This window comes from Medicago sativa, chromosome 1, assembly GCF_051527215.1.
Source record: "Medicago sativa cultivar Bolivia chromosome 1, Bolivia_mono, whole genome shotgun sequence".
Taxonomy (NCBI): domain Eukaryota; kingdom Viridiplantae; phylum Streptophyta; class Magnoliopsida; order Fabales; family Fabaceae; genus Medicago; species Medicago sativa.
The window spans coordinates 32515094-32587182 of NC_140749.1; the positions used below are offsets into that span (position 1 = coordinate 32515094).

General features: G+C 33.7%; 7 protein-coding genes and 4 long non-coding RNA genes across 11 annotated transcripts; 9 read left to right on the top strand and 2 right to left on the bottom strand.

The window, feature by feature from the left end:
* The first annotated feature begins 9795 nt into the window (after nt 1-9795).
* LOC146954389 (B3 domain-containing protein At4g02870-like) lies at nt 9796-10505 on the top strand. The gene has a single exon (XM_085744546.1). The coding sequence runs from the start codon at nt 9796-9798 to the stop codon at nt 10450-10452; it is 657 nt and encodes a 218-aa protein (XP_085600672.1). The 3' UTR covers nt 10453-10505.
* A 7210-nt stretch (nt 10506-17715) lies between these two features.
* Nucleotides 17716-20612, top strand: LOC146954390 (uncharacterized). The gene is made up of 2 exons (XM_085716170.1): nt 17716-19268; nt 20170-20612. The coding sequence occupies exons 1-2, from the start codon at nt 17877-17879 to the stop codon at nt 20479-20481; spliced, it is 1704 nt and encodes a 567-aa protein (XP_085572296.1). The 5' UTR covers nt 17716-17876; the 3' UTR covers nt 20482-20612.
* Nucleotides 20613-24072: 3460 nt separating this feature from the next.
* Nucleotides 24073-24894, top strand: LOC146954391 (uncharacterized). The gene is made up of 3 exons (XR_015032565.1): nt 24073-24265; nt 24365-24485; nt 24575-24894. It is a non-coding gene; the product is annotated as an uncharacterized LOC146954391 (long non-coding RNA).
* Nucleotides 24895-25531: 637 nt separating this feature from the next.
* Nucleotides 25532-26309, bottom strand: LOC146954392 (uncharacterized). The gene is made up of 3 exons (XR_015013168.1): nt 26156-26309; nt 25979-26050; nt 25532-25892 (listed from the first exon to the last, which is right to left on the bottom strand). It is a non-coding gene; the product is annotated as an uncharacterized LOC146954392 (long non-coding RNA).
* A 93-nt stretch (nt 26310-26402) lies between these two features.
* Nucleotides 26403-38692, bottom strand: LOC146954393 (uncharacterized). Its single transcript, XM_085744556.1, has 8 exons — nt 38433-38692; nt 38255-38322; nt 27756-27793; nt 27532-27659; nt 27356-27440; nt 26883-27012; nt 26629-26783; nt 26403-26550 (listed from the first exon to the last, which is right to left on the bottom strand). Exons 1-8 carry the CDS (start codon nt 38545-38547, stop codon nt 26403-26405), a joined length of 867 nt encoding a protein of 288 aa, XP_085600682.1. The 5' UTR covers nt 38548-38692.
* Nucleotides 28026-29915, top strand: LOC146954394 (uncharacterized). The gene is made up of 2 exons (XR_015013172.1): nt 28026-28777; nt 29660-29915. It is a non-coding gene; the product is annotated as an uncharacterized LOC146954394 (long non-coding RNA).
* Nucleotides 34239-36789, top strand: LOC146954395 (uncharacterized). The gene is made up of 3 exons (XR_015013171.1): nt 34239-35604; nt 36083-36178; nt 36542-36789. It is a non-coding gene; the product is annotated as an uncharacterized LOC146954395 (long non-coding RNA).
* Nucleotides 38693-44038: 5346 nt separating the features above from the next.
* LOC146954396 (F-box/FBD/LRR-repeat protein At5g22660-like) lies at nt 44039-44926 on the top strand. Its single transcript, XM_085744567.1, has one exon. The coding sequence runs from the start codon at nt 44039-44041 to the stop codon at nt 44924-44926; it is 888 nt and encodes a 295-aa protein (XP_085600693.1).
* An 8123-nt stretch (nt 44927-53049) lies between these two features.
* LOC146954397 (putative FBD-associated F-box protein At3g50710) lies at nt 53050-58458 on the top strand. The gene is made up of 3 exons (XM_085744578.1): nt 53050-53808; nt 57929-58090; nt 58165-58458. Exons 1-3 carry the CDS (start codon nt 53050-53052, stop codon nt 58438-58440), a joined length of 1197 nt encoding a protein of 398 aa, XP_085600704.1. The 3' UTR covers nt 58441-58458.
* A 678-nt stretch (nt 58459-59136) lies between these two features.
* On the top strand, nt 59137-59586 carry LOC146954398 (uncharacterized). The gene has a single exon (XM_085744587.1). It carries the CDS (start codon nt 59137-59139, stop codon nt 59584-59586), a length of 450 nt encoding a protein of 149 aa, XP_085600713.1.
* A 4432-nt stretch (nt 59587-64018) lies between these two features.
* On the top strand, nt 64019-64692 carry LOC146954399 (putative calcium-binding protein CML27). Its single transcript, XM_085756080.1, has one exon. It carries the CDS (start codon nt 64140-64142, stop codon nt 64566-64568), a length of 429 nt encoding a protein of 142 aa, XP_085612206.1. The 5' UTR covers nt 64019-64139; the 3' UTR covers nt 64569-64692.
* The last annotated feature ends 7397 nt before the right edge of the window (nt 64693-72089 follow it).

Here is a 72089-nt window from a genome sequence, read left to right on the forward strand (position 1 = left end):
CATAAATAAATAATAAAATAAAACTAGCGAAAATCGGGTTGTTACACTCCCCAAGCGAGCAAATAAACGGAAGAGGAAAGTCGTGCCACTCCGAATCCAAAAAGAAAAAAGATAAGAAAAATTTACACAAGTCAAGTTCTCTTACTCCTCAGTATGTACGCTTACCGCTGCGACATCACTGATAGGCATGTTAGGTAGAACCCCAACTCGCGATGGGTGATTCACGCCTCAGTGTGTTGAACTTAGAATTATTTCTTCGTTCATCCGCTGTTACACGTCCGAAAAACAACTTTGGACACACATTCAGATAAACGATCTCTTGGATGTGAACTACTTCTAACTAATACTCCGCGTAACAATTAGGACTCTCCTGCCCGAACTCTTCCTTGCAAAACAACGTAAAGGTAAAACTTTCTAAGCAAAGTGACTAAGTACCTAGGAAGATAAACAGTTCGCTCTCAATCAAATACTTCAAACAGTATAAAGCCTCACACGACGACCAATCAAATTCAAAACATTATACTTGGAAATAAATCATGCATTTTCAAACAAGTGTAATTGAGAATAGAATAATTGTTTTATAAAAGGTGCTAAAACCACTAAGGGCGCACAATGTCATTACAAACTTGGTTGTTGAAGAATATTAATTACAAAGGCCTCATCAGGCCTGGGCTTCATCAACATGCCCATTATCCTCTTCGGGGTCGGGGGGTGGAGTAATCACCCCTATCTCCTCACTGTGGGGATGAATTCCTTCGACATCCAGCTCGATATCTGGGTTCACCACCTTCAGCTGAGCCACCACCCAATCAAAACCAAGCTTGACGGCATCCACCAAGCTTCCTTCCAGCTCACCAATCCTGTCCACTAGGTCAGCGCGCCGCAGGACAACAAGGTCTTCCGCCTCATCCTCTTTGGGAAGGTCCGCCTTCTTCAGAGCTTCCTCCAAGGACACCTTCTCCTCGGCCAGCTTCCGAGAGAAATCAGCCGCTTGCTCAAAAGTAGTTTGAGCCTCTGTCAACTGCTCCTTCAAAGCAGCAAGTTGACGGTCACGCTCCTCGGCAACTGACTTCTTGCTCCTTTGATCCTCCTCGAGGGCAGCAACCTTAGCTGTTTGAGCATCCCTCTCCTACACCAAAGCATCGACCAGAACTTCACTTTACAGCGAAGCATTGTTCAGGGCAGCTGCGACCTCTAAAGCCTTCATAGTAGCAATAACTCCATCGTTTATCGCCTTACTCCGGCCAGCAGGACCTAGGTCCTGGATAATCTTCAGCTCAGGGTTATCCAAGAAAAGGGTCGACTGGGGACCGCAAAGCTCCGGTTTAGACCATACTTTCGGAAGCTGGAGAAAGTCTCCTTTCTCAGAGCGGACAGGAACTGCCTTGATCGGCATGATTGGGTCCTTGGAGGGAACTCTCACCCTCTGCCTCTTCGCAGGCTCATGTCCCAGTTCTTCAGAAGGATCTTCACCTTCCAAGTCCACCACGGAACTAGAGGTCGAGCCAGCACCAGAACCAGCTATAATATGCTCCAGACACTGGATGTTCTTGCGCTGCTTCTTGGCGGATATCTTCTTCCTGGCTGCGTTTACAAGAGCCCCCAAATCTTTCATTTTTCCTACAAAACAGAGAAAGGGAAATTTCGTCAGATAGGGGAAACAAAACAAGAATAAAACAAGAAGACAAGCAGCGGATAATATAAACTACCAAGATTGTCTTCAAAGTCTTCGGAAGTTAACAACTCATGGGTATTAATGAGGCGAGGTTCTATTACTGGGGTCCCATCCGCACTCATCAATGGGTTTCCCCGCTTGTCAGTCTTGACCTTCCGCGGAAGAGACTGAACAAACCCCCAAAGTTGTTGACGCAAGCCTTTTTCCTCGTCGGTAAGGTTGGAAACGGTTCGGCCAAAGTCCCTTGGCTCATAGACAAAGTGGTCCCAAGACCAACATAAATGGAAGAAAGGACGGCGCTCTTGAACACCATCCTTTGCGGCCTCCAAAAGGTTGTCTAAAGCGGCCACACTTTTCGGCCAAACCAAAAAGAAACGCTCTTTGAAGCTCCAAACTTTCCCGGCGAATATCTCAAATATCTTCTGGGTTTGACGAAAAGAAACCCAATTTGTGCCCCGTTGCACGGTTAAGAAGGAGAAGAAGACATTTTTGGAAGCAGGAATTTGAAGATAATCACACAACAGTTCGAAGGCCCTCATGAAGGCGTAAGAATTAGGATGAATCTGGGTGGGAGACAGCTTAGTCCAACGGAGCATCTCTCGCTGGAAATCAGAAAAAGGGAGTTGGAAACCCATGTTTGTAAAAACCACTTCATACACGGGAAAGACATAGTTTTCGTACTCCGAACGCACCCGGTCGGACGTGCTCGGAAGAATCAACTCCCAGTCTTCTACCTCACCGATGGTCCTAAAGGGGATCTCACCCACGCCATCGGCAGCAAAAATGGATTCCGTTTCCAAAGGCTTCTCTCCCAACCAATACGCGGCAGGCACAACAACTCCCTCGTCCGCCATGAAAGATCTGAAAAAGCAAGGGAAAAAGTGAATCCAACATTCAGATCCACCCTTCCTTGACCCATCAGGTCGGCCACGGCGAGGAAGGGGTCAAGCGCCACCACTAAAGATAAAGGATAAAAGAAAACAGCGGATCTGGCTCACGCATCGAGGAAACCAACTCTCGGCGAACAGACCCAAATCTTATAGATGAAGCTAAAGCCTGCCGCCAACGTTCTTCTAAAATACATACAGAAAACAGACAACATTTCTCAGGAAACTCTTGATGCACAGTGGAAGCCGGCATAGCCAACGGCGGAAACCACCGATCAGAATCACTTCTTCCCTAAAAGTGTACGTAAATACGGTTCCTAAAAACAGAAACTAAGGAAATCAGAAACACAAAAACATAAGAGATAGAGTTATCAGAGCATTACCTGTTACGATGGATGAATGGAACTTGAAAATGAGAAGTTGGGATTCGGAAAGACTTCGCCTTTTGAAAGAACTTTGGAGAAAGAAAAACTTCTAAGTCTCTGAGAAAGTGATACGCAGTGATGTTCCAGGAAAACGTTTAAACTATTTATACCCGTTTCATAAACCACTCAAAAGTCGCGCTGTTCTATCCAATACAGCCCTTCACATACGACTCTCCCTTCAAGTGACACTTCTGCGGTCCAGATTCGATCAAATCATTCATCCAAAGACCCTGATCATTCACATCGGTTCTCTAAACGTCAGGATTAAATTAACGGTGATGATGACACCTCGGAAATATAAACCGAGAACACTCTGAAGACTATAGGTACTCAAGTACTGTAAATAGCCTTTACATGTGTCACACAGAAACCAAAGGTCATGTCTCCTCAACTTCCTGGCGAAGGAATCTTCCTGGCGAGGGAATCTTCCTGTCTGATCTTGCACAGCTGGACACACGTGTACCGAACACAACTCATCACTTGGGCGAACTTATTTAGTTAGAGAGCGAACAGAGTTTTGAGATAGACGAGTTAGCTCGCCCCATCCTCTTAACACTCTCGGCCGTCCTCGCAGACAACTCCCTGAGTCAAAGATACATTCAAGTCTGGCAAGCAGGATCAATCTCACCCTCGAACGAGAGGGCGCACAAAAACAAACTTCCCCCTGCGATCGGCCACAAATGAGCAGGGCGTCCACACTTAAGTCATCACTCTTCAACAAAGAGTAACGACTTGGGGGGCTACTGTTCTGGACCAGCCAAAAGGATCTTTGGCCCATTACTTAGGCCCAATACATTCCAAAGCCCAAACTCCTTGTTTGGCAGCGTTACTTGCGACATACCCCCTCTGCACGGAGCGAGCGAGACCGGTTCAAACTAACCACAACGTCTCTCTGCACGTTCCCGCAATAAACTCTCTGGCGGTTCCACTTCCCACAAATTCTTTCTTCCTTCTAAACCCTCACTCTCTGATCTCTACTGACTTAAGCGTCGGAGTGTCTGCAGGTACACACCCCCCATCCGCTCCAAGAAGCATTCTGACGCATTCCACCACCGTCACAACCACCTCATTTAAAGCACCGGCAGTCACCTTCTGATCAGGTACGATCAGATTCCATTCCAAAACACTCGTTGCCCATGTATTCTGCTAAATAAGAAGGTCATAATGTTTTCGTTTTAATGATGAATAATAGGACCCATTTTTAAGATTTTGGTGTCCAAGACAAACTTACAATTTAGACCATAATTAATAAGCATACAATAAATTGAATTCTTAAAGTGAGAAAATAATTAGCTTGAAGATTATAGTTTTTATTACATATAAAAACATTGATCTTTTTATGTAATATCCAAATGTTCATATAAAATAATTTATCCAAGCATTTATGGATGTAAGGCCACTAATAATTGCAACACTTTCAATTTCGAAAAATTATCATTTGCATCAAAATCTGTCTCCTCTCTTTAAAATGTAAGTATTGTTTTTTGTTTTCGTTTTAATTGATCCCTAAATTTTTATTTATTTTGGGCCTAAATGTTGAACTTATTTTTTGGAGCCTAGGACAGCTGCCCTCTTCGCCCTACCTCAAATACTTTTTTGGATTTCAATTGGATGTTATTGATTTTTGATACCTTAGGCGTATTTTAGATGGGATAAAATAATTAATCAATGATTAAAATAAATTATTTAGATATGAAAGATGATTTATTAAAAGAAAAATAAAAACAAAGGTGCCAACGACCCTAACCTAGCTACAAAGACTGAGCTACAACACAAGACCCTAAATTTTTGTGGCCCATACACACACGGTTGTTAACTTAGACCAATCTAAAAAACATTAGGGTAATGTTAACTAGTGCCCCCGGGGCACTAGTTAAGGAGACTAATATAGAAAATATGCATTGGAAATTGTTAAAAAGTCTAAGTTAATAAGTGTGCGCATTTTTATTTGAACATAAAACCCTCTTGCCATTGGTTTAAGTTAGATATAACTAAAGGAAAAATATGTAGATTTGAATAGAATGTTTCTTAATTAACATCCACTTTGGTAATTTACACCAACTTTATTTATGAATGAAATGAATTAATGAAACATATTTGTATACATTTGTGTTTACTTAGACTTGTTTCATGTTTATAATTGTGTGTTCCAAAACATAAATGTTACCGTAACAAAGTGGGTGAGTGTTAACAATATTTTAATGAAAGTTACAAAAGTAACCCACAATTTATTAAATTTAATGATGAGTGGTTTGTTTGTCTAAATAAAATGGTGTACATTTTTAGTAGTAACGAGGATTGGTTGTTTTCAAATAACCTTTCTCGTATAAATATTTGCAAAAACCTGGCGTTTTCAATGTTCGTCTTGTAATGTGCTTGTAAAGGGCTGGTTAATTTGAGAAAAATTGTGCTCGGAAAGAGCGAAGGATAACGATGCCTGTGGCACACCCTGATTGGGCAATGTTACCAACCATAAAATGGTCAATGTTACACAAGTGGAACCCGCTTGGAAAGCACCCTAATGATATCTAAATCTCTCAAACCCACTGTGTCACTCTGTTTTGAAAATATTTATTAGATAGTTACAAATAAGGTTTGATTTAATTTTACAAAATATTATTACGCAAAACTTTATTTTGTTGAGGTATTGATTCAAATCAAAGAATACCTTGCATATTTTGATTCGAATTATTATGACCGTTGGGTTTCTCTTTTCAAGTATTTGATTGACTAAACTCTGTTTAAAAAGAAAAATGATTCGAATCATTACTCCCTTTTCGAAGTATGATTCGAATCAAAATCTTGCTGATTCATATCAACCTTTAACTGAACACCTATGAATCGAATCAGTGTTCATGGCTATAAAATCAATCTTCATCATATCTCAGACTTTAAAATTACACTATTTTATTCTAATCACAAATGGCTTGATTTGAATCAAACCCAACTTTTCACTTTATTTTTTGGACAAACTTGTTCCTCCTTGCTCAGATATATATATTTTCCTTGACTCATTACACTTCTCATTGAATTAATTTACAGAAACACTCTAAAATCCTCTCTCTCTCTCTCTCTCTCTCTCTCTCTCTCTCTCTCTCTCTCTCTCTCTCTCTCTCTTTCTCCTTTTTACAAACTTCTTCATATTAAACACTTCTTTTAAGAACACTTGTAGGATTTGAGATCTAGATTGTTAGGGTGCTATAAGATAATTGTATGTTTAGTTCTAATCAAGGATCTTGGTAGAGCATCAAGGATCTAAAGAAAAAGGAGATATTTTCACTTCCAGAGGTAATTGTGTGGGTTATTTATCAAACAATCAAGATTGAGTGGGATCGAAGCAGATTTATAGAAAAGAAGATTACTTGGTATTCATCCAATTCCAAGGATCATAAGATATTATGACTATTATAAAGAATGCATAAGTGTGCATATCCTATCGGTTGACATGAATGTTTGGGATGCCTTCGTCAACGGATGGTTTGAAACGCAAATATATGTGTTAACAATACAAGTACAAAATAGAGGAAGAGAGAATAGAAATAACGAAGACGGCTAGGGTTTCATAAAATAACAATGACTTAATATTACAAAAGGTTACAAGAGAATATATAATAAAACCTAATGGACTCTAACTTACTAATATAAAGGCTCAATAACTTAAGTCCAATACTTTATTATCTAACATCTACCCTCAAACTTACAATGAGTCAACAAGAAGCATTTGTGAGTTTGTCAAACAAAATACGAAAAACATACTAAATAATATAAAGTTCTAACACTACCCCTCAAGCTGAAGCTTACTAAGCTTTATGCTTGTTACAAATTAACCCGGAAAAATAAACCAAAGTTGTCAGCAAAACCAATGGAGAGTCGCAACCAACCAAAGTGAGTTATCTTCGTAGAGAGAGCAGCAAAAACCATCACCATCAACCAAACAAAGAGAGAATAGTCCAAAAAATAGAACCAGTAGAGAGAAGCAGTCATGCATAAGAACCAATAGAGGAGTAACAAAAGAATCATCAAAAGTGGGAGAAGTGCAATCAGAAGAAACAAAAGTCGGAGAAGTGCTATCAATCAGAAGAACCAAAGGGGGAGAAGTCAATGCAATCAGAAGAATCAAAAGGGGGAGAAATGCAGTCAATTAGAAGAACCAAAAGGGAGGGAAGTGCAATGCAATCAATCAGAAGAATCAAAAGGGAGAGACGTGCAATCAATCAGAAGAACCAAAAGGGGGAGAAGTGCAATCAATCAGAAGAGCCAAAAGGGGAGAAGTGCAATGCAATCAATCAGAAGAATCAAAAGAGGGAGAAGAAACCAAATTGTGAGCACACGACTCACCAAACAACCAAATGTGAGAACTCGACTCACCAAACAAACAAATATGAGAACTAGACTCACCAAACAACCAAGTTGAAGAATCAAAAGGGGGGAAGAAACCAAATTGTGAGCACTCGACTCACCAAACAATCAAATGTGAGAACTAGATTCACCAAACAACCAAATGAGAGAACTCGACTCACCAAACAACCAAATTGAAGGATCAAAAGGGGAGAAGAAACCAAAATATGAGCACAAACTCACCAAGCAACCAAATTGTGAGCACAAACTGACCAAACAACCATATCACTTGACGCACCAAACAAACAAACCAATTGTGAGCACTATTTTGACTCACCCAATAACCAAACAAATTGAACCAGACTAATTAACCGAACAAAACTAAATCAAGACAACTTGAAGAACCAAAACAAACCGAACCAAACGACTAAGACAATCTGAACCAAAGCAACCATAGACAGACATAGACACAACCAATTAACCAAACACAAACACAATAAAACATACGAAGACTCAAAATATCCACAGAGAATTACACACCCAAAAGCTAATTACTTTCTCTTTATTTTGCTTGCTGCCATTAGGAATTATATGCCAAACAATAACACACGAACAATTTGATTGGTACTCCATGGTATTAAATCACATATGTGTCGTAACTTTAATTGTTATAATAATTCCTAAATGCAACAAGATTCAAAACAATGGAACTAATTAAAATACCTAATGGATGGACTTCTTTTTTTTCTTTTCAAAAAAACCAAGACACACAATTGGCCAAGCAATCAAACATTCCCACGACGTCCAACATACAAAAGAACCGACCAAAAGAAAAAAAAAAAAATACAACCTACAAGGGAAATCACAACCAACAAAAATTAAAAGACCAACACTAATTCGACGAGAAACCAAAATCCAAAATTGAACGAGAAAATTAGAACAAATAGAAGAGAGAGAAGAACAAACCCAAACTGAATTGAATCATTCATCAAAGACCAAACCAAACACATCCCCATACTTTTGGGAAGGCAATAGCGGAAGCACAAGCAATCTAAGGCGGATCAAAACAAGCTCTAGATACCATGTTAATAATACAAGTACAAAATAGAGGAAGAGAGAATAGAGATAACGAAGACGGCTAGGGTTTCATAAAATAACAATGACTTAATATTACAAAAGGTTATAAGAGAATATATAATAAAACCTAATGAACTCTAACTTACTAATATAAAGGCCCAATAACTTAACTCCAATATTTTATTATCTAATATGTTGGCATGCAGCGTCATGCAAAACAAGCCTAAGGCCGATTGGACAACCTATGATATGAAGAAAGTCTACTAGGATTCGAAAGCAATAAACATAGTCATCTGTCTCCTAGACGTGAATGAGTATTACTCAGTTTTACATTGTAAAATGGTTAAAACAATGTGGGACGCTGTGAAAACTCAAAAAGAGACATGATAATGTTTAAATAGTGCATCAAAGATGTTCAGTGTTTCACTTACATTTTTAGATAATGTTTAAATAGTTTAATTACTATAAACCAATAAAATTAAGTTTCTTTCTACATGAAATTTTAGAAAATTGACTATATATCATAATATCGTATTTAAATTGACTATATATTATAATATAGTATTTCAATTATAGTTTTGAACAATACTTTTAGATTATCAAAAAATTAACCTTGACTAATGATTTTAAATACAAAAAATATTTCTAAATTTATAATCTAATTCAAAATACAAAATCTAATATAATAATCAGTTATAAAAACATAGTATTCATATATACTTAATTTGGATGACCTAGAAAACCTAAAAGGATACTTTTTTTTCTTTTTTATTGGTAAGCTGACAATTTTAGTTGAATAAGCTTGTAAAAATTCAGTCTTATCTAAACAGGCCAGACTACAAAAATAAAGGAATATAAATTTTGTAACTATTTTAATCGATGTAAATAACTTTCTTAAAAAATAAAATCAGATTAAATAACTAACATATTTAATCACAAAGAAATATAAGTATTTTCACCAAAAAAAAAAAATTAGATATAAATAATATTTAGATCATTTCATCACTAAGTGTTGAGAGAATAAAATCTAATATGATTAAGTAAGATTGATTTTATTTTTTACTAAAGGGATGTATTAACAAAAAGATTATTTCATTAATGACATAAACAAAAACCTAATCTTGAGCAACAAGGAAGATAAAAAAACTAGCCGTTATGAAAGAAAGTTCAGACCTTTTCCGATTGGGCCGAGTAGTGAGAAAAAGATCCACAAAAATAAAGATAGAAAACCCTAAATACGATTATAAATACAAGTATTGGGTTTAACACAGTTCCTACTTACTTGCTATTGCGAGCGAAACTTTCTTTCTTGTTTCTCTGTTTGCGTGCGAAACAAAACCCTAATCATCACAGACAAACAAACCCTATTTTCATGGTTCGAATCAACAAGAACATGAATGTTGATTCTGTATCATGTCTTTCCATTGGAACTTGTCTTTGTCTAACACTCAGTGGTTCTTGTTCCTTTGCAACAACACAACAACAACAACTCCCCTACAAGAAACGTAAACTCGATCTTGTTCTTGCCAACAACACCATGGCTTTCGACGACGACGGTAATACCAACGTTTGTCTCCATCTTTTACTAGGTTCCCCCTCCTGTACCCCAACTTGCTGCTGCAATGAGAGTGAGAGACAAATTGCAAAGAACCACAAACGTAAGTACCAAGAAACCAGAAAACACAAGACAGGCAAGGTTGATGATCAATGGGAGATCAAGAAGGTGCTTCATACGAGTGATATCTGTAAGCATAAGACTAGGCTTTTGTTGAATAAGGATTTGGCTGAGAAATTTGTCGTTCCGGTCTTGTCGGATGGTGCTGCAGCTGCTCTCGGAAAGGAAGTCCAAGTTCAAGTCTGGGACATTGACACCAAATCTCCTCATTCAGTAGTTTTCAAGTATTGGCCCTCGGCAAAAAGTTACGTCTTCACCAAGACTTGGACCAAAGAGTTTGTTAAAAGAAGGGAACTGAAGAAAGACGATCAAATCGGTCTTCGATGGGATCAAAACAACCAACGATTTGATTTCTCCGTTCTTAAAAAGCCTTAGTTTATAACCAATTGTTTTTGGTGTGTGTATTTGTTTTAATTTTTGTTGCTTAATCCTACTGTTTTTCCTTTGCACTGAACGATGTAATTGGTATTGTGGAGATTGATAATTCTTGTTTTTCCTTTGCACTGATCTGCAGAGAGATTGAATTGGAGTTTGTCACTTTCTTAATTTTTGTTACTTGGAATGCAAGAAGAAACATGTGAAATTTGACATCATTGTGTTATTTTAATCGATTAAAACTTCCTTATTCATTTGTGTACATCTCCCAAGTTTTATGTCCAAAAATCAGACAAAGTAAAATTCTTGGTAAACAATTTGAGGATGTGAGGCAAATTTACACATTAGGGAAAAAATTAGGGTGAGGACAATTTGGTTTGACTTATTTACCGGCTTTCACTTGGTAGATTTGGAAAACTCTTCGATTTTTTCTTACATTTTAGATAGAAAATAGAATTGTATTGCATCTAATAGTGCATTGGTTATATTTCTTATTATTAGCTAGAATTTGTCAAAAATTACAAAGTTTGAGAACTTTTTAATGCCTATTAGTTTCTTCCAATTAACTTTTAAAAGCTTCAAATCATTTTATTTTCTCTGGTGTTGCACTCTTATAGGATACTAGATATGGGTCTTAGCCAATAGAGAGGGTAAGAAGATATTTTCTAAATAAATCTTAGTAAAGATGTTATATTAAAAATATATACCAGCTAGAGATAGTATCTAAATAAATCTTAGTTGCACTCTAATAATAATATACTAGATATGGGCCTTAGCCAAAAAATATATTTTCTAAATAAATCTTAGTAAAGATATTATATTAGATATATATAATAGAAATATATAATTTAATTATTATCCAAATAAATCTTATTAAAGATATTATATTAGAAATATATAATAAAGATATTATCTAAATAAATTTTAGTAAAATATATAATAGAAATATATAATTGAGTTATTATCTAAATAAATCTTAGTAAAGATATTATATTAGAAATATATTATCTAAATAAATTTTCGCAAAGATATTATCCTCCGGTCCTCATATAAGAATAAAAAACAAAAAAATCAAAACAAATGTAATAATTAATTGTTGTAACTTTTAAAACATTTTTACAAATGTACCTTTATAAAAAGTTGTGAAATATTAAATACATCCACTAATATTAAAAAATTCTTTTAAACAATAACTACATCTTGAAAAATGTAACATTTTCTTATATAAACAACCAATTTTTTTTTGAAAATTTTCTTATATATTTTCGCAAAGATATTATCCTCCGGTCCTCATATAAGAATAAAAAACAAAAAAATCAAAACAAATGTAATAATTAATTGTTGTAACTTTTAAAACATTTTTACAAATGTACCTTTATAAAAAGTTGTGAAATATTAAATACATCCACTAATATTAAAAAATTCTTTTAAACAATAACTACATCTTGAAAAATGTAACATTTTCTTATATAAACAACCAATTTTTTTTTGAAAATTTTCTTATATTAAGGACCAAAGGAAGTATATTCTTGATCGTATTCTATATAAGTAAGTCTCCTCAGAAGTATTCTATATAAGTAAGTGCGTAGAGGGAGTCTAGATAAGGAATTTTGGGCTGGTGGCAAGAGACTAACATTAGTCTTGATGAGGAACTTGTTACTCTTTTCTTTATTCCATCTATTAATAATATTCATCATCATTCTCTAGACTCTATTAATCTATTTTGTTTTATTGGCTCTTCTCTATCACACTCAAGGCATACAATAAAACGTCTGATCTGGATTTTGCAAAAACACCGCAATTGAGTAAATAGTCACTTTGGTCCTTGACATTGCACCTCGCTGTCATAAAGGTCTTTGACTCAGGATTAAATACAAAATAGTCTCTGAATGCCTACTTCGATTATCAGTTTAGTCCCTGATGTTAAATAGTTCTGTTAAGTGGAGATGTGGCATGCTGACAAGGAGTATGAGATGTCACAGGGACTAAAGTGAAAGTAGAAAATGGTCACTTTGGTCCATGTACCCAAAATCAATATTCCCAAATTGAATTTCAAATCTCTAAATCCCTAAATCTCAAATCCCTAATTTAATTTGGGAATATTGAGTGTGTTTCTCTAGCAACCACGCCTATTCTCATGGTTGATTGCTATTGAAATCCTTGAAGCACGAAACTTTATTGTCTCAAGGTTTGCTAGACTATTCTCAAGTTTCGCAATCCTTGTCTAATTTCACTTGTTCCAATATCAAAACTTCATCTCTCGATACTTCGCTTGATATTGTGATTATGAATTAACAAGTATTAACCCTCCACTTTCGTTTTATTGATTTGATACTTGTTAATTCATTATAAAAACGGTGAAATAGATTGGAAAATAGATTTACATAAAATTAGGGTTCGAGGCGTGGTTTCATAGGGATTAGGTCATTAGACTCATCCAACAATCCCAAGACAAAAAGAGTATACTCACTCATGTTCATTGTAGACATAGAAGAGAAGAAGAAGAACATGAAAGAAAATAAATAAATAAAAAGGAGAACTTTTATTCAAGAAACAATTGTCACTTATAAATTCAGAGAACAAAAGATGATTCAATATATTTGCTAGCTGCTCTATTTATAGTCTACAACTACTTACGCCCAATGAAATACATCAATAGAATGTTCCACAAGAAATCATGGGCTTTAGGTCAGGAATAAACTAAACGGACAGCTTGTGGAGGAAGCAAAAGCAGCAAAAGGGAGTCTGTGGTGGTGGCACGGCAGTGTGGCTGGCAGCACGGGCCGTGCCAAGCTTCTGACTTGGTCATTTGCCTTCAAATTTTGATGGTGTGGCCACGCCGCTGTCTGGTGCGGCCGTGCCTGATATTTTTGCACAGAATCTTCATATTTTTGACACGAATTAGCTTTAAATCTCCTTTCTTTTGCTCCAAGACTAAATCTTTCTAATATTTGTTCCTGAAATTAAATAACTTGCAATTGAAGTAAAATGGTTCTAAAAAGGAAATAAAAACACATAAAATCCAAATAAAATAGACTCAAATAATATATTAAAAACACTAATTACTGACTCATCACCTACCGACAACAATAAGAAATTAGTGCAAGAAGCAGGAAGGAGGCGTTGCAGCATTTGATTTTTTGGGCATCTCTATTAAAAGCTTGTAAACTAGTATAGCACATGCCAAAATGATTCCATAAATGAGTACCAAAATGTTTTCATAACAAAACTATTAAGTCATGCATAAAGGTCGACCCTAGAGTAATCAAAAGATTGCACCACATTTAGGCATATAATTCAATAAGTCATTACATAATGATTCAGTAAAATATTAAACAAAATATTACACCACAATTGTGCTTATAATTTAGCAACTTCAGTGCGTATAAATTAACTAATGAACATCACATAGTTTCAGCTTTTCATTAATAATTTTCAGGTTGCTAGATCATTATGGAATCATTTTGTTTAATATTAGCCAGGGGTCCAACTTCCAAGGCCAACTATGGAATCATTTGATTAGTAATTTTTGGTGATACTAGAAACTCAAAACCTCAAGATCGTTAGAGGTACAACATTATTTTCTACTCTGCATAGAAAACACTAATAACAGATGCTATCACCATACATCTAATTCATGTATTACTTCAAAAACTCATCCTCCCAACAAATACTGCAAACATAAGAAGTTAAAATGCCAATGATGATGAACAACAAAATAGTACATAAAATAGCCAATCCTCACTATAGTCACTAGAAATGTGCTTTCATCCTAAATCCAATGTTGGTGGGAATAAAACTTATACGCAGAAAGCCTCTAAACTTGCCTATAGTGACATGGAAGTTGATTGTGAAATTATTTGAATATGAGAGCATCACGTCCAGGCCCAACACCAATGTAGTGAACAGGGACCTAACGGATAGTAAGTATGCACAGTTAGAGACCTAAGTACTTAACAGTAAGTTGATGTTTAATGGGAAATTTGATTTTGAACAAAAAGAGAATTAGATAACATTTAGGGATTTGAGATTTAATATTGAACGATTTGAGATTTAATTTGGGGATGTTATTTTTTGTTCAGGGACCAAAGTGACAATTTTATATTTTCACTTTGGTCCCTGTGACACCTCATACTCCTTGTCAGCATGCAACATCATCATTTAAGAGAATTATTTAACGCCAAGGACTAAAGTGACAACGAAGTGGACATTCAAGGACTATTTTGTATTTAATCCAGAGTCAGGGACCAAAGTGACAGCGAGGTGCAGAGCCAGGGACTAAAGTGACCATTTACTCCACCGCAATTGCAATGTTGATTGGTTGCAACTTGCAATGTTGATTGGTTACTGACATAGTGATACTACTTTCAGAAGTGGTGTGAAGGTAGCAAATGCTCTGGAGGAGTGCTGAGATGACATGGTTGATCAAATGAACCAGAATGGCAGAATATATTTATCATTTCATTATCAGGTTTCATAATTATTTTTAATTTTAGGATGTTTCCCTAATGTTTTTTTGAACAAGCAACGGTTCCCTAATGTTAATATATCACAATGTTAATATTTGGTCATTCATTGACGTCTATTTGGATTAATGAGAACTCATTGGATGCTTCCAAACCTGGCTCTCAGTTTCAGGGAATGGTTGGTGAGTTTAATCTACTTGTTACATTGTTTGATCAACTCGAAAGGAATGATTAAATAGATGATTGAAAAACGAAAATCGATCTCAAGTTGTTTCCAAATTTTTCTGTTGCTCAAATCTCCACGTTTATATTTAGGTCGGATAACATTAGTCCACAAGTCGTGTTGCTCAAATTACAAAGTTTCCAATCTCCTTTATTAAAGGAAACCAGATTTATTATTTTCGCAGACCGCAAATCCAAACTGCCAGCCAGTTTCAGAGCACAAGCGTTATCCCAAATCATAAATGCTAGTGTTCTTGCTTTGCACAAACATCTACCAATTAAGTTATTCGCAATGTTTTACAAGCATTTCTCGTTGTATTTGGAACACTATCCTGAATGAAATGTCCTGAATTTGTTTGCGTCAAAAAATAAAATAAAATCGTAAGATGAATATTCTTTCCTTACAAGAAGTCTCTACACCTTTTATCCACCTCATAACAAACACGTCTAGGATTTTGCTGACCGGCATTGTTTCTTTTTGTACCTGCAATTAATTAGCTCTTGCATTGTAGAGAAAATATTACTCGATCATTAGAAAATGAATTCCTCCTCAATGATGTCGTTATTTAGTGTTCAAAATTACCCTTGATGCTCATAAAAAGAAAAAGAAAAAAAAAGTGTGTGTCTAACATGGACCTTTGGACAATAAAAATAATATTATATTAAAATAATATTTTTTTTTTGGCAAAAAACAGAGGGTCAATCTTTGGACAACGTCCATATTGGATTGCCCAAAAAGGATAAATAGAATTCCCTTAAATTTAAATTTTTTGAAATGGGGACAAGTTGAACTTTGGTGGACAGTTTGTTTTCTTTCTAAAGCTAAAGATTTAATGAATAATGAACAAGAAACTCAAAGTTGATTTGGACCTTTGTTGAACTTTGATGTTGACTTTGAGTTTTGAGTATAGTCCTCCTCAAAGTTTCAAAAAAAAACTCAAAATTGGGGACATATAGATGGGATTGTTCTTTCTTGTATTGAATACCATTTTATTGTCTCATGATCATAGCTCAATTGATATACACAATACAATATAAAGCGGTCGTTGTTTTGAAAAAGATAGAATTTGAAAACAATTAAGAATGGGGGACTGAACCGTGAACATTGGAATGGACTAGAGAAAGCTCTACCACTTAGCCAAAAGACATTAATAATTAATGAATATTACATGTACCATTTTATCACATCAAAAACACATTAATATTGAATATAATATTTACGCAATAATATCCATATTATTATTATTTGTAAATAATGACATTATCATCAAAATATAGTTAAATGTAAGGTTATACTATTTATTTACAAATTTGCAAATTAAATCATTTGTGTTATTTATTTTAGCTAAAAAAATGCATTGATTTGTTTTTTTTAAAAAACAACATTTATGCTATTTTACAAGCGTTTAATATTTTAAAACATGGAATCATATAGTATAACACAGTTCCATAAAGATATTTTTTTTATCAATACCAAAACGAGTCATTCGGTTCAATCTGATTCAGTTATGCTATTTAAACCGATGCAAGTTACAACCTGCAAATATTATTCACTACACACATAAAATAAAATTAATACGAAATATTTTCCTTGAAATTACCATTAATTAATCTGAAAATAATATCCCACAATTTCTGGCTGAAAAAAAATATCCCTCAATTTCTGGCTTAATTTGAGAAAAATGAATGAGTGAATATGTTGCGTCTCTTTTCATAATAACTAAGAAACCCTAATAGTCTAATAGGTACCTCACTCTCTTCTCTCAATCCAAAGAGTGAATACAACCGTGCGAGTGGCTTTGTCCATTCTTCATAGTATACCTCCCTTTATATGTCCACTTTTTTTGATTGATTGCTATGGATTCAGGTATTCTCCACATCCTTCATACGTTTGTTCTTGATGTTGGTATGCATGCTCACATATTTATTTGATTGCTACATTTACTACATGTTCTCTTTGCAAAAAAAATACATTTTATGTTTGCGCAAGTTTTACAAGAAAATATACAATAGTCATGAAAGTTTCGTCCTATAACATGGGAAATGGATCCTCTCGTGTTAGATTTTGGTCATGTTGAATCTCAACCTTTGATCGTGTGATCGTGTGTGTTTTTTGATCAATAGAGATAGATGGATCATTTTCGTCATGTTGAATCTCAACCTTCGATTGTGATAGTGTGTGTTTAAAAGAAGAGATAAATGGATCATTCGTGAGGGATTAAAAACATAACCTACTCATGTTTTTTTTTTTTTTTCAACATAAGAGGATCCCCTCGATCATGACATGTATAGCAAATTTAGGCAATTTTAATGTATTTACAAAATATTTTCTTTAAAATGAAAAAAAATCCCCTCAATCTCTAATGGCTTATTTTGAGAGAAATGAATGTCACACATATGCTTGTCTATAATAATCATTTTCCTATTTTTAAGCCTTTTGCATCCAAGTACCTCTAACTTCCCCTCACTTTTATTTCCCATTGTTATTTTTTTCCTATTTTCTCTTGACAATTTTCATCTTTACATTTTTTTCACCAATTTCTCTTTCTTGAATTCCCATTAGAAAATTATTATGAATGATTTTATTGACTCTTTTCCCTTTGGCTTCTAATGTATATTGATTGTTGTTGAAATTGGATTGATTTTTTTTTTTAAAGGAAAATTGGATTGATTTGATGCATGATATTGATGAAGTTTCATTTCAAAGTTTAATTAATCATCCTCTTGATTCGAGGTATGGCAGGCATTAATGTTGCAGCATTTGCTCATAGCCCTGTACACAAAGCCATAATATTGAAGGATTATGCTAATCTTAAGGAGATACTTGGAGGTTTACCAAAACTTGGTAATCCGTATGAGATAAAAACCGAGGCTGCATCAATAGCTGAAGATGAAAAAGCGGCTGCGATTTCTGCTGTGGTAGATAGAAGAGATGTATTAAATGGCGACACACCTCTTCACTTGTCTGTAAAACTTGGAGATGTTGACGCAGCTGAAATGCTCATGGCTGCTGGTGCAAATATTAGATTGAAAAACAATGAAGGCTGGAGTGCTCTCAGACAAGCTGTCATAAACAAACAGGATAAAATAGCATTGATTATGATCAAGTATTCTTATAACGAAATGGACGAAAAATGGTTCCGAAGGTTTCCTCGTTATTTCGCAACAATGAGAAGGATGAGAGATTTTTATATGGAGATTACATTCCATTTTGAGAGTTCTGTCATACCTTTTATCTCGAGGATTGCTCCTTCGGATACTTATAAAATTTGGAAAAGAGGTGCTAATATGAGAGCTGATATGACTTTGGCTGGTTTCGATGGTTTAAGAATCAAAAGATCTGATCAGAGCGTTCTTTTTCTTGGTGATGAATCAGATGATGAGAGAATACACCCTGGATTTATGTGTTTGATTTCACATGAGAAAAAAGAAGTTGTTGTTCCTTATTTAACTAGACCTTCAAAACCAGATGAAAAAGAAATGAAACAATATTTGGCTAAAAAATCAACCGAAGCGAAAGTTGTTAGGGTTGGAATTGATGTGAGTCAAGCACTTCTTGTTCCTCAAATAACATGGAGGAGAAAAGAGAGAAAAGAAAGTGTAGGGCCATGGAAAAGTAAGGTTTATGATATGCAAAATGTGGTTTTCACTGTTAAGTCGAAAAAGGTTCCTGGTGTTCAAGCTCAAGCTAAGTTACCTGCTAAAGAGAATTCGAAGAAGGAGAATGAAAAGCTTGATGATATTTTGACAGATGAAGAAAGAAAGCAATTAGAAGCTGAAATGAATTTTTCAGAAGAAAATTATGGTCATAATAAAAAAGAGTCTAAGAAAGGAAAGAAAGGGAAGTCTAGTGGACATAAAGAAAAGGATCATCATCCTCACAAGGGGAAAAGTACCAAAATTAATGGTTCCAATTCTGCTAGCAGTAGTGGTAGTCACAAGGAGGAAAATGGTGAGAGTGAATTTAAAAGAGGGGTGATGCCGGTACTTTGGCTTTCTCCAAACTTTCCGTTAAAAATTGAAGAGTTTTTACCTTTGCTCGACATTCTTGCGGAAAAAGTTAAAGCGGTTCGTCGTGTTAGAGAACTCCTTACAACAAAACTTCCAAAGGAAACTTTTCCTGTCAAGGTGTGTGCTCTCTTTTGCTCTTGGTTTATGCATTTTACAAACATTATAGATTTGTTCTCTTTAGTTCTATGTTATTTTTGTTTATACGATGTCTCATTGTTTTACAAGCTTTGCTGTATTCATAAGGTTCTCTATACTATTTTGCCTATGAAGAACGGACACTCCTCAGATTAAGCGTGTCGCGTCCGACACCGACACATATAATTACACTGAGTTATGTGATTTTCTCAAATTATTAGCAGTGTCGGCGTGTCAATGTCTGTGTCATGTCCGGTGTCCGTATTTGTGGTTTATAGGCAGCAAAATAGTATAGAGAACCTTATTATTTGTTCTCACAGCAGTGGCCAAAAGAACAAGAAATTTCCTCCCACTAAAAGTGAATGTTAATAAACCAATGGCATGCCAATAATTTAGCACAATGTCACAACATTTAAAGTACTTATCATTCTCCATTTGGAATTATTTCCACCTTGGATGCACTATATACCATTTCAATATATCTACCCTGCTACATCAGGCAATGTTTGATTGTTTTCTGCAATCCTTGCTGCATAATTTAGCAGACTAACATCTCTGGTTTATTTTTTTTCAAAGGTAAATGCTAAATCAAGAGAAAACAGTGTCACAAAAGGATAAATAATAAATGTAGCGCTGCTTTTCATTTTTATTACCAACAGCAAGACTAATAATTCATTCGCTACCAAATCGTTATAATTGTTTTCGTGTAAATAGCATGTCTCTTTCTCCAATAGACATTACATCAACCACATTGACAGTATGGACACACTCCATCTACTATTTTTCTTTCTTGTTTTCTAATGTTTTCATCATCATTTCAATTTTTACTCTTTTGGTTTATATATATGACCTAAAATTTATTTCGGTGTCTTTGCCAATTCAGATTGCAATCCCTGTGGTGTCAACAGTTAGAGTATTGGTTACATTTACAAAGTTTGAAGAATTACCAAAAGTAGATGAATTTGAATCAGCTCCATCAAGTCCTACTTCTGCTGACTTTGAGAATGCATCAGAAGAAGCCTCATCATCGTCGTCGTCATGGTTTCAGTGGATAAGAACTCCTTCTCAGTCCAATTTATCTGCTGGTGAAAACTACAGTAAAGCACAAGACTTATTTACAATTCCCTCTGAATATAAATGGGTTACTATTGATTCAAAGATAGAAAAGAACAAGAAGAAGGAAACAAAGTCATAACTAATTAGCTAGGCTTGGACATTACCACGCTTCTTTCTGTTGTTACATTTAATTGTTGAACCAGCTTTATTTTTATTGGATTTTTGTAGTTTTTAACATATTAATTTTCTAATATTATTATTTCCATGGAATTAGGATTATTTCAATGCAACACAATAATAAAAAAAAAACATGTGAAATAGAAATTAGTTGATGCTGAAACAACAATGAGAGGAGAGAAGGAAGAAAAAATTGGAAAATGATTTGTATGATAGTAAAAAAAATGATTTTTATGATAGTAAACAAATATAAATAGTTTTAGATTTTTTTTTTTAAATCTCTAAAACAAAATCTCTAGATTCTTTTAGCTTAAAATCAATTTTTTTTTTAAAGTTTTTACATTAATTGATTGGTTTGAATTCATTTCAATTGTCACTTTGACATTTATTTTGTCTTAAATAATTATCACTTTAAAATAGAGTCATTACTCCGTCTCTATTCTCTCATTTCAATGTCCTCGTGAGCTTAGCTAAGTTGATTGGGACAATGCATAAAATATGCGAGGTCCGGGGTTCAAACTCAGACCACTACCAAAAAAAATTCTCTCATTTCAATTGTCACTTTGGCATTTATTTTTTGTCTTCAATAATTATCACTTAAAAATATCTAGGCAATATTTAATTATTATTTTTCACTAAGATACTTTTATTAATTGAATTCTACTTCGCTTAACTACTCCACTAACTACAATTAAGAAGAAATTGTTTTTTGTTCTTTTTTCTATTGAATAGGATCACATTGGATGAAATCCCATACTTTTTTTTTTGACAAAGAAATCCCATACTTTTATCTTCCCTCACTCAAAGTCCTTCACTTGAAGTTGGTCAAATTCACATATTATAAATTAAATCGTATATTCGTTAATCTTTTCAGTAATTTAAATGCATTTGTATATGTATTTAAATGCATTATTATAAATTAAAATTAAAATATGATATAATATATAGTCAAATTCTATAAAAATTCAAATAAAATATTAAAAAGATAGTTTGATATTATTGATCTATTAGTTTGCTAGTTTATTTAAACTTAGATCACATTACTTATTCGAAGGGTTAGGCTTAGGCTTAAAAATAAGCCGATGATAGATTGCAGACCGAACTTAGGCCTTGAAATTTTGATAGGTCAGGATTAGGCCTTGCTTAGGCTAGCCTGGCCTAGTCTAGCCTATACAAACCCTTACTTACGAATATGCTAAATTGAATATATGATCCCTTAACTTATTTAATGTGTTCATATTAATTTCCTAATTAATTAATATTTCGTTTAGGCCCTTTAATGTTACTTCGGTCATTCAAATTAATACTTTTTTCTTAACTTTTAACCCTAATGTCTAAGCTAGATTAACTACAATGTGATCTACTAAATGCCTCATTATTTTTTTTTTAATCTTAACCATTTAATCTTAATGTCTATGCTGGATAACTATTAGACCATAGATGTCAAAATAGATCTGATAATGCACCACCAACACCTATTCTTTTCACCATTCTTCATCTTCTCCGCTTCTTCATCTTCATATATTCATCAAAATCCTAGAAAAAAATTAAAATCAAAACAATACATGTTTCGGTTCTTGGAATTTTTTTTTTCTTCTTTCAACAATTAAAAAAAAATTATAAAAAAAATCTCCATTGTCAATGCTCAAATTCTCAATTTTGAAGAAATCTATGAAATTCCCAAATTAAGAAATGAGTTTTTGATTTCTAATTTTTTTTATTACTTTGACGTTCACTGCTAGGGGCGATTCACAAATAAGGTGAAGCAGGAGGGGTTGGTTGACGGAGGAGGATCGTGGAGGTAGAAACAGAGAGGTTGAAGCAAATAGGGTCATGGGTGGTTCGAGGTTCACACGTTACCTTGGTTTTCATTATCTCTTTTTTTTCTTGGATTTTTTTTTCTGGATTTTTTTTTATGAATGTATGATGATGATGACGAAGATGAAGAAGATGAGGAGGGAAGAAGATGGAGAAAGGTGGTGCGTTATTAGATCTAGTAGACATGTATGATCTAATGATTGTTTTGTAACAAAAAAGTTAAATGGTTAAGACTAACAAAAATAATGAGGTGTTTAGCAGATCACATTGTAGTTGATCCACCTTAGACATTAGGATCAAAAAAGTTAATAGAAAAATATTAATTTAAATTTGAAGTAACGTTAAGGGACCTAAACTAAATATTAATTAATTAGGAGACCAATATAAAAACTCCAAATAAATTAAAGGATCATATATTTAATTTTGGCATTAAGAATACCGGTTCATACAAAAAAGGTAAATTTTTCTTTAGTAAAAAAAAAAATCTATATTTTTTTGACAAAAAAAAAATCTATATGGGCTTTGCCCTCTTTTTTTACCAAATATATATATATATATATATAGGCTTAAATGCTCTTTTGGTCCCTTAACTATTTATTTGGTATCGCTTTGGTCCCTTAACTAAAAAAAAGATTGTTTTGGTATTTTATCTTTATCTCTGTTACCTGTTTTGGTCCCTTCCGTTAAATAAATTCAAAAAAACGTTAGGGTTCATGATCTTCATCATCAACAACACACCAACCCAGATTTTGGGACCAAAACAATACCAAATAAATACTTAAGGGACCAAAAGAACATTTAAGTTTTTTTTTATCATCTTCTTCATCTTCCTTCATCATTCATCAACAAAACCCAAAAGAAGGAAAAAAAAACCGAAAAGCTAAAATCAAACCTTGAAATTGAAATTCATCATAAAATCAATCCTAATTTCAAAATCAAACCCTTCAAATTCCTAAACCTTTTCCCCAATTTCAATTTCAATTTCCCCCAAATTTATTAAACCCTAATTCCATACCTATGTCACCATGCGTATCTGCCTTTTTTCTTTCTTCCATATCCTTCATATTATCTACTTTGTCCCATAGAAAATGATTTGAAAAGATCCATGGCAAAATGAACTTTGAAAAAGAAAAGGGATTAGAAATTGAAGAGCGATAGTGAAGAAGGGATTTGTGTAAAGATGAATGCAAAGAAAATCTCGTGATTGAATTGTAGTAGATTTGACCCACAAACCAATTCAAATTTTATAGGATTGATGGCTTAAATGCAAAGAAACCAGATTAGAATGGATTGGGGGTAGGTTATGTATATGTCTCTTTTTTGCAACTCTGTTTCTCAAACATTCAATCTGCAGATGATGGTGAATTCTGTTTTTTTTTTCTGGATTTAATTGATGAATATGAGTTTTGATGAAGATGAAGAAGATGATAAAAAAAAACTTAAATGTTCTTTTGGTCCCTTAAGTATTTATTTGGTATCGTTTTGGTCCCAAAATCTGGGTTGGTGTGTTGTTGATGATGAAGATCATGAACCCTAACGTTTTTTTGAATTTATTTAACGGAAGGGACCAAAACAGGTAACAGAGATAAAGATAAAATACCAAAACAATCTTTTTTTTTAGTTAAGGGACCAAAGCAATACCAAATAAATAGTTAAGGGACCAAAAGAGCATTTAAGCCTATATATATATATATATATATATATATATATATATATATATATATATATATATAGGCTTAAATGCACTTTTGGCCCCCTATGTTTCAAATAGTTGCGATTTTGGCCCCCTAAGAAAAAAAATGGATATTTTGACCCCCTAACTTTTGTGCCTCTTTTGAATTGCTGGTTTTTGTGTCTCTTTTGAATTCCCTATGTATTGGGATGAACTCTTAGGCACTGCAGCTGGAAGTGGTGTGCCTCTTCTTGATGTAAATTTCTCCTACTAGAAACATACACCAATGTTGTTGCATTGTATGTATAATTAATTAATACCAATGTTGCGCCTCTTCTTGCATTTGTTCCAAAAGAAGGATTGGAAAGTTTAGACGAAGATTCCTCAAATGAGTGTTCTACAGTTCTTGTTGTTGGTGAATCTATGGCAATTGCGGCACACAATGAGGATGCAAATGTTGTTCTTGTTGGTCACACGTAAGCTTTTGTATTCATTTTTTGTTTCGGAATTTGAATAAAAGGGCTTTATAAGTATTCTTTCCTTTTTTGGTCTTTATGTTTTGCAGCTTCCAAGCTCTGCATTTGCTGGGGAGCTTCCAAGCTCTGCATTTGCATTTAATAGCAATGGATTGGCAAAAATTCCCTATTATTTCAAATGGTCTCTTAATATAAAAAACCATGTAATGTAAGTATTAAGAACAAAATTTGCTAATTCTGGAAAATGAACGCAGCGATTCGAGCAATAAAATGGGTGAAACGGACAGATTCGAGCAATTCAAAAGCGGCACAAAAGTTAGGGGGTCAAAATATCCATTTTTTTTCTTAGGGGGCCAAAATCGCAACTATTTGAAACATAGGGGGTCAAAAGTGCATTTAAGCCATATATATATATATATATATATATATATATATATATATATATATATATATATATATATATATATATTAAAATGCCAACCCGTGCATCGCACGGGTCTCACGGGCCGGAATAATTTGATACATAATAAAACGAAGAATTAATTAAGTTTTTAGTCCCTATAAATATATCAAATTTCGTTTTTAGTCCTCATAAATTTTTTTTGATAGATTTTGGTTCTTATAAAAAATTTCAGCACGTAGTTTTAGTCCCTATTAAATTAAAATTTGTTTAATTATGCTTAAAATTTTAAATTTTTTAATGATTTTTTACATACTTGTTTAAAACATTATAAAATTTTCCTTCACTTAATCACATACTAAGCAAAAGCATACTAACTTGGTTTTGTCAATCTGTACTTTTAATTTAACCTGTGAATGCGCGGGATCTAGTTACTCAAGCCAAATCAGTATTGAGTTTTCTTCATCAAGCATACCAACTTGGTGAATGAATATCTACCATTCAGAAAAATATTAACACCTTCCGGAGGTAGATCTAAAAATAAATTTCGTACATTTAAAGGTCGAAGCGCTAATAAAAGACAACGATAATAAATTTTTGAAATAATATTTATGCAAATGAATAAATTTATTTAGGTGGACTGGAAAAAGTTTCCTTAGCTAAGTAAATATAGTCGACACAGCAACTTGAAGAAAATTAAAAACCAAACTGTAAAAAACAAAAGGAAAAAACACAGATTATTTAATGTCTGATTTATGCAGATTGAAGGAATTCGATAACAAAGCAAACGGCTCCAGCATTCGAGCAAGCTAAACATCTTTGTCGTCCTTGTGCTCAATTTTGACACGAACAACTCTGGTAGGTTTTGTGACCGGCGTCTGGCCAGCTTCATCATCATCAACAACCACATAATCAATGCTATTAGAGGACCTCTTAGCACCTATTTTGGTGGTTGGTGTGTCAATCACACATGTATTGCTGCATGAGTCCTCAGCCTCTGGTACATCCTGCAGACATTGGCGAAAAACAATTTCATCAATTGTGTTACGGATTAAACCTTTATGGACTCATGAAAGATTAATGTAATAATTACCATCTAAACATTTGAATTGTTTGGCGCAGCACCATCCACACTAAGCTCAACAACAGATCCATCGTCGGGTTTCTATCACGTATACATCAATAAAGGGAAGCAATTAGCAACACGATTCTTCCTTTATGTGCATTATTCTATAACAATTATAAAACCGTAATATCAGTTATGTTTTACCTTCAAATTATACTTAAACATAAACTGCTCAATGACACCAACATCATCAGATGCCTTCTTTACGGCATAATTCCGATACTTCTTTACGACATTTCCTTCAACAACCTCAACCTTGAAAAGAATTTTCTTGTCAATCAGCACATTAAAATCAGCAGGATAATCACTGCCTACTGCTCCCTACTCAAAAATAATAAAATGTTAGTACAAATTTTCGTCGGTAGATATACCTCATATATAGACAACACATTTATACAATTATATAATACACGACTACCTCATCACGTTCATTGATCAAGTCTTGCATATTACGCCCAATAAACTGGGTCACCTGGCGATCAAAAAGAACAAAAGTAGTGGACCCTGTGTCGTCCATCACGATGACATGCAGCTTGAACCTATCAAATAATCAACTATATCAATTCAATTCCACGCATGATAAAAACAAAAATTATATTCGGATAAACTTTGTTTACCTTGGGACTGCACCCTTGCAAGTTTTACACTTGCGACAACGGAGCACTCCATTGTCAACGGTGGCCAATGAAGCACACTGGGTGCATGATCGAAAGTACCAATCAACCCTAGTTTCGATCTCACATATAGTGGCAAGCACCGAACCTTGACAGATCTATAAATATTTTGTAGCCTTTTGCATAAAAATATTGAACAAAAATAACAAAGATGAATCCAAAAATACATCTAAAAATTTCATTAAACAAATAGCCACCTCAGTTGACTCAATCATGCTTTCAATTGTCATTCGGTTGGTGTTTAGCAAGTCATCTGATAAAGACGCGGAGCTGTTCGTTGAAATCTGGCTGACACTTCGGGTTAACTGTATTGATGCATTTTTCATTCTAATAAAAGGGCACCAATGTCAATAGAAGAGTAGCGAGACTCAAGTAGCAAGGTAAGAGACGACAACATATAACTCATGTAACCTATTAATAATAATTGGACAATAATATTTGACAGTGTTACTATTAATTTTGTGCTGCCCTTTTCTGTGTGCACATCTTCTCAAACTTTCTTACTTATTACAAATTCTAACATGCCATCAGAAAACTATTGTTAGTGGATATCTTTAGGGTCGTATGCCAAATAAGCTACCCATAAACGATGGGAGGACCTCCAAACAACTTAATTACGACCAAAAAAACTTGCCTTTATTCTATAACATATAAAAATATAAATGGTTACCCTGTCATGTACGCAGCGACTTCAGGCAAATCGCCATTAAGTATCAGCTTAGTCCCATTAAAGGCATTAGCAACTCCCATAGCACCTAATTTTTCAAAAATTCAACAGCAAGTGAACATAATTTCACATTTCATTCTTGATATCAGCAGAAAGCACAAACTTAAAACATGACATACCTAAATACATGCGTGTCTTGCAGAACTGCAATATCAATATAGTAGGTGTGTGGTTGTCATGGTTGCCAAAAAAGGTCACAATTTTGTCAGCATGTTCACCCCAAAGAGAGCAATGCAAGTGGTTGTTTCTGTAATAAAATATTACCAAAATATCAATTCAGGAACATAAGGTATATTAAAATTATATTACATAAACCAGCTACAAAGAAACAGACAAAGCTTACTCAAGATCCTCTAAAGTGAGATCAATAATGTAACATCCCTAATTTTCATAAACTACATTTTCATGGATTTATGTATATTTATTTTCCATATATTGCCTATTATTATAATATATGATAGGATATTATTATATAAATTTATTTTGGTTTTATTTAAAATATTACTAGTTCTGATCCTTTTAGATAAATAAGAATAAGAATGTATGATCATATTGATCCAATTTTAAGTGAGCCATGGGAAACGTGGGAGTTTGTTAGAGAAATAAGGAAACCTTCAACATATATGCAACACTTTACTGTGCTAATTTATAGGGCCAGATATTAGTATCTTTTGGTAAAAGAAAAAGACAAAACAATAGTAACACGTAAAACTTAATTCATGAAGTGTAGATTTTTAGTCATGCTTATCCCTAAATTTTTGCTGCAAGCTACTACTATCATGTACACCTCACCAAGACTTATTCTTAAAGCACTAACCCACTTCCTTTTTTTCAATATCTGGCCGAGTCAGTAAAAAAATGCCACCCCTGCTTTATATTGGTTTACTAGTAGAAAATGGGAAGCTAGCTGTTACCTATGAGCTTCATATGCTCACGTTCTCCTTTCCTTTTGGTTCATATACCAGCCATGTAGTTATATGCATCAAATTTCCTTCCTTATTCAAAACACCCGACCACTGTTGCATCTCCAAATTGCTTTAAGTTGTAACCGCCATCCATACTTTTATATATTCATAACTTTAATTATATTCTAACCTAACTTTAGTATATATGTGTTAGACTCACACATGCTGCATCACGGTCGGTTTAGAAAAAGAATAATGAAACCCTCTCAATTAGGTCTCTCTATATAATGGTCACCAAAGAGTCATGGGCCGGTATGTATATCCACCCTTTATGGCCTTCAACACATTTGAGAAGCATGTTTTCTTGTGGTCGTCCTCGTCAATTGGAGTTGAGTTAGCAGTGCGAAGAGTGATGTGTATAGATTTGAAGGTTATTCGACTAGGAAGGAGAGCATCTAAGGTAAGGGCTCTAGTCTTGACCATGATCTAAATGAAAATGATAGGTTATGATGTTGAATTTGATATGCTTCTTGATTCGATGGTTGAGTGAAAAGATTTATTATGTTTTTATTAATTTCCTTGTAGTTGATAGTTATAAGAATTGATGAGTTGCAATTTTGTTAAAGTATGTGTTTTGATGAATGTGTAAATATTGATGATTGCTTATTTGTGAAATGAAAAATGTTGTTGAGTTATAGAATGATTCTCTGTTGTGTATGTGATTTAGAAGTTGTAAGTTATTATTTTATGTGGTTTACGTGTCAAAAGAATAAAGAAAGAAAGAGTGAATAGCATGCATATCATTGCATTTGATGGATTCTTAAGTGCCAAATGGGGCGATTCGATTCAATGGAATATTAAGTGCCAAAAAGGGCGATTATCAAGTGCCAAATGGGGCGATTCAATGGAATATTAAGTGCCAAGAAGGGCGATTATTATATTATTTTATCAAGTGCCAAATGGGGCGATATTTTTAAGTGCCAAGAAGGGCGATTATTATTATTTCAATGGATTTTAAGTGCCAAATGGGGCGATTATTATTATATGCCAAATGAGGCGATTCATTATTAAATGCCAAATGGGGCGATTAAAACTATTATGCCAATTGGGGCGATATCCGGATCATTGTCTATTTGCATTTCATGCATTTGCATCAACATTGAGTATTGAGTCTTGTGTTTGTTCTTATAGTATATTTTAGAGTGATGAATATTTTAAATTAAAAAGAAATGTTTTAGCACGACTCCTAGATGATGGTTGTATATTCTTATTTGATGTCTTAATTTATTATTGATTTTATTTCATGGGTGTTGAAGACTAACCCTTACAACCAACATTTTAGGTACCAAGGAAGAGATGATGTGTGCTTGATGTTTTCTTGAAGCGTGTTCGCGGGGAAAAAATTTGGGTTTTTCTGAATTGTAATTTAAATTAGTTTAACTATTTTTGTAAAAGAAAGAAATATAAGTAATGTTTTGGATTAAAAATCCAGGACGTTACATTATGGTATCAGAGCAATAATCCTCGGACTTATTTTTGGGTGGGACGCTTTTGTATGACGCGTGCTTTTGATTAATGTCTTTGAATGATTTGATCTATTTTTTTTTTTTTTTTTTGTCTTCACATTTTCCTGATATTAAATTGATAATCTAAAGTTACTTGCATTTATGGTTGCTTGATGCTTATTTAAATTGCGGATGTTGAGCATGAATTTCCAACAAATTGATTAGTTTGGTGTCATATAGTATCTTAAATTCTAGTTTGTTGCAAGTGGGAAAGCAATAGCAGTAGTTTTAGAGACTCTCTACAATGTTTGTACAGTTTTTTTTAGCTAATTTGAGTTGATGTAGAAGTGGGGCTTTAATGTATTTATAGGTGTTGTTTCGTTAGTGGTGTGATTCAACTTGGTGCAGGACTGCTAATGTTTTTTTTTCTCTCTTATTTATAGCCCTTCTCTATATTATATGTTTTCTTGATGTCTTAGTTTATTGTGTATTTGGTCTAGATATGTAACTTGGTGTAAAGATATGACATAGTTTGAATTTTGGATTAAGTTTGAGTCTGCTTTGGTTAAGAAAAAAATATGGTGAACTAGATATCCACATAAAGAAAAAAAAAAAAACCTTGTTCTTGTAGGAATTAGTTAATTGTTGGTTTGCTTAGTGATGTGTTTCTAGGAAGTGAATAAGCCTTTAGTTAAAGGATGATTGTTTGGTGGTATTTTGCTTGGTGTGTTGTGTGATCAAGATGTTCAATTTGTTTAAGAGAACACGATTATCTTAGTCCTTGATCTTTGAATGCCAGATTCATATTGTGTGTTTGTTAGCAAGACTTTAGAGATTAAGGGTGTTATAATTGGTTTTTGTTTTAATACTATTTCACCTTGCTTCAAAAAAAAATAGTCATTTTTATTATGTTTACAGAATTTATAAATCTTGGGTTGTTAGGTTATTTTTTTTTTATGGTGATTGTTTGATTTCTCCATTGTTGAAAAAAAAAATTATTATCTACCATTCTTTTGAATGTTAAAGTCATGTTTTTCCACAATGGTATTTGGTGTCTATGTTATGTTATTTTGTAGCAAAGAAATAATTTTTTAGGAAATATAGATAAGTGAATTATTTATTCGAATTAATGAAATAACTTGTATAAAATATGATGATCAAAATTTGTGAATTAGAGATGATTTAGACGGTGATATATGTTTCTTTTTGTAGGATTTGAGTATTAATTTCATTTTTTTTTATGTTGATGTTCTTATTATTATAATTTGCGTTTCTTTTGTTTGTCCCTAAATGTCTCTATATGTATTATGGTTTTGTTGTCTGTCACTAAAACTCTTTTAGTGTGTATTTTTATTTTCTGGTGTCTGTCACTAAAATTATTTTCTGTTTTTGTTGCTTCTGCTTTCTGTGAAACTGTTGCGGTTGTGTTTCTATTTATCGTTTTAAATTGTGTCGTATTTCCTATTTTGTTATCTATGTCCAAGTATCTATTATTTTAATGTTGATGTTCCAGATTGAAATTTGGAAAAAGAATAAGATGATAAAATAATCTTTACAAAGTTAAGATAGTTAAAATAATTCCTTTCTATGTTAAATTAAATTTTATATGGATTTTGTGAGAAGGAAATGAAAGAATTTATGACTTGGTGGAAACGAGTATTTTGGATTTATTTTAAAATAATTACTCTTCAGAGCCCTAAAACTTGCCATATTCTATATTTTCTTCAACTTAAGTGTATGTATGTTTTTTCTCTTTCTTCTTGCTATTTAATTTGTCATCTATTTTGCTGTCTTTATTAATATTAAATTGTTGCTTAAGTTGGTATAAGTGTTGCTCTTGGTTGTAGAAGTGTTTTGCTGGAGAAAAAAAAATGTTGTTGTAAATTTGATAAATTGTTTTCTTTTATTGTGTTGCTTGTACGAAATTGTCTTATGCGTGAAGAATTTTCTGCATCGTTGCCTACCTATCAGAATTTTCTATCTTCTTGATGATGTCGTTCCGAAATGAATTTTCTTGAAGTTGATCAGATAATTTTTACCAAGTTGAGATGATTAAAATAAGTCATTTATTTGTTAGATTAAATTTCATATTAAAAATTTTTTTGGTGTAAATGAGTGTTTTTGAATTTGTTTAAAATAACTACTCTTGAATGTCACTAAAGCTTGCTAGTTTCTATATGATTTTTTTTTTTCCTACTGAATGGTTTGTATGTTTTCCCTTTTCATTTATGAGGTTGCTTGTTTTGGTGTTCCTTAAAAACAGTTGATGTAGACTGTAGAAGAGTTGTTGTTGTCAGAAATGTTGTTGTTGTTCTTGACTTTAGAAACGTGCTTCCTTTTAGTGTGTTGTTGTCATGAAATCTTCTTATTAATGTTGTTTATATGTTTTGTTATTTCTCTCTTGAAATTGGCTATATTCTTAAGATGTCATCGTAGAACTAGTTGTTTTTTTTTGTAAGGCTGATGAAATAAGTTATGAAGTTAATGTGATTAAAATAATTCATTCTCCTATTAAGTAAAATTTTGTGTAAATGTATGTTCTGAATTGATTTAATTTTGAGTGTGGTTTAAATGAAAGAGTTAAAAAAAAAAAAAAAAGTAAGGTGATGTGATTGTGTAACTTGTGGGTTCTATTAAAAAAAAAATGTGTAAATTTTGTGTGTTGCATGCATTCAACGTGTTGCTATAAGTTGTTTGATTCTTTGATTTTTTTGAGAGGTGTTTGATTCATTTATTATTAGTGGCTTTGTGGTTTAAAGTTTTGGTAAGATATTGTTGGTTGCAAGTTAGATGTTACTTTTGGAAGCTCCTAGAGTTAAGACTAAATTGTCAATTTTTTTTTTTTTTTTTTTTTTACACAAATAGATTGTCGATTTAATTGTAGGACTTAGATGACTCTTCTCCCATCTTCAAGAGATGGTGCGTGCTTGCTCCACCACTACTCGAACCTTGTCTTAATATCACCCCTTGTCGAACAGTGTCTGTTTTGGGTATCAATTCGTAAAAATCTTGACCTTAGTGATGATAAGTCGTGTTATTTTTGTGGAGAGTAAACCAGGAGCGATGAAGACTAGTGTGAACTCTGAGAACAACAAGTGCAAGTTGTAGAGAATAGTATGATTGTTGGGGTAGGATAGTATGCATCACAATTATGATAGATGACCAACTAGTTAATATCATAGTGCGCAGCGGAAACACGTTTTTCTTTTATCGACACTGCATGTTTTATTTCATTCTTATATTTTTCTTACTTGTGCTTATCTAATTGAATGATTTTTTTTATAATACTTTTATTTTCTAGTTTCGAGGACGAAACTATTTTTAAGGGGGTAATAATGTAACATCCCTAATTTTCATAAACTACATTTTCATGGATTTATGTATATTTATTTTCCATATATTGCCTATTATTATAATATATGATAGGATATTATTATATAAATTTATTTTGGTTTTATTTAAAATATTACTAGTTCTGATCCTTTTAGATAAATAAGAATGTATGATCATATTGATCCAATTTTAAGTGAGCCATGGGAAACGTGGGAGTTTGTTAGAGAAATAAGGAAACCTTCAACATATATGCAACACTTTACTGTGCTAATTTATAGGGCCAGATATTAGTATCTTTTGGTAAAAGAAAAAGACAAAACAATAGTAACACGTAAAACTTAATTCATGAAGTGTAGATTTTTAGTCATGCTTATCCCTAAATTTTTGCTGCAAGCTACTACTATCATGTACACCTCACCAAGACTTATTCTTAAAGCACTAACCCACTTCCTTTTTTTCAATATCTGGCCGAGTCAGTAAAAAAATGCCACCCCTGCTTTATATTGGTTTACTAGTAGAAAATGGGAAGCTAGCTGTTACCTATGAGCTTCATATGCTCACGTTCTCCTTTCCTTTTGGTTCATATACCAGCCATGTAGTTATATGCATCAAATTTCCTTCCTTATTCAAAACACCCGACCACTGTTGCATCTCCAAATTGCTTTAAGTTGTAACCGCCATCCATACTTTTATATATTCATAACTTTAATTATATTCTAACCTAACTTTAGTATATATGTGTTAGACTCACACATGCTGCATCACGGTCGGTTTAGAAAAAGAATAATGAAACCCTCTCAATTAGGTCTCTCTATATAATGGTCACCAAAGAGTCATGGGCCGGTATGTATATCCACCCTTTATGGCCTTCAACACATTTGAGAAGCATGTTTTCTTGTGGTCGTCCTCGTCAATTGGAGTTGAGTTAGCAGTGCGAAGAGTGATGTGTATAGATTTGAAGGTTATTCGACTAGGAAGGAGAGCATCTAAGGTAAGGGCTCTAGTCTTGACCATGATCTAAATGAAAATGATAGGTTATGATGTTGAATTTGATATGCTTCTTGATTCGATGGTTGAGTGAAAAGATTTATTCACTACTACAAAATTGGGAAAATATAGCGCCTCATAAATAGCGCTTTTAACACTAAAGCGCTATAAATTAAAACACGGAGGTCTTAGCTAGCGCTTTTTTGAAAAAGCGCTATCTATCATTTTAAGTATATATAGCGCTTTGTATTGAAAGCGTCAGTATAGGTTAAATAAAAATAATAGTTATTTAAATAAAAAACATGATTAATCGTATATGGCACTTTTTATGAAAAGCGCTATATATAAATCAACCTTAAATAGCGCTTATAGGTTAAAAAAACGTTATTGTATGCTTGAGAAAGATAGCGCTTATAGGTTAAAAAAAGCGCCATTTTATTTAACTGATTTAATGTACATTAACTAACAGGTCCCCTGTTCAATCCCCTGCATAGCATATTTCAAATATTTTTTGAATTTTTATGAAAAATGGACTGCATCTTTCAAAAAAAAATGAAAAATGGATTGCAGTAAAAAAGCACACATTTTTTTTAAAAAAAATTTGGTACAAACCTTTTTTAATTCTTTTATCATATATATAACAAACTAAATCTAAACTTTAAAAAAAAAAAAAAAAATCTAAACTTTTTTCCCAAAAAACAAATCCAAACTAAAAAAACAAATCAAATGTCCTGGTCCCTCTAAATCATACTTTTCCATAAATCCTACTTTGCAGGTTGCGTTTTTTGTTTTTTTATTTATATTTGAAAAAAAACGCTTTATACACTAACAACAAAGCGTAACTTCTTTTTGTTATATACTCAAAAGTAACAAAGAATCCCATTTTTAATGGAAATCCCTATTTTAATGCATCCTAAAGATAAAATAAAAACTATAACATAATTTTCATGAAGTTTGCGTTTTTTGTTTTTTTATTTATATTTGAAAAAAAATGCTTTTTTTTTGTTACACAAAAAAAACGCTTTATACACTAACAACAAAGCGTAACTTCTTTTTGTTATATACTCAAAAGTAACAAAGAATCCCAATTTTAATGGAAATCCCTATTTTAATGCATCCTAAAGATAAAATAAAAACTATAACATAATTTTCATTAAACGTATTTTTTAAAGCAATTAATAACATAACCCAAAACTACTTTACTCAAAACTTTCATTAGATCGTGTGCAGGCAATTCAGTCCAGAACCACCACCTCTATCGATTCATTCACCACCAACCACCTATATCTATCAATTCATTCATCACCATCACTCGATTCCTTCGATCTATTCCAAAACCATAACCGTCTCTTTCGATTCATTCCAGAACAACCACCTCTATCTCACTCTTAATTGCGGTGCATCATATCGTCGCTACCGTCGTCCGGTTACATCTTTTTCAATACTCAATTCTTCATCTCAGGTACCATCTTCATTCTTTCCTTACCTCAATTTAACTCAAATATTCTTTAATTTTTTCATATTTTCATCTGGATATTTTAGGTTTTCAAGGTTCAAACTAAATTTAAGACTGCACTGTTAGTGATTAGGATGAATTTGACAATCGAAAATTCAAAATTTTTGTTTGATGAATAATTACTGAAATTTGACAATTGTTTATTAAAGATTTTGGGTTTAATTAAACTCTACACAACCAGTAAGATGAATAATTTTTCTTTTGGTTCAAATATTTTTTTTATATATATAAACAATAACACTTTTTGTGTGTGACTAGAATTATTTTCTAATAAACTAATTGAATGATGTGATAATATGATATACACTATGCATATGCCTTTTGTATAACCTACTAATCAATTCCATAATCATCCATCATGACTTCTACATGGCATACCAAATAAACTAACTTATACAATTACTTATTATTTTATTTTTTGTAGTGTCCTCGCCAAGAAAATGGTATAGATGTCGGGTACTTTGTGATGAGGTTTATGAAAGATATTCTCATTTCAACACTGAATGAGATTCCAAAGTTGGTATGTTTTTTTTATATTAAAGTATAATATCTATGTATAATTAAGTTTATTAAGTAACATGGTTATTTTTAATGTTATAATATATACAGTACATTGATGGTTTCAAGTGTGTGACATACTCAAAAGATAAACTAATAGAAATCTAAGAAGAATAGTGTCGGTTCATGATCAGCCTAAAAGTTATATGATTTTTTTTTTTTATAATAAGGTGAGTTTAATGTTTCTAAATATATTTGCTAGAAGTGGTAGTTGTTTTAATTTATAATCTTGCTTTAATTTGTACTCATGATCAGTAGTACTTTGAATTTATCTCTAATATAGTATAGCGTTATTGCTTAATGGCGTTTTCTGGTATATATTCAGGTGGAGGAGAGTGAACGAAATTGGGAAATGAATGATGATTTGCATGCTTGTTTTGGATAAAAATGTTGAGAAGACCAAGAAGATAGATGAAGACTGCATGATACCATAGAAGATTTTGATCTTTATGTCAACTAATTAGTTGTAACTCTTAGAGATATCCATGTTACCATATTAGAGGATAAACATTTCTGACTTTTATGCTATATATATACATACATTTTTTATGATATGGTTATGTTTTATTTGATAAATAATAGTCTTAATTATAATGTGCCTAAATTATATACATTTCCCTTTAAATTTCAAACTTTATATATATATATATATATATATATATATATATATATATATATATATATATATATTACTTTAAAATAATAAAAAAACGCTATCTTGATCAAAAAAAAAAACGCTATCTAGAAAGGAATTTTTTTTTGACAAAAATAAAATAAAATAAGTGCTTTTCCTAACGCTTTTTTTCCTTTATAAAGCGTTATCTAAACCTATTGTTACATAGCGCTTTTAAAACAAAAACGCTGTTTTTAAACTTGTCTTAGACGACGTTTATTTTTGAAAGCGCTATCTAAGGAGAACCTTTGCTAGCACTTTTTGACATAAAGCGCTATATAAACCCTGCTATAGCTAGCACTTTATACATAAAAAAGCGCTATATTACCTTTACCAGCGCCATTTACAATAGCGCTTCAAAAGCGCTACCTAAAGCCAAAAAAAAGCGCTATATAAGCCCATTTTTGTAGTAGTGATTATGTTTTTATTAATTTCCTTGTAGTTGATAGTTATAAGAATTGATGAGTTGCAATTTTGTTAAAGTATGTGTTTTGATGAATGTGTAAATATTGATGATTGCTTATTTGTGAAATGAAAAATGTTGTTGAGTTATAGAATGATTCTCTGTTGTGTATGTGATTTAGAAGTTGTAAGTTATTATTTTATGTGGTTTACGTGTCAAAAGAATAAAGAAAGAAAGAGTGAATAGCATGCATATCATTGCATTTGATGGATTCTTAAGTGCCAAATGGGGCGATTCGATTCAATGGAATATTAAGTGCCAAAAAGGGCGATTATCAAGTGCCAAATGGGGCGATTCAATGGAATATTAAGTGCCAAGAAGGGCGATTATTATATTATTTTATCAAGTGCCAAATGGGGCGATATTTTTAAGTGCCAAGAAGGGCGATTATTATTATTTCAATGGATTTTAAGTGCCAAATGGGGCGATTATTATTATATGCCAAATGAGGCGATTCATTATTAAATGCCAAATGGGGCGATTAAAACTATTATGCCAATTGGGGCGATATCCGGATCATTGTCTATTTGCATTTCATGCATTTGCATCAACATTGAGTATTGAGTCTTGTGTTTGTTCTTATAGTATATTTTAGAGTGATGAATATTTTAAATTAAAAAGAAATGTTTTAGCACGACTCCTAGATGATGGTTGTATATTCTTATTTGATGTCTTAATTTATTATTGATTTTATTTCATGGGTGTTGAAGACTAACCCTTACAACCAACATTTTAGGTACCAAGGAAGAGATGATGTGTGCTTGATGTTTTCTTGAAGCGTGTTCGCGGGGAAACAAATTTGGGTTTTTCTGAATTGTAATTTAAATTAGTTTAACTATTTTTGTAAAAGAAAGAAATATAAGTAATGTTTTGGATTAAAAATCCAGGACGTTACAAATAACCCTACTTTTCCTTCCATCCTTTTCAGTTTCCCTTATATCACCTCTTACAATTACATGACCAATAACATCTGAAATTACGTATACAAAAGCAAAAACAAATAACAAATGTATGAAATTCCTAAAGGAATGCTTATAGGTAGTAATAATGTACAACGCACATTCAGAATTGAAGTCTTACCTGTAGACACTTCCTCGACAGTTGAAGAGAGAATTTCATTGAATGGCTTGAAATCAAAAACGTTCATAGGGATAGCAGGCGAGTGTACTTTGGTAAAAGTTGAATCGTGCATCATACTAAGCTTATGTTTGTGTGAAGTTACCTTATAAGGACCTTCATTAAAACCTACAATTGCATTTTCAAGCTAATATGTACCCCCTTCTTCAACCATGGACCTGAACTTTGCCACCAAATCTTTTCTAGCTGTGGCGTGAATACGTCCACCCTATTGACGACAACAACATCAGTAAACAGCTGGTTAAATTACATAACTAAAAAATAACGACGACATTAGTTTAATTTTAAAGCTAAGAGTGCAAACATGTAAAAACCTTTTCATCGACCAGTAACATGTTCATGAAAATGATGCTAGTGGGGACCTTCTTCTCTCGAATCAACCAAATGTGAGCAACTCACACACACATTTTGAGGTTCTTTCTTCCTCCAGAAACAGCTGAGATTGGAGTGTATTTGGCAGACATCATTGGCCGGTTTTTTCCTTTCCAAGAAAGAGAATGCTTGCTTAGATTGAGAAGGTCTGCCTAATAGGTTATGATGTATTTTTAGAAAAAGGTGCAATACATGTGAGTAGGATATTATGGTTGAGCAATAAAGAGTATTACTTATCACGTTAAGCACAAAATAGTGGAACAAAATTAGGAAATGGCCAACATTTTAGGATAAGGATTAATATGAATCAGCCTGAAATTAATATTGACATACTGTGTTTACTAAGGATTGGCATCTTGATAAGCATGAAAGATTGAAATACTCGCTATTTTTAGGAAATAGCATAATTTGTTATGCACATTGTGTTGACTTCTCTGCATAAAAAATAGGTGATTTTGTTTACTAAAGATTGACATACTGATAAGCATGGTAAAATAGGACATTCTGTTAACTAAAGATTGATACATTGATAAGGATGAAACACATGACACAAATTAATATGAAAGAGTTTTTGCGTAAAACAGAAGAGATAATACGGCCAATTTGTTTCGGAAGTAGAGATAAATATGAAATAGTTGTTTCGGAAAACAGAAGAGATAAATATGAAATAGTTGTTTCGGAAAAATAGGGCTATAGATAAATATGAAATAGTTGTTTCGGAAAACAGAAGAGATAAGTATGAAATAGTTGTTTCGGAAAAATAGGGCTATAGATAAATATGAAATAGTTGTAGGGCCAATTTGTTTCGGAAGTAGAGATAAATATGAAATAGTTGTTTCGGAAAAATAGGGCTATAGATAAATATGAAATAGTTGTTGGGCCAATTTGTTTCGGAAGTAGAGATAAATATGAAATAGTTGTTTCGGAAAATAGAAGAGATAAATATGAAATAGTTGTTTCGGAAAAGAGAAGAGATAAATATGAAATAGTTGTTTCGAAAAATAGAAGAGATAAATATGAAATAGTTGTTTCGGAAAATAGAAGAGATAAATATGAAATATGATCAATCGCTAAAATTGAATGGCGCCTAAATGTGCAAGATCCAATGACTTAGAAAAGTGGAGGGAAAAATGGGGGGAAAATATTAGGGTTAGGGTTAGCTTTAGTTGTTTCGGAAAAATAAGGCTATAGATAAATATGAAATAGTTGTTTCGGAAAACAGAATAGATAAATATGAAATCGTTGTTTCGGAAAAATAGGGCTATAGATAAATATGAAATAGTTGTAGGGCCAATTTGTTTCGGAAGTAGCGATAAATATGAAATAGTTGTTTCGGAAAATAGAAGTGATAAATATGAAATAGTTGTTTCGGAAAATAGAAGAGATAAATATGAAATATGATCAGTGGCTAAAATTGAATGGCGCCTAAATGTGCAAGATCCAATGGCTCAGAAAAGTGGAGGGAGAAATGGGGGGAAAATATTAGGGTTAGAAATAGCTTTAGGGGTTAAGCTTTATTATATAAGATAAGATATAAGATATATATATATATATATATATACTAGACTTTTGCCCCGTGCGTCGCACGGGTTTTCTCGACTATAATAGAAACCAATAAATAATCTTTAACCCGTAAGATCATTGATATAGTAGAAAATATTTTCTTCAAAAAAAAAAAAGGCAAGCGGATAGGAATGAAATTGGTGTGCAATGCATTTTTTTAGAAGAAATTTGTTAGGTTAAATAATTGCAAACCTAACTAGACTCTAACCCGTACGATGTACGGGTTTTGTAGAGCTTCTTATATAAGCATCAAAGTAACTATATTATTAATTTTAGAGTTACATTCAAAATAATACTCCCTCCGTCTCACAATAATAGTCGTTTAAGGTTTGTGCGCGATAATTAAGGAAATGATTAATTGTGTTGATTTCAATGATAAAATCTATATTATTTACTAATATACCCTTATTAATTGTAGTTAGTGAAGTAGTTAAGTTAGATGAAATTCAATAAATAAGGGTATGGTAGTGGAAAAAAGTAATAAATGATGCATTGATATTCTAAAGTGACTATTATTTTGAGACAAGGAAAAAATGCTAAAATGACAATTATTGTGAGAAGGAGGGAGTGGAAACAATGAAACTAAGTGATGTTTGAGAGTGATCGACATGCAAAATCTCAAAAAAGAAAATTATAACATTAGTTTGCATCAACAAAAATGAACATGGAATAAAAGTCATAAATTAAATTATGTGAAATTAATCAAACATGAAAATAAACACAATAAAAATGAGTGTTAGTGGCTTAAAAAAAAGGCCTTTAAGATTACATATCCATTTTAGAAGCAACTATATTTCAATAAAAATGTTAGTGGTCTAGTGGTAAAAGCTCTAAAGTGTTGTTATGGGTAGTTGGTTCAATTCCTTGCAAAACAATTTTAAAAAAAATATATTTAGACCCGCCAAAAAGGACGGGATTATGGTTAATTAAGGTTGATTGGAGAATATCTACATTTATATATATATATATATATATATATATATATATATATATATATTAAGATATTCATTCCTTTATAAAAATGAAAAAGATTCGTTAGGATTTTTATAGAATTTTTCAAGCATGTGATAGTTTTTTTTTTGTTTTTTTTTAAGGAATGTGATAGTTTTTTGTTCTTTTGTTTTTAGGGAGGTATGTGATAGTTTTATTTTCACGGAATATACCACGTAATAATTTGATTTATTTTTAATTTAGAAAAATATTGATTTACATTATGTCAACGTGTGGAAAGACGGGCATTCACATAGCCGTCTTTTCATTTTTTTATTACGCTAACACATATAGATTATGAACGATATTTTATATAAAAAAGTTTATATAGATTAAAATTATAAGCATAAATATTTATGAATTTCAAATATAACAAACAAAATTGTTTAAGGTATAGTTTGAATAACAAAAGTCAGCCTAAAATCTTCTATTGTTTATAAATATAGTACAAATATATCATTAATAATTGTAACAAAAAAAATATCATTAATAAGTGTACAACAACTTGTCAAAAAAAAAGTCTACAGAAACAATAGATATATACAAACGATGACACAACAGGATATGAATAAAAAGCTTATCAGCGAGGAGAAATATTATGGATTGCTGCATTTTAGAAGGAATTTGTTAGTTTAAATTGGTGTGCTGCATTTTAGATGGAATTTGTTAGGTTAAATTGTTGCTAATCTAATGCAGAATTTTAGAGGGAAATTATTAGGTTAAGTTGCTGCAGACCTAATAAAATTAATAAATAAGGATAAATAAGGATAAAAAAGGCATGAAATTGGTGCGATGCATTTTTTTTAGATGGAATTTGTTATGTTAAATAATTGCAAACCTAAAAGTGTAGAAAATATTTGATTCAAAAAAAAAAGGAGGATAAGAATGAAATTTGTTAGGTTAAAAAATAAGGATTCGGCTGACCAAAATTATAGCAAACTTGATAAAAAAATTCGGCTGACATTAAGTAAGATGATCAATGGCTAAAATTGAATGGCGCCTAAATGTGCAAGATCCAATGGCTCAGAAAAGTGGAGGGAAAAATGGGGGGAAAATATATAGGGAAACAATAGCTTGAGGGGTTAAGCTTTAGTAAGTTAGGGTAGAAAATATTTGCTTCATAAAAAAAAGGCAAGAGGATAGGAATAAAATTGGTGCGATGCATTTTTTTAGATGGAATTTGTTATGGTAAATAATTGCAAACCTAAAAGTATAGAAAATATTTGATTAAAAAAAAAAGGAGGATAGGAATGAAATTTTTTAGGTTAAAAAATAAGGATTCGGCTGGCCATAATTATAGCAAACTTGATAACAAAATTCGGCTGACATTAAGTAAGATGATCAATGGCTAAAATTGAATGGCGCCTAAATGTGCAAGATCCAATGGCTCAGAAAAATTGAGGGAAAAATGTGGGGAAAATATTAGGGCAACAATAGCTTGAGGGGTTAAGCTTTAGTAAGTTAAGGTAGAAAATATTTGCTTCATAAAAAAAAGGCAAGAGGATAGGAATAAAATTGGTGCGATGCATTTTTTTAGATGGAATTTGTTATGTTAAATAATTGCGAACCTAAAAGTGTAGAAAATATTTGATTAAAAAAAAAAAGGAGGATATGAATGAAATTGGTTAGGTTAAAAAATAAGGATTCGGCTGGCCAAAATTATAGCAAACTTGATAACAAAATTCGGCTGGCATTAAGTAAGATGATCAGTGGCTAAAATTGAATGGCGCCTAAATGTGCAAGATCCAATGGCTCAGAAAAGTGGAGGGAAAAATGGTGGGAAAATATTAGGGCAACAATAGCTTGAAGGGTTAAGCTTTAGTAGTTAAGATATTTGCTTCATAAAAAAAAAAAAGCAAGAGGATAAAATTGGTGCGATGCATTTTTTTAAAAGGAATTTGTTATGTTAAATAATTGCAAACCTAAATGTGTAGAAAATATTTGATTCAAAAAAAAAAGGAGGATATGAATGAAATTTGTTAGGTTAAAAAATAAGGATTCAGCTGGCCAAAATTATAGCAAACTTGATAACAAAATTCGGCTGGCATTAAGTAAGATTATCAATGGCTAAAATTGAATGGCGTTTAAATGTGCAAGATCCAATGACTCTGAAAAGTGGAGGGAAAAATGGGGGGAAAATATTAGGGCAACAATAGCTTGAGGGGTTAAGCTTTAGTAATTATTAAGTAATTAAGATGGGGGGAAAATATTAGGGCAACAATAGCTTGAGGGGTTAAGCTTTAGTAATTAAGATAAAGCAAATGAGCGGGAAAAAATTAGGTTATGTTGTTGCAGTCGTAACAAAATTAATAAACAAGGATATATATCATCTTCTTTGATTTTTAACACTCTATATATATATATATATATATATATATATATATATATATATATATATATATAGTGTTAAAAATCAAAGAATACGAGTAACCAAAAAAAAATCAAAGAAGATGACGATTATTGGGCCTGAACTTGTATCTACGATGACATGGCATGTATATTATGTAAGTTAGGTCAAATTCCAAACCCTAGCCTTTCATAGATACTAAACCAATTGCAACCGGTTTTTCTACTCTCTCTCTCTCTCAAGATCATCACACCTCTCTCTCGTTCATCACACCTCAATGTCCCCGCGGAAGAGTCAGCGGCTAGGGCATTCAACCCTAGAAGAAGAAGAAGAAGACAGAATCAGTGCACTATTGGATCCCCTTCTTCATCACATTCTTTCCTTCCTTCCGACGAAAGGCACCGCCGTCGCAAGCCTTCTCTCAAAGAGATGGAAACCACTTTTCCTCTCACAACTAACCCTCAACTTCGATGACAAAGACTTTCCAAACGCTTCCACAGGTTGGAAATTCTTCAACTCCTTCATCACCAACCGAGATAACGCTGTACCCATCCTCTCATTAAACCTTAAATTCCGCAAATTCTCTATTTCTGATGTCCAAACTTTTATTGACGGTGCAATAGTAAACCTTACAAACCTTAAAACCCTCAGCATCGATGTCGACCACTCAGTGTTGCCTTCTATCTTTCTAACTAGCAAAACCTTGTCTGTCCTCAAATTGAAGTGCTTAAAATTGGACGATGTTCCACACGTTCATCTTCCCTTACTCAAAGCACTTCACATGGAATATGTCACTTTCAAAAGTCATGAACATCTCTGGAAACTTCTGTCTAGGGTTCCCCTTCTAGAGGAGCTGGAAACAAAGGATTTAATCGTAAATACACCTTATCGAGACTGTCGGTGTTGTTCACATTCACAAAGACGTGTTGCATGCTTTTCCAAGTTGGTGAAAGCTAACATTCGTGATAAGTATTCTTTGTTTGATTGGTTTCATAACGTGGAGCATCTGCGCCTACAAGTGGTGCCCCTACAACTGGTATGTCTTCTGCCAGTTTTCAAATTATTGTCATCACTTGTTGTTTTAGTTATTGTCACCATTAAGAAAAAAATCACTGCTAATGTGGGAGAATTCTTGATCCCCGCCGTTTTATTTTACGAATGTTAAAGCCTTATCAAATAAAAGCTGAGAATGAAAACAAAATAAATCACACAGGTAATATTGGATGTAGGGTAACTCGTGGAACAAACATATCCATTCTCATGTCAAGGAGGGAACCATGTAATCGATGAGTCTATCCAATCAATTTTGTTGTTCAAAATTACAAAACAATAAATTAGTCTCTTAAATTATAAAACATCATCAATTTATTCTTTAATTGATTCATCAAAAACTAGATAAAATCTGAATAGTATCTTACCACATCAATAAAACAAAGAACCTTAAAAATTGTGGGCTAAATTTAGAAAAGTACAGGGGACCTTACCGACGGCATGCCATAATGTCAGGGGAGATGTTGTTATAGCTCGACAAGGAGGATCCCTCAGTGATCAGGGGTTAGGGAACCAGAGCTACGTGATTTTTTTTGTGAATTGTTGATATGGGGAAGAAGTGAATAAATTATGGAGGCTTGAAACCTCTTATTTATAGAATTGGTCATATCAGATAATGGGTTAAAATTAGTGGGGAGTTGGTGAAGAGTGGTGGACTAGTGGGGTGAGGCGTCCCACTACTCCGCCTCTCCATACTGATTCAAATGCACTTGTGTTTCATGCGGGAAGACTTGGTCAAGGGACGATGTGTTCTGACCATGAGGGTGGGGTCGCCCCTCCTTGTAGGGAGGCCCCACGGTTTCTTATAGTAAGCGTAATTCTCATGGTGGTACATAGCTCCCCAAGCACGAGGTCTAAAAGGACAAAGTGCTTGAGTAATACGTCTTTATCATTCTTATTCATTAGTCGATTTCAAGGTTGGCGCTACAATACAAAATTATGAAACACAAACACGGATACTGGACACGACACTGACACGAACACATTGACACCGATAAACTTTGAGAAAACAACATAATTCAATGTAATCACAAGTGTCAGTGTCAGTGTCGGACACAACACATGGTGAACACGGGGACACGCTTTCAATCAGAAGTGTCGGTTCAATAGAGGTATAAAAATAGCAAATTGAATCACATTTTTCAATTTAAGGTGCTATTTCTTAACTATGAAGGACTAAAATGTTGATATAGTCTTAAACTATTATCTTATTATTTATGGCATAATTTCACACATATGTTTTCCCTCATTTTTTCGTCCACATCCCTGTAATATTATCTCTGTAATTTATGCAGTTGGGGTCTTCTAGGTTAGATAACATGTTCCACAATTTAACCCGCATGGAGCTTATATTCGACCCGATGCCTGCATTGGGGAACTTGAAGTGGAGCTGGCTGATAAAATTGCTTGGAAACTTTCCCAAACTTCAGACTCTTATCATTGATGAGGTTTTTATTGCTAACCGTTTCTTCTTTGCTTTTAGTTCTCCTTCTATATCTTTTTAGTAAAATCAATTGTGTATCATTGACAGGTTGATAGAGTAAATTTTGGCAAGGGAGATTGGGAGGACCCAACAATTGTTCCGGAATGCCTTTTATCTCATCTTACAACATGTTCGCTTAGAAATTACAGCCGCATAAATTGTAAGCTTCGATTTGCAAAATATATATTGCAGAATTCAAGAGTACTAAGCACCATGACAATTCAGAGTGCCAAATTCGTAGACACAAATACAAAGCTCCAAATGTTAAACGAATTATCTATGTGCCCAATTAATTCAGCCACATGTAAACTTTTATTTAGTTGATTAGTAATGGATATTCAATAGAGCATACGTGCAATAGATCTAATCTTTAGAGAGGCATGAACACTGTCTCTTTCTTACAGTAGCTTTATGAATTACTTTACTTACCACTAGTGTTGCAATTATTGCAACCAGAAATTGAGTTGATATTTTTAAGGTTGATGATTATTTATTATGGAAATATTGAGAATATATATATATATATATATATATATATATATATATATATATATATATATATATATGGACTGCTAATTTACACCTTACCTAAAAACATTAATATGTAAATTAACAAGTTACACCCACTTGTTTTTTATTAAAAAACTCATTTGTCAAATTCATCTTAATTATAAATGGAAAGGGTAGTTTTGTAACTAATTAAATGACAAATTTTGTTTCCTAGTTTCTCGGCTGAACATCCATTGTCAATTTGTTGAGATTAATGGACACGATATTTTTTTCTTTCAAACAATTAATAAGCACGGATAAAAAATTTAACATGCTAGTCAAAATTACCAATGTTCTTTCAAAAAAAATTAAGGGAAAAAAATAACATGTTCATAAAAAAATAACATTTTTTTATTCAAGTTTGAATTAAAAAGTCACAAGTGAAAATAAGTAATTCATTCAAAACATAAGGAATTAGTGTAAATACAAGATAGTGTAATTACATGTTTTTTTTTAGTACATGGTGGGAAATAAATTTAAGGAAATAATATTTGCAATGATGAAACTATTTTTACAGGTAAAAAATGAGCGGTAGAGAGTGTGAGAGTCATGGCCGCCGTTGGCATCGCCGGGGGTCGCCGCGCCGGTACTATTCACCGGAAGTGAGGAACGATGGGGGGGATTGGGTTCCAAGCAGGGTGGCAGATATTGGGGGGGGGGGGGGGGGGGGGGGGATAGGGAGCCTTGGTATGAGGTGAGTCGACGACGTCGGAAAGCGTATGGACAGGGTTATTCAGGTCAGGATAGGCGACAAGGAAAGGGATGGCACTGGAGTGCAGCGGCAAGGAAGGGTTCTGGACAGGGAAGACAGGTTCTCATATCAATCAAGGTCTAGGGTTTCTCTTAGAAGGTATTCAAGGGAAGGCTCGGTTTATTCAAAAGAAAATGATTTCTCCTTCAGAATGCGATCACCTCATAGGAAGGAGCGCCATTCAGTTGAAAGGCTTGGCAGGTCTGGTTCACGACGGCAGGGGGAATGGTGCGCGACTGGTCTGGTAGGGTTGTGGTGAAGGAATCGTGGGGACAATCCAGGGGGAAAGCTTGGTACTACTCTTCTGTGTTATTGGAACGTGCAGATGCATATTATGATCGTGAGTTTCCGCGGTTACAGAATGAGCAGTACTGTAGAAATCAAATTACAGACAAACCTGAGCATCATGGTGGAAAACAAAATACAGACAAGTCTGCGCAACATGATGGAACACAAATAACAAACAACTCTGACGTTAAACGGTTCGTTTCTTTTTATTTTACTAATGTTCCATAATTCATACCGTACTATTGTTTGCATCAAGGCTTTGAGGTGTGTGGGATTTTGGAAGATTTATATTTGTCAAAGAAATTGAACGCACATGGAAAAGTGTTTGGTTTATATGAGCACCGTTGGCAGCCATGGTTTTTTGTATGAAAGATTTGGTTTTTTGTAGGTAAAAAACTGGGATAGCTTGTTATTTCCCACAGACGGCGCCACTGATTGTACCTGATCAGAAGGTGGCTGTCGGTGCTTCTTTAATGCGGTGGTTGAAAATGGTGGAAATGCATCAGTTGAATACTGGAATGGCGGGGGGGCACCTGCAGACACTATGACGCTTAAGTCAGTAGAGGTCAGAAATTGGAGTTTAGAAGTGGGAGAGATTCTACCTTGGAGGCTGCGAGGAGCCTCGTATTTATAAAGATGGGTGAATGCAGAGCCGTTGTAATGGCACACGTGTGTCCAATGATTACGAAATCGCGGGAAGTGTAATCGCTGGTGAGATATTTGCGGGAACGTTGGTAAAGAGACATTATAGTTCTTTTGAACTGGTCTCTGTTTCTCTGTGCACCCCCTCACGCAGAAGGGTTGTGTTTCATGTAATCTCTCAAATGTAGAATTTGAACTTGATTTGCTTATTAGGCCTAAGCAATTGAGCCTAGGTCTCTGACCGGTTGAGAACAATTAGATTAAGTTTTTTTTGGTACAAAATAATTAGACTAATTTAACTAACTGTTATATTAATTAATTTGACTAAGTGGAACAACCGTGTGTTCCAAAACACGACCATTACTCCATATCTTTATTGAAAAAGTCAAGTTGAATTCATTTTTGTGGCTCAAATCAAATCAGGCGGCTTTACCTTACTCTTATACAGACTTGTGGAAAAACCCGTTGCTTTGCATGGGTATGTTTTTGTAATTATTTTTCTTGGCTGCTCCTCTAATGGACAGCTCGACAATGTAATTATGTGACATTTTGATGGTGTTTCATCTTTGCGCATCTTGTGCAATTGGAAGCCCCTTTGAGTATCTATATATATCATTTTGATTTGTTCAAAAAAATAATATTTGACTAAGTTAATATTTTAATTTTATTTTAGAACAACTCATCTTTCCCTTTCTTTATCTCCTTCAATAACCATTTAACCGACCCATCCATCTTAATCTCTCTTCTCCCCCAGATGGTGTATATCGTTGTTCCCCCACCCCCATAGCATTAATGAATTAAATTTTGGCTTTAAACTGAATTTCAAAGTCCAAGTTAATAAATAAAACGTCAAAAAAAAAATCAGAATTAAATTGAATTTGAATGTTGATGAGTCAATAATTAGTGTTTTTAATATATTATTTGAATCTATTTTATTTAGATTTTATGTGTTTTTATTTCCTTTTTAGAACTATTTTACTTCAATTGCAAATTATTTACCAAGGTACAGGGTTCGAATTCAGCCTTGGGCATGCAGCAACGTTAAAACTCTTAGAGAGAGCTTGCCGCCCATTTGGGTCCCACAATGTTCGAGGGATTAATCTCCGCAGTTGCGCATGGAGGAAACCCGGTTTACACCCAAAAAAAATTGCAAGTTATTTAATTTCAGGAACAAATATTTCAAAGATTGTGTCTTGGAGCAAAAGAAAGGAGATTTGGTGCTGATTCAGGCCAAAAATATGAAGATTATGTGCAAAAATATCAGGCATGGCCACGCCGGACAGCGGCGTGGCCACGCCATCAAAGTTTGAAGCATTTGGCCAAAGGCAAAGAGTTGGCATGGCCCGTGCCTCCAGCCACACGGTCGTGCCGCCACCACAACATCCCTTTTGCTGCTTTTGCATCTTCAACAAACTGCCTGTTTAGTTTATTTCTGACCTAAAGTCCATGGTTTCTTGTGGAACATTTTATTGATGTATTTCTTGAGGCTTAAGTAGTTGTAGACTATAAATAGAGTAGCTAGAAAACATATTGAATCATCTTTTGTTCTTGGAAATAATAAGTGACAATTGTTTTCTTTAATAAAAGTTCAACCTTTATTTTATGTTCTTCTTCTTCTTCTTCTCTTCTAAGTCAACAATGAACATGAGTGAGTAGACTCTTCTTGTCTTGGGATTGTTGGATGAGTCTAATGACTTAATCCCTATCAAACCAAGCCTCGAACCCTAATTTTATGTAAATCTATTTTCTAATCTATTTCACCATTTTTATAATGAATTAACAAGTATCAAATCAATAAAACGAAAGTGATCGATGGTTAATACTTGTTATTGCGAGCTTGCTTACTCGCCATTGCGAGTTTACTAACTCGCCGTTGCGAGTTGGTTGCGAGTGAGCACTCCAGGGATAGTGTTTTGCTCGCCTAGGCAAGCTGTTTGCTCGCCGTGGCGAGTTGTGACAGTCCAGACTTGCAAAAAATGGAGTTTTTGATCCAAAAACCTCAATACAAAACATCCCAAGACATATAATGGTACTAGAAGTCATATGGAACTTATAAAACAGCCATTGAACAAGTATTCGCAAGCATAAAAAGGCATGGCATGAAAAGGGTAACTTTCTACACATAAACCCTATAAAAATTATATAATTTCCTTGCAAGCTTAAACACATAATCCCAAGGGTGGGAGCTATCTAAGGAAGTCACCTAATGATTTGCATTTGATTTCCAAGCTTATAAGCATCATCTTGCCTTCACATAACCAAACCCAAGTATACTTCCTTGCCTCCAAAGCTTTAGGTTAACCAAGTAACACAATCCATACTCTAGCTCATGCTCCATCTTCCACTAGTTACTTCCAATTTGCCATAAATATCATAACATCATCAAACCCACTTCTTGTTTGTCTTGAAACCCTAAATCTTGATCTTGATTCCAAGTTAGCATCAAAGCTTCAATACAAACCCAAAGCCCTAGCTTCTTGGTCTATAAACTTATGAAGGCTAGAACAACTTATGTTTCAAGTTCCAACTTTATCCAAACCAAAACCCTAGCCTTGAATCTCTTCTATGGTGGAGAAGAATTAAAAACAAACTTAATCCAAGATACCAATCTCTTGAAAGGGTATAAAGTAACCAAATGATGATCATGAATCTTTGAGGAAGAAGATTTTGAAAAGGATTGATTGTGAGAAAGAGAGGAAGAGATGAAGAAGAGATTCAATCTAAAGTTAACTTACACCAACTTAGGGTAACATGAGAGAACATGGAATGAATTCTTATCATGGTAGTGAAGGAAAAACTTAGGAAGATTGATGGTGAAGAAGAGAGGAAGGGCGATGGAAGAAGAAGAAAAAGAGAGAGAAGGAAGACTTGGTCAACTCTTGGAGAGGGAAAGGAAAAGATTATGAGATATTTGTGACCACAACCAAATAAATATCCTTCCACGCGCAATTACCAAATTGCCCTTGCCTTAATGCGATACTGATACTTTTCCCGTGTTATGTTGACATGTCATAAAATATTAACTATTAACCACTTTCCATGAATTATTTCCTCTGGCACGATTAACGGGTAATATTCCGATACTAGCAGGCGGGATCGATGGTTAATACTTGTTAATTCATAATCACAAATATCAAGCGAAGTATCGAAAGATGAAGTTTTGATATTGGAACAAGTGAAATTAGACAAGGATTGTGAAACATGATAATAGTCTAGCAAACCTTTAGGCAATAAAGTTTCGTGCTTCAAGGATTTTAATAACAATCAACCATAAGAATAGGCGTGGTTGCTAGAGAAACACACTCACTGAAACTGAAAGGATATGTAATAGGCCAAAGAGAAACTTGTCTTTAGAAAATAGGTCAAATATAAAATTCTAGGTTTAGGGTTGGGTTTGTGAAGGATTTGTCACTATGACGAACCAATATTCCCAAGGCGCTTTTTATTATTATTTTCAAACCGTTAAAAATCCCAACTTTTCAACCGAAACTCTCTTATAATCATTCATAGAAGTTGATTAAATTCATAACTCCCTCTCGGAACGATACTCTTTATTATTACTTCGGAAAACCGTGCACTTGCGGATTTACCCCATCAAATGTTAACAAATTAATGTACATACCCCACCAAGAAAAACAATTCTCAACGCCTGAAAGCAAATATTTTTGGAGAAAAACTAAGCAATATTTTTTAAATAGGACAAAAACTGTTAGAACAGAAACTATGTTTCCTATGTGATGTGCGGATTAGGCAAGTGTACCAAATCGTTTACCAACATGAATTGTCGTTTCGTCAAAACAATTCGCGTTACTTATTTTAAGTTTACGATATCAAATAAAAGAGTTAAAGCGTTAGAAATTGCAATTTTTATCTGTTTGCAACAAAGCAAGTTACCTGTTTTGGTTGCAGAAAAGTAAGTAGCGGTTGTGATTCTTCGAATTCTCCCTATTTATTTGTTGGATATTAAATAACAGTAATGTCGTGTTTATTTATCTTAGATAGACTATACAAGTGATGAGGCCACATTACTAACCCATATATGATCTAATGATTGTTTTTTGAAATAAAGTTAAATGGTTAAGACTAAAAAAAGTAAAGTGGTGTTTAACACATCACATTGTGGTTGGTCCACCTCAGACATTAGGGTTAAAAAAAAGTTAATAGAAAAAGATTAATTTAAATTATGGAAGCAACGTTAAAGGGCCTAAACTAAATATTAATTAATTAGGAGACCATATAAAAACTCTAACTAAATTAAAGGATCATATATTTAATTTTGGCATTAAGAATACCGCGGTTCACAGCAAAAAAGGTAAATTTTTCTTTAGTAAAAAAAGATAAAATCTACATTTTTTCTTTTTTGTTATAAATCAAAGAAGATGACTATTAGTGGACCTGGACTTGTATCTACGATGACATGGCATATATATTATATAAGTTAGGTCAAATTCCAAACCCCAGCCTTTCATAGCTACTAAACCAATTGCAACTGGTTTTTCGATTCTCTCTCGTTCAACACATCTCAATGTCCCCGCAGAGGCTAGGGCATTCAACTCGAGAAGAAGAAGAAGAAGAAGACATAATCAGTGCACTGTCGGATCCCCTTCTTCATCACATTCTTTCCTTCCTTCCGACGAAAGACACCACCGTCACAAGCCTTCTCTCAAAGAGATGGAAACCACTCTTCCTCTCACAACTCACCCTCAACTTCGATGACAAAGACTTTCCAAACGCTCCCACCTGTTTGAAATTCTTCAACTCCTGCATCACCAACCGAGATAACGCTGTACCCATCCTCTCATTAAACCTTAAATGCCGTAAATTCTCTAGGCGTGAAATCCAAACTTTTATTGGCGGTGCAATAGTAAACCTTACAAACCTTAAAACCCTCAGCATCGATCTCGACGAATCCTACTCAGCGTTGCCTTCTATCGTTCTAACTATCAAAACCTTGTCTGTCCTCAAATTGAACTGCGTAACATTGGACGATGTTCCACAGGTTCATCTTCCCTTACTCAAAGCACTTCACATGGAATATGTCACTTTTAAAAGTCATGAATATCTCTGGAAACTTCTCTCTGGGGTTCCCCTTCTAGAGGAGCTGGAAACAAAGGATTTAATCGTAAATACACCTTATCGAGACTGTCGGTGTTGTTCACATTCACAAAGACGTGTTGCATGCTTTTCCAAGTTGGTCAAAGCTAACATTCGTGATAAGTATTCTTTGTTTGATTGGTTTCATAACGTGGAGCATCTGCGCCTACAAGTGGTGCCCCTACAACTGGTATGTCTTCTGCCAGTTTTCAAATTATTGTCATCACTTGTTGTTTTAGTTATTGTCACCATTAAGAAAAAAATCACTGCAGATGTGGGAGGATTCTTGATCCCCGCCGTTTTATTTTACGAATGTTAGAGCCTTATCAAATAAAAGGTGAGAATGAAAACAAAATAAATCATATAGGTAATATTGGATGTAGGGTAGCTCGTGGAACAAACATATCCATTCTCATAAATCGATGAGTCTATCCAATCAATTTAGTTGTTCAAAATTACAAAACAATAAATTAGTCTCTGAAATTATAAAACATCATCAATTTACTCTTTAATTGAATCATCAAAAACTAGATAAAATCTGAATAGTATCTTACCACATCAATAAAACAAAGAACCTTAAAAATTGTGGGCTAAATTTAGAAAAGTACAGGGGACCTTACCGACGGCATGCCATAATGTTGGGGGTGTTAGGAAACATGACATCTATGGAAGGAATGAGAGAAAAGTAGTAAAGCTCTTTGTATTGATGGAAATTCAATATTACAAATGAGTGAAGTCACAATAAAAGAGTACATCAAGGCCTATTTATAGGCATTCACTAACTAGTAACTAACACTTCTTATCACTAGCTCTAACTAACTTCATACTTGGCTATTAAGTAACAATTACACCAACTACTAACTATCATTATTCTTAATAGCCTCCCTCAAACTCAAGGTAAGAGAACTCTTAGCTTGAGTTTGAATTACAAAGCTAAAGAAATAAATTGTAGAATTATATGACAAGTTGAGGTGCATAGCTCCTAGAAGTCTTAGACCAACTCTTGGGTCCTTAAAAGCTTCCTACAGCGTCTCCACAACATCCATATCCAAAAGAAAACTCAAACATTCAGCAGGATAGTATCAACAAAAAATCCAAAATAGGGCAGTAGCCAATGGTATGTAAATCCAATAAACCACTTGTGAATTAGAAAGGCTAGCAACAATTGCAGAACCTTGTGCTACTGAATTCCCTCCAACAAAGTAGATGTGTGAGCAATGCTTCACCAAACCAAACCAAATCCAAACAATATTAAATCTCAAGCAGTAAATAACCAAAGCCATAAGGCAAAACGCTTAACCATTGAGCAGAAGCCATAACTCTAGGCTTAACCACTTACAGAAGCTACCATCAACAAAGCCAACAAAGGGCAACATGCTTAACCACCATAGGGCAGAAGCTATTATCATCAAGCCATAAGGCAAAAGCTTAACCACCAAGCAGAAACTATACTCAAAGTTTAACCACTTGACAGAAGCACAACAACAAGCTTAACCACCTATCAAAGGCAGAAGCAATCATCAAGAAAATATATCAACGCTTAACCATCAATGGAAGAAGTGTCACGCTTAACAACCATTGACAGAAGCTACCAGAAATGCTTAACCATCTATGACAGAAGCATCATGCTTAACCATCATAGACAGAAGCTCACCACAAAGCCAATAAGGCTACTCAATAACAAAAGAGACAAAAATACCAACAGAGAACTTATATGTACTAGAAGCCTCATCAAATATCAGCTGAGCACATAATCTTCTGAGCAAGAACTTGCACATGTCTTCAGCCCATTGATCTCAGAATACTAAACACACTATTACTCAGCCAAGCCACGATTCCAAATCATACACATGTAGGGAGAAAGGCATCAGCAGTCCACAGTACATGTAGCAAGGCTCCAATGTCCAAAAAAATCAATCCAACACTTCCAAAACAACAGCACAACAATCTCTATACCACTTACGCAAACAGCAATCACCAATGATCCACAATTAATGAACAAAAAGTGTTGGACATTCATCTTTAACTATCTCAATTTGAAACAAGATACATCCATACACCAAGGAAGAACCAAAAACTAGTGTATCATCAAATACCAATTCGGAAACGAGCTTCTGAAACGAGCTTCTGAAATGAGCTTCTGAAACGAGCTTCTGAAACGAGCTTATGAAACGAGCTTCTGAGACGAGCTTCTGAAACGAGCTTCTAAAACGAGCTTCTGAAACGAGCTTCTGAAACAAGCTCTGAAACGAGCTTTTGAAACAAGATTCTTTTATCCATAATACGCTTCTGAAAAATACAGAATTCCAGTTCTGATGAGAAGAGTCTGAGTTGATACAACGCGCTTCTGAAGAATACAGCTTCTGAGAAGAGTCTGATAGATTGTAGCATAAGCTTGGCAACACTTACGGTTCTGAACAAACTGTTCAGAATCACTTACGCTTTTGGCAACAACTTCTGGACCAAACATAGAGATTTCAGCAGAGGAGTTTCTCCAACAGCTTTGGAAGCAATAAGCTATGCTCAATCCCACAATGTCAGTTAAACCAAGAACTATTGCTATCAAACTGAACAAGCACCAATATGTTTTCAGTGTGGAATTTCCAGAAACACCTTGTGAACACAATAGCAAAACGGATTCGAATCGAAACCAAAAACTGCAATCGAGTAAGAAAACGATCAAAACTGACAAATCACACATGAAAATGAACCAAAACTGACAGAACAAAGAAGAACGAAGAAAGAAAATCGATCAAGAGAGAAAAGGAAATAGCGATTGTAACTGAATCGTATAGATTTGGGAAAAAGGCACAAACGAAATCACAAAGCAATTGATCAATCGAACAAAAGGATGTAAAAGAATCAAATGAAATTGAGATGCAGATCGAATGAGAAATCGATCGAACAAATCAATAACAGAAAAACGATTCTAGTACAAGACAAAAAAGATGAAAAAGAAAACTGAATCTCATTGTTGAGATTGTAACGAATCAAGTACAAACAGAAAATGAAATGGATTGAGAAGGAAAAAGAATCGGTAACAATGAGATTGTTAGAGAAAACGAAGGAGTGTGAAAGGAGAAAAGGAAAATTGGAACGAGAAAGAAGGAAAAATGAAAGTGCGAAATGGAATGAGAAATTGAAGAGGAGAAAATTAGATTTTCTCTAGAAAATGCAGCTGAAATTTTTTTCAAGGTGGATACCAATCATGCTCTGATACCATGTTAGGAAACATGGCATCCATGGAAGGAATGAGAGAAAAGTAGTAAAGCTCTTTGTATTGATGGAAATTGAATATTACAAATGAGTGAAGTCACAATAAAAGAGTACATCAAGGCCTATTTATAGGCATTCACTAACTAGTAACTAACACTTCTTATCACTAGCTCTAACTAACTTCATACTTGGCTATTAAGTAACAATTACACCAACTACTAACTATCATTATTCTTAATAGGGGGAGTTGTTGTTATAGCTCGACAAGGAGGATCCTGGTCCTACGTATCCCTCAGTGACTAGGGGTTAGGGAACCAGAGCTACGTGATTTTTTTTGTGAATTGTTGATATGGGGAAGAAGTGAATAAATTATGGAGGCTTGAAACCTCTTATTTATAGAGTTGGTCATATAAGATATTGAGTTAAAATTAGTGGGGAGTTGGTGAAGAGTGGTGGACTAGTGGGGGTGAGGCGTCCCACTACCCCGCCTCTCCATACCGATTCAAATGTACTTGTGTTTCGTGCGGGAAGACTTGGCCAAGGGACAATGTGTTCTGACCATGAGGGTGGGGTCGCGTCGGGAGGCCCCATGGTTTCTTATAGTCAGCGTAATTCTCATGGTGGTACATAGCTCCCCAAGCACGAGGTCTAAAAGGCCAAAGTGCTTGAGTAATACGTCTTTATCATTCTTATTCATTAGCCAATTTCAAGGTTGGCGCTACAATACAAAATTATGAAGCACAAACACGGATACTGGACACGACACTGACACAAACACATTGACATCGATAAACTTTGAGAAAACGACATAATTCAATGTAATGACAAGTGTCAGTGTCGTGTCAGTGTCGGACACAACACATGGTGAACACCCGGACACGCTTTCAATCAGAAGTGTCGGTACAATAGAGGTATAAAAATACCAAATTGAATCACATTGTTCAATTTAAGGTGCTATTTCTTAACTATGAAGGACTAAAATGTTGATATAGTCTTAAACTATTATCTTATTATTTATGGCATAATTTCACACATATGTTTTCCCTCATTTTTTCGTCCACATCCCTGTAATATTATCTCTGTAATTTATGCAGTTGGGGTCTTCTAGGTTAGATAACATGTTCCACAATTTAACCCGCATGGAGCTTATATTCGACCCTATGCCTGCATTGGGGAACTTGAAGTGGAGCTGGCTGATAAAATTGCTTGGAAACTTTCCCAAACTTCAAACTCTTATCATTGATGAGGTTTTTATTGCTAACCGTTTCTTCTTTGCTTTTAGTTCTCCTTCTATATCTTTTTAGTAAAATCAATTGTGTATCATTGACAGGTTGATAGAGTAAATTTTGGCAAGGGAGATTGGGAGGACCCAACAATTGTTCCGGAATGCCTTTTATCTCATCTTACAACATGTTCGCTTAGAAATTACAGCCGCATAAATTGTAAGCTTCGATTTGCAAAATATATATTGCAGAATTCAAGAGTACTAAGCACCATGACAATTCAGAGTGCCAAATTCGTAGACACAAATACAAAGCTCCAAATGTTAAACGAATTATCTATGTGCCCAATTAATTCAGCCACATGTAAACTTTTATTTATTTGATTAGTAATAGATATTGAATAGAGCATACGTGCAATAGATCTAATCTTTAGAAAGGCATGAACACTGTCTCTTTCTTACAGTAGCTTTATGAATTACTTACGACTAGTGTTGCAATTATTGCAACCAGAAATTGAGTTGATATTTTTAAGGTTGATGATTATTTATTATGGAAATATTGAATATATATATATATATATATATATATATATATATATATATATATATATATATATATATATATATATATATATATGGACTGTTAATTTATACCCACCTAAAAACAGTGATATGTAAATTAGCAAGTAAACACCCAGCTGTTTTTTACTAAAAAACTCATTTGTCAAATTCATCTTAATTTTAAATGGAAGGTTAGTTTTGTAACTAATTAAATGAAAAAAATTTGTTTCCTAGTTTCTCGGTTGAACATCCATTGTCAATTTGTTGAGATTAATGGACACGGTGTTTTTTTTCTTTCAAATGTTAGGGGTTTGGGTGGGTTAGAGAAGAGGAAGGAAGTTAGGAAACCGATTGGTGAGAAGAATCCTTCATTATGTGTATTCAGGAAACTAAGTTGGGTGTGTGTGATGATTTCTTATGTGCTTCATTGTGGGGTAATTTCGCGGCAGGTTTATCGAATCAAACGAGGAGTTCTATTTATTCAATATTTATGCTCCTTGCGAGAATAGTTCAAAGCAAATGTTGTGGGATTCGTTAAGGGCGCAATTACAACTGTTGGATGGGAAGAAGGTTTGTGTCTGTGGGGATTTTAATGTTGTTCGTTGTGAAGAGGAAAGAGGATCTGTTAGACAAGGTTTCAGGTCTTTTGATCATTTTCCCTTTACTCAATTTATACAAGATTATGGTTTAGTTGAATTACCATTGTGCGGTCGAAATTTTACTTGGTATAACGGAGATGGTCTTTCTATGAGCCGTATTAATAGGTTTCTGCTTTCTGGGGAGTGGTATTTGGTCTGGCCGAACTGTTTGCAGATTGCTCAGTTGAGGGGACTTTCAGATCATTGTCCTTTGTTGTTGTCAATGGATGAGGAAAATTGGGGTCCTTGCCCCTTGAGGATGCTTAAGTGTTGGCAAGATATGCCTGGCTCTAAGCAGTTTGTTATCGGTAAATGGAATCCATGCATATAGAACGGTGGGGAGGATTTGTTCTGAAAGAAAAATTGAAATTGATCAAGATGGCTTTAGAAGAGTGGCATGTTTCTCACTCTAAGAATGTTCCAAGTAAGATAGCCTCTCTCAAAGCTTGTTTACCTGTCTTGGATTGTAAATGGGTCAACGAGGTTATGACTGCTGACGAAGTTGTGGAATTACACGGTATTACATCGGACATCCATTCTTTGTCTCGTCTTAATACTAACATATGTTGGCAGCAATCTGGACTTCTTTGTCTTAGAGAAGTTGATGCAAATTCCAAGTATTTTCACTCAATTTTATCAAGTCGTCGGAGAAGGAATACTTTATCTTCGATAGTGGTGGATGGTTTAAGGGTGGAGGGCGTGCAGCCTATCCGCCAAGTTGTGTTCTCGTACTTCTCCTCACACTTCAGGGCTTGTAATAGGGATAGGCGAAGGACGGATGACCTTCAATTCCATACTTTGTCTATTACAGAAGGTGGTAAAGCCTTTTGTCAAAGAAGTTAAAGCAGCGGTGTGGGACTGTGATAATGACAAAAGTTTTGGTCCTGATGGAATTAACTTTGGCTTTCTGAAAGAGTTTTGGCTTGATATGAAAGATGACATTATGAGGTTTATTATGGAATATCACCGAAATGGTAAATTGGCAAAAGATATTAGTTCTACTTTCATGCTCTTATTCCTAAAGTTGAAAGTTTTCGAAAATTAAATGATTTTCGGCATATCTCTCTAGTGGGAAGTCTTTATAAAACTTTAGCAAAAATTCTCGCAAATAGACTTCGGTTGGTTGTAGGCAGTGCTATTTCTGAGGCTCAAACGTCTGTCAAAGATAGACAAACCCCTGATGGAATTTAAATTGCGAATAGTAGAAACAATGCCTTTACTTGAGTATCATGATCATCTATCTAAAGGAAGAAATGTCAATATAAATAGCAAAGCATTTTCTTCAAGACTACCATATTTCAGAAACCTCCAAGAATATTAAAATCAAAATAATAAGCACATATAATAATGAACATGGCATGATCACCGAAAAAGGAAGAGTTGTAGACAATTGAGAGTCTTGATTACATAGAGATATATTTGTCTTATATCCAAAAAAAAGATAGGGTTAATTAAGTAAATAGTCCCTATAAATATTCACAGTTTTGTTTTTAGTCCCTACAAAATAAAATCACACTTTTTAGTCCCTGTGATATTTTCCTTAAGCATTTTAGGGACTAAAAATGTTGATGGTAAAATTTTATAGGGACCAAAAATGCTGATGGAAAATTTTATAGGGACTAAAAATGCTGATGGAAAATTTTATAGGGATTAAAAAGTGTGATTTTATTTTGTAGGGACTAAAAACAAAACTGTGAATATTTATAGGGACTAAAAACTTAATTAACCCAAAAAGATATATTGTTGGAACAATAGTCAAAATTAGCTAAAATATTTATGTCACCGAAGAGATTACTAGGCTGAGTCGCGGACTAGGTCGCTCTCTTTAAGACGTTTCGTGGCACTACCTAAAATTGTGCAAGCAGACTATCAACCACGACGCCTCCAGGATAAAACAGTCCAGCTACAACTGTATCAAAGTTCTACTGCACTATATGATTTGTTCTAGAAATACACCTTCAAATATGGTGCTAAGACCACTCCTAATATGGTATTGATAACACTCTATTATGTTACTAAGATCATTCTTATATGGTACTAAGACCACTCTAATATGTTGTTTCCACCACTCTAACCTCTAACTTCTCCAAGGGCATAAAACATAAACACAGAGATTATATTCTTAAGATCATTCTTATTTTCAAAAGGGACAAAATTTACCGAAGGGACTATGTTCTTAAGACCATTCTTAATTCCGAAGGGACATTATAAACCGAAGGGACTATGGCCTTAAGAACAATTTTTAAAACCAAAGGGACAGAAAAAGAGGGAGAAGAAAAGAATAGCTCGTCAACACAAGCTAAAGGAGGGAGAAGAGAGAAAAGTTCTTTGACAGCTCAAGAGAACTTTTGGTGTAAGTAGAAGTGAGGGAGATGAGCTCAATTTATAGGTGAAGAGCCAAAGATAAGTTACAAATCCAATGGCTAGGATTAGTTGATCGTTAGAAGATCAATGACTTGATCCCGCATCATAAATGAGCACTAATTGAGAAAGTTGACATGAGAATTTTTTTAATTCACACCATAACACTCCATGTGTTCCAACATATATATTACTTGGTGGTATGAATTGAATGTAGGAGCCTATCTTTGCTGCCCAAATCATGAGAGAATAGGCATATGTAGAGTAGTGCTCTAAGTTCAATAGCCCAAACATAAAATTTGTAATTTTCAAATAATACTTACTTCGGAGGGCATAATGCTAAGACGTCCTTCTGGAAGGATGTGTGGGTGGTCGGTTTTGCTGAAGGAGAGATTTTTGAGGCTCTTCCTTAGCAATCCTCTTTTGATAGGGTCATTTAGAGTCCGTTTGGTTCAACGGAGAGAAAGGGAGAGGAGGGATTTTAATGGAGGGGACGGAGCGGGAGGGGGAGGGGAGATAAGATATATTAATTAAATATTCTTTGGTTCAAAAGAGGGGAGAGATTTTAATTAAAAATGTGTTTGGTTCACAATTGTAGGGGAGAGATTTTAAAATTAATTTATTGTTTTAACCTTAAACTTAAATATACGAAAATGTTTGATTTTAAGATTTGATAGAACAACGAAAGACAAGAATACATCTAATAATAAAGGTTGTTACAAGGATAATATAACTTAATAATAATAATAATAATAATAATAATAATAATAATAATAATAATAATAATAATAATAATAATAATAATAATAATATAATAAAAGTTGTTACAAGGATAAGATACCCTAATAATAATAAAATTGTTACAGGGATAATATAACCTAATAATAATAAAAGTTGTTACAAGGATATTATTGGGACATAAAATTAATCTAAGGACAATCTTGGCAATGAGATAAAATTTTAAAGAGATCTTTTCCCCTCCTCTTCGAAAAACTCCAATTTAGGGGAAGCAAAACGTGGGTCTTGAAGGGAATTTGCTCCCATTCTCTCCCCTTCTAAAAATTAAATCAAACACGTTAAATAAAAATATTCTCACCTCTTCCCTCCCCTCCCTACCAAAAGTCTCGAACCAAACGAACCCTTAGTTTATGGGTAAGTGGTAGGTGGGTTTGGAAGTTGAGTTGGAGGCGGATCATTTTTGTTTGACGGTGCTAAAGGGACACCCACATTTCTTTGAACATGTGTCCTCTTGCATAGACATCTTTGTTCCTTTATACTTGCCACTTCTTTCTCAATCTAAAACAAGCTTTGGTTTTCTACATCTAAAACTATTATAGGATTTATCTATTATATATAAGCGTAAATTCGGTCTCTATCTCTATTGCTTGACAATAAGCCCAATCGGTCATCTCTTCTCTATCTTCATACTTTTTTTCTCTTTTTTTAAGAGAGCTTCTTTTTCTCTTTCGTAACAAAATATTCTGCAACATCAACAAAATAGACCTCAGAATCCGGCTATGGAACAACAACAGGTTCAAAAATATCTCTATATACATAAAAAAAATTGTGTAAAAAGGTGTAAACAAAAAAAGAGCATTTCAATACCACAAATAAATGTAAAAAAACATTACAACACAAAAAAAGGCATTACAATACAAAAAAAAAAGAGAGCATTACAATTGTGTCAAAACAAAAACAATCGCGTGAACAAAAGCATTATGGTTTAGAAAAAATTGTAAAAAAAAAAGCATTAAACTACTAACTAATATCTAAATAAAGCTAAAAAAACAGCTCTTGTAGATAACTACGGGATGCTTTATATGTTAAAAAACTTAAAATTTATGCACAAACTGAATGTGAAAGGAAGAAGTGAGGTGTACATGCTAATTGATCAAAATTAAGTGGTGATTGACGCTATCTGTTCTATTAATTGTGGTGAAAACGAAAAAAATCGCAAGATTTAAAAGCATATTCATACTGAGTGGAAAATAGAAAATATGCTTAAAAACTGCAATCTAATTTATGTAATAAATATTCTGATAGTTAAGTATCAAAGGTACAAAAATGAAATTTTCTAAAATCAACATCCGCTAGTTATCTATCGATGGTAGAAAATAGAAATTTTTGAAACGAACATCTAATAGTTATCTACCGGATGTACACAATAAAAAAATTTAAAATAAACATTCGATACTTAAGTATCAGATTCTCTAGTTGTTACGTACCAGACGTGTTATTGAGAGCAATTACCAGATGTGAGGGGCTAAAAAGAAATCTTCTTATTTTTTTATTGGATTGGATTACCTTTTTAACAAATATCAACCCAGCCCATGAAACCCGAAGTTTCCTTCCCACTTCCAAGAAACTACGTCCAAGAAAACGCGTGAACTTAAACAGCACAGTATATATAAATCACTTCGTGGGTGAAAAAGTAAACAAAATTCCAAACCCTAATCAGCGTGTTGTGTAGTGTTGCAAAACTTTCTTTTGCTACCTCGGCTCTCTGAAAAAATCAACTACGCCATGGATGACGAGATTCGCAACATCTTCAATAAGTTTGACAAGAACGGTGACGGAAAGATCTCTGTCTCGGAACTAGAAGAGATGCTTTCGAAGCTTGGATCCAAACCAACTTCCGATGAAGTAAAGCAAATGATGGAACATATTGATCAGAACGGCGACGGTTACATTGATCTTGAAGAATTCGCAAAATTCCACCGCAACGATGCTGCTGCTGCCGCTGCTGGGAAAGAGGAGGAGATTCGTGATGCTTTCGACCTTTACGACCTTGACAAGGACGGTCTCATCTCTCCCACAGAACTGCACATCGTTCTTAACAAACTTGGTGAGAAGTGCTCCCTCAGTGATTGTCAGAGAATGATAAGCAAGGTTGATGCGGATGGAGATGGAAAAGTTAACTTTGAGGAGTTCAAGAAGATGATGGCTCGCTGATGTTGTTAGGGTTTAGCGATTAAGAAGATAGAGCTAGTTTTGTTAATATCTTCTTTTATTGATCTTTTCTCTGCAAACGTTCTCTGTTATTTTTGGTGTTTTGTTATTCATATCTGTTTTCTTCTGGTGTTTAGTTATTAATATATTTTGCCATTGAAAAAAATTGTTTTATCTTAATTGTTGATCATTCCAATTTCCAATCCTCTTAAGAAGAATTATATCATGTTCACAAAGCTTTTCAAAGTGCAAACAATTAAGAAAAAGAAAATTCTATCTATATTAATGAATGGAATAAATGTCATATTTCCATATTCTTTCTTTCACTACAAAATATTCAAGAGAATTTTATACCCTAATCAACTACAATATGGAATACAATGATCACATACTATGCCTTATTCCCATTCAAATGCTGTGTTTCTGGATAGATGAGATATGTTTCGATTAGGCCGTGGGTTGGTGTCCGGTTACAGTTCTGAGTGTAGTGATTGTGGTGTTTCCTCTCTTTGCGGCTGTTCTGTATCGATCCACTTCTGGTGTGAAGTGAATTCAAGGGGGCTGTGTTTTCTGGGCTGTAACTTTTGGAGCCCTCCTTGTCATGTGCTCGATTGCGTTGTTAATACTATTTACCCTTTTCTAAAGAAAAAAAGAGTTTAACGTGCAATTTATAAGATAATATGTTATACAATTTTTTCTTATTTTTTTAGATTGAATCTCCCTTCTAAATGCTATTTTTGTTATCCGAAAATTTATAATAATCAAATGCAGTTGATTAGATGCATCCTCTAATGAATTTTTAGCAGTAATATTCCTTATTCCCTTCCTTCTAATAGCATTAATGAATAACTGATATCAACCCTCCTGAGGATATTTACTAATAACTGATGGAATATATATAGAGCGTGAGGGAGCTAGTGGTAGGGAACACATTAGTGATGAGCATATTGTAGGAGGAGACGCATTAGTGATATGGTGAAGCCTTCAATATTATTGACATTGCATCTCAAAGGTTTAAAGGCTTGAATACAATTGCACCCATATAAGTCTATTTATAGGTGCTTATAGATGTTTCTAGAACTAGAATAATCTAGGCCTTTGTTTGCCTTTTCTACATTAGAATATTATGGATGTTTCTAGGCTACAACTTAAACTAGACATTAATGGAACAATCTAGAAACATATAATAACTTTAAGCTTATTCTAGTTTTCTCTAATGTATTCTAGAAATATCTAGAAATGTGCATCATATTTCAACACTCCTCCTTGATGCATATTTCGAAAACTTCAAATGTATTACGTAGTTGCTCAAACATAGATTTGTGCTATCATCTCCTCCTGCATTGATACTCTTCATAGTTGATCAATTTGACATGATAGAAAATTTGTGCCACCTCTTGCAATGATATTTGTTATTGGTCTTGATGAAGACTTCTGCATGGACCATTCTTCCTCCTTAGTTGCATGTGAATCTCCTTGTCGACATTGTTGAAGATTTCTGACAGGGAGAATTTCTTGTTCATAATTGCTTGTGAGTCTCCTTGTCACTCATGTAGTAGATTCTTGACAGGGACTCATTCTTGCTCTAGTAGTTACCTATGCTTGTACTCAAGTTAAGCATCAGAGGTCACAGGTCTCCATTTATATTTATTGCCTGGACTTGTGCTCTATTCGAACTTGAGTGTCTTATTCGCCATAGGTCTTCGACATTAGTCGGACTTGAACTTTAGAGGATCGGGCTGTTAGGCTACCTGAACTCCTCTATAGCTTCTTAGTGTTTTTGTTTGAACTCAAACAGAGTAGAGCCTTGTGGCTACATGTACTCCTTTTGCGTTTGAGTCATAGACTGAGAATTTCTACTTTTGTAGAATTCATGTTATTGAAGAACATATAGTTGGTGACACGAGGTCATATTTTGCTACGCCCTGTTAATGACGGAACCAGGCTCTGATACCACTGATGGAATATATATAGAGCGTGAGGGAGCTAGTGGTAGGGAACACATTAGTGATGAGCATATTGTAGGAGGAGACACATTAGTGATATGGTGAAGCCTTCAATATTATTGACATTGCATCTCAAAGGTTTAAAGGCTTGAATACAATTGCACCCATATAAGTCTATTTATAGGTGCTTATAGATGTTTCTAGAACTAGAATAATCTAGGCCTTTGTTTGCCTTTTCTACATTAGAATATTATGGATGTTTCTAGGCTACAACTTAACCTAGACATTAATGGAACAATCTAGAAACATATAATAACTTTAAGCTTATTCTAGTTTTCTCTAATGTATTCTAGAAATATCTAGAAATGTGCATCATATTTCAACAATAACTGATATCTCAAGTTAAAATAGTGTTAGGAGAATCTTTTGTCGTTTAAATTCAGTCTAAGTCTAGGAGTTCGTTTCCTTATTTTTAACATTATCTTTCATGTATAAAACCAGAACTTCTGTATCTGCTTTCCTCAATTCAGATCTGAAAAGAATAGCAGATTTAGTCTTGAACTTCGTTTTTCATATTTCAAATATCCGTTTATCTATTCTAAACTGACACATGTGGTTTATTGTTTGTTTACGCAAACTATCACATCGTGTTCATATTATTGTTCACATTTTATCTAGAGAAGTTGCGGGATGGGATGGAAAAATCTCTTATCTCAAATGGTGATAGCCTTTCAATCTCAGAACCTAACTCTCTTCTTTCAAAGATAAAAAGTGAAGTAGCTGAAGTTAATACTGAGTTTCTTGAGGCAAAGGGCACAATTCCTAAATGTATGTTGTTATGTTTCTGTTTTCCATATGTTCTACTCTTCAGTCAACTTCATGCTTAAAGTTTTTCAATCTGATTCACAGAATAATATTAGGTCATTCTGTCTAATTGAAAAGACTATCTAATTAGTTGTCAAAGAATAAATGGCATGTCTTAGGTAGAAATGTTAATAGTTGTAAATATCACAAACATTTGTTAGTATTTCATATAAGAATCATAGGCTGTAGTAATTAGAGTTGCATGATATATTGATCTTCAATGCTATTATTATACATCATGTTTTTATTTCTCAAAAGATTGCATTTACTTACTCAAGCATATGCTAATATTGCATGAGAACTGGCTTTTTATCATCAAAACTAGACTTGATTTGTTTGAGAAGAATATGCCTTTAATTAGAGAAATATAAGAAATTTGAATCTATGGTCACTGTCTATTATTAGAGTTTAATGTTTTTCCTATTGTAGTGGTTGATATTTTATTCTTTTCGTATTGTAGAGAATCAAAGTTCGGACGCTGTCAGAACAAGCATGTTGGAGATTGAAGAGTTATGATGGTGAATATGCTCTCTTAAAACAAATTTGCTTAATTTTCTTAAATGATACCATTAAGAGTTAGGCTCTTGCTAGTTTTCTAAAGGATAGCAACATACAGATAACACATTAAAACTTGAAGGATGAGATTGATATGTACACTCCTTCAAGTTTAGCCAAAGTTGGTTACTGTATAATGACCTTTTTTGTAATCAGACAATTAGAGAGGCAAATGTAATAAAATCTAATAATTAGGAGATCTTAAAACCACTTTTTTAAGTACTTTAAGATATAAAAGTGGTATTTTCTTGATATTCATAACAATCTATTGAGAATCTTAGCATGACTGTTTTTTAAACTTCCATTATGGCTATATCTAGTTTAACTTTAATTCCTGCAATATTAATTATATAAGTTGGTTGTTCAAACTCGGCAAGGGCAGTTCAAGTAGTGACAGCTTACTATTTATTGGAATTGTCTGTCAAATTTGTGAAAAATATATAATATATATGATCACTAATCTCAATGGGAAATCCAATTTTGGAAGGCATATGAAAAAACTTGCATATTATAAATAATATTTTGAATCTCTTTCAATTTTTTGTGGTTCAACTCGCCGCCAAACATGTCTTTAGACTATTGGATTGCACATTAATTTGTGTTGGTAGATATATGTTTTCACAGTTTGAGGTGCAAGCATCTCAGTAAAGGAAATAGGTGGCCTTCTGGACGCAACAGTTTTCTTAGTAACATTGTTATTCACTCAGTTTTCTTAGTAAAAGAAATTAGTGATGCAGATGTGAAGGTGTTTCCCTCACCAAAGGGTTCATATAAAATGTTCTAAAAGTTCCGAAGCCTCAACTCAAAGATTTAAAAAGTGTGATAACCACAAGGAAAGTTAATCATAAGAAAGAACCCACAGCAAGAAATTCAATCACAGGAAATTCAATCTGGATTAAGTAGAAAATGTTTCTAGCTTTACTGACTATCAATGTGTTTCTGAAAAGCTATTATGATAACTGGGAAACAGATAGACAGATCGAGGAATTGCAAGAGAGTTTCCAGCTTGCAAGATGAACTTGGTGAAGGTGTTGTTAATGATATTGATGACGAGGAAGCTCATGGTCTAACCGCAGAAGCAGCTCTTGAATCATGCCAAGAAGCATAGTCACAGTTGCAAGAGAAACAATCTGTATTATTGAATAAATCCAAGCTATCAAGTAGCCAAGTCCAGATTCTGAGTTCACAAACTATCAAGCAGTCAATCAAAGCAGTTCTCAAGCATGAGAGAAGATAGAGAGTTTGATGAAAACTGATTATTATCGAATGAATCAATTCTGTTACAGATTGTAGTTATAAACTTGTTAGAAATGACAACTCATTATAAATAACTAAATGCAAATGTAATTCAAACTAAAATTACATAACTTGAATTCTAGGCTAACTCTGGCTTGCATTCCATGTTATCTGTGGTAAGCTATTATGTGTTTCAACCTTCTCATTTGAAAAGTTTGCTAATAGTCAAGTGTTGAACATGAAACAAGATAACATAAAGTTAGTGAGCTTTAAGCTGGGCTATATCTTGTAAAACTTTAGTTTTAAATATGTTATTTAAACTTTTAAATATAAAGATTAACTTGAACATTTATGCCGAAACGATTGTTGAGATTACCAATTAAATGATATCTTAGGTGAAATCAATGTGTGTAAAATGAACTTTGTTGAAATTAGATACAGATAGGGAAATGTACCGAAATATAAATCTACAATGATGCATTTTTAATTTGTTTCAAAACTATCTAAAATCCGAATCAAAGAGGAACATTGGTGTGGAAGGTTAGTTCTATTTGGTGCAATGATTTGTTGAAAAGCTGATGAATTTCTTAAAAAGGAATTAGTGAAAGTGTTGCAACTGTACTGAGAAAGGGATTCAAAGGAAAGTCTAACATTTGGAAAGGTGAGCTTGAATATGATAAAATGTAATGTTTGTGTGTTTTCATGCTTTAAAGTTGGCTGGCTTTAACAGGACTTTGACATGAAACACAACTTTTTTATTTATTTTTTTATAGTCTAACCCATACATATTCATGACAATTTGGTGCCAAAATGGTTACAATTCAAAAGGAAAAAAAAAAAGAAGAAGAAAAGAACGAAGACAAATTATCAATGCAATGTATGGTTTAAAAAATTACAACCATATGAACTAGTTAACGGTCATTTTGGTCCCTGAAATGCGTGTTATTGTCCTTTAATTTATTGAAATTGTAAACATATTGTCAAAGCATATCTTTAATTAGTGATTTTGATCCAAAATGCACTTTTTGTTAGACAATTTAGTCCATAAAATTATAAGCAAGGTTAAAAAATAGAGCCTTTCTTCTTAAGCAAACGCTCAAACACAAGCCAACGGACACTCTCATGTTTACGATGCCACGTCAACCCTTGTTATTAATCATTAAACTTGCAAACTGGCTTCACTTGTTCTTCAATCTTGCTCTCTGAAAGCACAAACAATCGATATCTCCAGCAACCAGTGGCGAAGCCAGGATTTTTATAAAGCCCGGGCGAAAAAAATTTTGCAATACATTTATAGGGGTTTACATAAGAAATTGCAAGCAAATAATAAAAAATTTAAAGAAATTGCCCAATTTATAGGAGTTTATATAAGAAATTCAAGGGGATTTACATAAGAAATTGCAAAAAAAATTGGGCCGGAGCCCGGGCGAGTGCCCGGGCTCGCCGGGCCTTAGAACCGCCCCTGCCAGCAACAAACATACATATGCTCCATTGTCCCCTCACTCTCTAACTATCTTCAATCCCACAAACTTCCTGTGCTTTTCTGTCTACCATTCTCTTGCAACCATTGCTGTCAAAATCGCGACTTAAATTCCAAAATTCTCTTGAGTAAAATGCTTGCATTTCGATTTTACGAGTTTCAATTTAAATTAAAATCCCCATTTTGGGAACCTTGATCACTAGATCAAAATCACCTTATACAAGTGTCTCTCCATAATTTCTTATGCGATGATGGCAACATCCTCATTTTTAGCACATAGCAACTTTATAAAGAAAGTAAAAATGACAACAACAATTGCATTGAGGCCGGCAGAGTAGTAAGCTTTGACTTCTAGTTATTTTGGCTCTCTCATTTTTTCTATTTTTTTTCTATTTTCCCTCTGTTTTGTGGTTCTCTCCTATTTAAAGACTCATTGATGAAGCCTTGTCCCTTGGTTTGATTGCTTTATGGTTTCCTATGTGTATGACAGGAAATTTAGTTGAAAAAGATTGATGAAGGAATGAAGTAATTATCCTCTTTGGTTGTGTGCAATTTTGGTGACGCTAAAGCTGTTTTGGATACTTTTTGAACAAAGGAGCTAACAAGAATGGGGAAAGGGCACTGCTGCATAAAAAGGGACTATATCTTGGAAGCAAAATTGGTGAAGAAGAATAAAGGTGTCCCATATGTGCAGTTGTTTCTGGAAAAGAGAAAAGGAGAGCTTCTAGCACTGTGTTGTTTCATCAGTTCCTTTTGTTTTGTTTCTTATTTTATTTTATTTTTGTTTATTGTATTTTAATATTTTTTTGTAAAATAAAAATGTGTGATTCGATTAGTTTTTACATTTTGTGTTTTTATGATTTTTTTTAGATATTACGGTGGAAATTAACAATGATGACAAAACATGATAAAAAAACTAAGATTATCACTTCTTTGGTATTTTTAAAATTTGCCGGGACAAAATTAGGGTACTACAATTGCCATGGGCGGTTTTACCACCCAGCGAGCCTAGGCATATGCCTGACTCAACCAATACTTTCTTTATCATCACCACAAGAAATTTGACTTGTAGTGACGGCCGAAATCCGTCACTATAAGATTAATTTCCATAGCTAAATTCGTTTGTCATTGCGAAATGGCTGTCACTGCATGTTTTTCACCTTTACTGACAAACAAAACTATAGGTAATTCAAAGGATACCAATTTAAAAACATTAAGGACTTCTACCTACGGTTGCGGCTGTCACTTAAACTTATCATTTTTTTTTTTTGTATTTCCTATTCTACTATAAATTCTAAAAATGAATAATTCATAAAATTACCACTTAATTTAGTTTATTCAATATAATACAATATTATAATCAATGTCATTGCAATTTGAAATTGATTACCATAATCAATTTTTCAAATAAATTCTTAAAGTGACTTAACTAGAATAATTCTC

Excerpts from the sequence above, each read along its gene's own strand:
- LOC146954398 (XM_085744587.1), top strand. The coding sequence starts at position 59,137 with ATGTTGTGGGATTCGTTAAGGGCGCAATTACAACTGTTGGATGGGAAG.
- LOC146954399 (XM_085756080.1), top strand. The coding sequence starts at position 64,140 with ATGGATGACGAGATTCGCAACATCTTCAATAAGTTTGACAAGAACGGT.
- LOC146954396 (XM_085744567.1), top strand. The coding sequence starts at position 44,039 with ATGTCCCCGCGGAAGAGTCAGCGGCTAGGGCATTCAACCCTAGAAGAA.
- LOC146954389 (XM_085744546.1), top strand. The coding sequence starts at position 9,796 with ATGAATGTTGATTCTGTATCATGTCTTTCCATTGGAACTTGTCTTTGT.
- LOC146954397 (XM_085744578.1), top strand. The coding sequence starts at position 53,050 with ATGTCCCCGCAGAGGCTAGGGCATTCAACTCGAGAAGAAGAAGAAGAA. Across the intron at positions 53,809-57,928 it reads AAGTGGTGCCCCTACAACTG|TTGGGGTCTTCTAGGTTAGA; the intron begins GTATGTCTTCTG and ends TAATTTATGCAG. Across the intron at positions 58,091-58,164 it reads TCATTGATGAGGTTTTTATT|GTTGATAGAGTAAATTTTGG; the intron begins GCTAACCGTTTC and ends TATCATTGACAG.
- LOC146954390 (XM_085716170.1), top strand. The coding sequence starts at position 17,877 with ATGGCAGGCATTAATGTTGCAGCATTTGCTCATAGCCCTGTACACAAA. Across the intron at positions 19,269-20,169 it reads AGGAAACTTTTCCTGTCAAG|ATTGCAATCCCTGTGGTGTC; the intron begins GTGTGTGCTCTC and ends TTGCCAATTCAG.
- LOC146954393 (XM_085744556.1), bottom strand. The coding sequence starts at position 38,547 with ATGATGCACGATTCAACTTTTACCAAAGTACACTCGCCTGCTATCCCT. Across the intron at positions 38,323-38,432 it reads TGTCGAGGAAGTGTCTACAG|ATGTTATTGGTCATGTAATT; the intron begins GTAAGACTTCAA and ends ACGTAATTTCAG. Across the intron at positions 27,441-27,531 it reads CAAGACACGCATGTATTTAG|GTGCTATGGGAGTTGCTAAT; the intron begins GTATGTCATGTT and ends TTGAAAAATTAG.